At 42.6% G+C, this 72089-nt stretch overlaps 1 protein-coding gene across 1 annotated transcript; it reads left to right on the top strand.

Annotated features, from left to right (window-relative positions):
* The first annotated feature begins 30439 nt into the window (after positions 1-30439).
* LOC144496014 (gamma-aminobutyric acid receptor subunit gamma-1-like) lies at positions 30440-64609 on the top strand. Its single transcript, XM_078216976.1, has 6 exons — positions 30440-30567; positions 36040-36122; positions 41624-41761; positions 47285-47437; positions 52518-52723; positions 64334-64609. Exons 1-6 carry the CDS (start codon positions 30440-30442, stop codon positions 64607-64609), a joined length of 984 nt encoding a protein of 327 aa, XP_078073102.1.
* The last annotated feature ends 7480 nt before the right edge of the window (positions 64610-72089 follow it).

The raw sequence follows: 72089 nt of genomic DNA, 5'->3' as shown, positions 1-72089 counted from the left end.
GAAAGCTAGTGAGCAGCACCCAAAATCTTCCCGGAACCAAGTCTTCAAGAAAGAAAATGGGATAAAGACACAAAAAGCTGTAATTACTGCGGATAGTTGGGAACCTGTCTCGGGGGCAGGGAATTCATATGGTGTTCGTGGAAGTGGAAATGAATAGGGTTGGGAAGCATTTTCCGATCAGGGCCAGTGTGATCTCCTGGACTCGTTTCGATCGCCTCAGGGGGTCGGAGAGGAATTTCCCAGATTTTTTTTCCCCATATTGGCCCTGGGGTTTTCACTCTGGGTTTTCGCCTCTCCCTGGAGATCACATGGTCTGGAATGGGGGGGTGGGGGTGAGGTAATAGGTTGTGATGAACAAAGCATCGTAGCTGTGAGGGACAGCTCGGTGGATAGGATATTGGTATGTAGATAGGCTGGAAAATTGGGCGGGGATCCTGGATTCAGGATTCAATCCTGGACCGGGGAGCGGCGCGGGCTTGGAGGGCCGAAGGGCCTGTTCCTGTGCTGTATTGTTCTTTGTTCTTTGTACTCAGTAGGTCAGGCAGCATTGATGGTGAGAATTAACATTTCAGGCCAGCCTTTCATCAGGAAAACCATTTGGGTCTGTACCGTCCCTCACTGTCTCCAGGAGAGAAGAATTTGGCCCATGATTTTTTTGAAGTGGGGGGAGATTTTAAACATTTCCCATATCACCGCACAGCAAGACTCCAAAGATGTGCGGGTTAGGTAGATTGGGCATGCTAAATTGACCTTAGTGTCAGGGGATTAGCAGGGTAAATATGTGGGGTTATGGGAATAGAACCTGGGTGGGATTGTGGTCAGTGCAGACTCAATGGGCCGAATGACCTCCTCCTGCACTGTAGGGATTCTATGATTTTATAATGGTGTGGGTGTAGGATCAAGATGGAGGGTGGGGTTTAGCACTGTGTTCTGTCCCTCTCCTTAACTTGCCTGAATTACAGCACAGGATTGCCACCAGTACCATTAGTGGTCTTATTTCAAAAGCAGAATCAGAGCATGTACAATGTTTTAACTGCAGACCTCATTAAGCCTGCAGAGGTTCAAGTACACCAGCAGAAACTGGCAAGCGATAGGATCCTGTCAGCTCCTCCTGACCCCATGAGATAACTTGAGTCTTAGCTGCTCCAGGCTCCATTCCTCATACAAATTTTCCTGATTGTGCCGTTCACATTCCTTCCTAAAACTTTCCAAACATAAGACCGTAAGACACAGGAGCAGAATTAGGCCATTTGGCCTATCAAGTCTGCTCCGTCATTCAATATGGCTGATAAGTTTCTCAACCCCACTCTCCCACGTTTTTCACATAACCTTTGATCCCTTTACCAATCAAGAACCTATCTATTTCTGTCTTAAAGACACTCAATGATCTGGCGTCCACAGCCTTCTGTGGCAATGAATTCCATTGATTCACCACTCTCGAGCTGAAGAAACTCCTTCTCATCTCGGTTCTAAAGGGTTGTCCCTTTATTTTGAGGCTGGGCCTCGGATCTTAGTCTCGCCTACTAATGGAAACATTTTCCTCACGTTCACTCAATCTAGGCCTTTCAGTATTCTGTAAGTTTCAATGAGATTCCCTCCCTCATCCTTCTAAACTCCATCGAGTACAGACCCAGAGTCCTTAAACATTCTTCATACGTCAAGCTTTTCCTTCCTGGGACCATTCTTGTGAACTTCCTCTGGACCCTCTCCAGGGTCAGCACATCCATCCTTAGATATGGAGCCCAAATCATTTCAATGAGTTCCGGTGATGGCCTTACATCCCCACGGGCTTATCTACTGCCCATTGTCAATCTTGTCCCTCCCAATGGCTTCAGACTGGAGTTAGTACTGGAGACTAGTGATGAGGTCCAGACCACACACTCCTAGGGAGGGTACACAGATCAGTGAGTGCATTGAGTTAAAATCAGGCCCAGAATTTCTATTAATAATTAATATATAAACAATGAGCAGATAGTTGTCAATGCACAGTGGCATGCAAATGCTTAATATTTGTCTGTAAGTTGCAGTACCTTGTACTGATCCTATATACTCCAGCAAGCTCAGTGACAAGGCCCTCAAGATTTTCAGCCCAATTTTATGTTACATCAGAGATTGATGAAAACCTTTTGTAGTTATTTATATTTTCTGGTTTTTCATGACTAAGGCCAACATAGTACATATTATGAACTGTAAAAAAAGTAATAATTTGGTGAATATTGGATAAATTCACTAAATAAACAACATTATATATATCTGTTCAATGCAGTTGTGAATATAGAGTCATAGAGTCATAGAGATTTACAGCATGGAAACAGGCCCTTCGGCCTAATTTGTCCATACCACCTTTTTAAAAAAAAAACCCCTAAGCTAATCCTAATTAATATGAGGACATTACACCAAGGATCTATCATAAAATTACAGTTGAAGCAATCACACAATTCTGGATTGCTGCTGCATGATTGTAATAATCTTATTTTTAGTATATGTCATTACCACACTGAATGAACAAAAATTCATAACTATAATGGGTAAAAGCAAAATATGGATGATGCTGGAATCTGAAACAAAAACAGAAAATGCTGCGGAATCTCAGCAGGTCCAACAGTATCTGTGGAGAGAGAATAGAGCTAATGTTTTGAGTCTGAATGACCTTTTGTCAGAGATGATGAAGGGTCATCCAGACTCGATTCTAGCTCTATTCCCTCTCCACAGATGCTGTTGGACCTGCTGAGATTTTCCAGCATTTTCTGTTTTTATTGCGATAATGGATCCTGGTATTGTTTGCTTTGAGATACTTACAACTAAAATTCTACTTGTTTAGTCTTTAATACACTAGTTTTGTGCAACAGCTAAGGTCAGACCATTTCTCTCTCCTCCTCCTGTTCATTTTCTGCAGGCAAGGAGGCAGTTTTGCTCTGGTTGCATTGATTTTCCTTCCATTGGCTGAATGTTGTACAGAACAGTCGAAGCAAATGGTCTTTGACACTTTCTCAGGGAAGTACCGTGTGACCTCATAGGATGAACCCAGCCATCAGAAGAGTTGTTTCAACATCCTGACAGTATGTTTCATAAAAGTTTGGATGAAACCTCACTGTATTTTCTTCAGTTTCTGCATTGGGAAGCAAGTTGGATGAATAATTGATTCCACAAAATCCTCCAATAACCTTTTCTTCTGCTCGTTCAAAGAGCTGCATCACTGTCAACTATTGCAGGATGGAAGCTTTACAGTTCCATGCATTATTTGTTATGGGTGATCTTAGAATACCTGCATGTTGATCAATTTAAATCCTTATTGATTCACACTTCCTAAGTGTTGTTTGATACACCTGCACCTTTGGGAACCCAGTCACCTTGTAGAAGTGTTGGGCCCTGTAGTGTTTAATTGTACTGCATTTGATTGTGAGTCTGGTAACTAATCTATGCTTCCTTTGTTTAATTTGGTGTGCCTGGGTGTGGACTCAGAGCAAAGTAAACTGACACCACAGAAGCTACGAGAAGCTGGGCTGGAAGCATGTGCAAAGACTTTTTGTGATTGCAGAGGTTGAAAAACTCTTATAAATAAAACATGTCGCATACTTAGAAACTTGCAAATGACAAATAGGTTGCCACTGGTAAAGAAGGTTGCAGTGATCAGCTTGATGCATCAGTAAATAGATAGTTGATTAATGTGATAAATGTTGCCAGTGTGGCTTGTGATGATTTGGTAGCATGAAGGTTGAATGTTGTTGTTGTTTTACTGCAACAGGATTCCAGCTGAAGATCAGGCTCCAGTGGGTGACACACTTGAGTGATCTGTTGCAACTGAATTATCGATCATAAAAAGCAGAGTGTCCCAATATATCCAATTAGTTGCATTTGGATTTTGTATCATCCCAGGCTGCATGCTGTAGCAGTATTCTCCCTCCACAGTTCTTCTTCCTCTTCCTACAAATCCAGGATAACTTTGGAAAGGCCTACTGGAAAACTGATAGTCATTACTGCTTATAGCTGCTGGAGTGGTTACTGCAGTGTTAGACATAGGATTCATATACCAAAGGAATACTGAATAGAAAGAAAGCAGCAGCAGTAAGGGAGGGTGGGTGGATGAGTGGGGGAAACAAAAGTTCTGAGGAACAATATTCAGCTCGTATTCAGAATGAAAAACCTATTACCATGGCAACCTAGCTTTAGGCCATGAAATTGTGTGGTTCATGTTCTGCTCTCCTGCTGTAACTTTTACAGGAGACTAGTGGAATCCAGGAAGAAATGGTGTAAGCGGTAGAAAATAACTGTTCTGCTTTGCGACTGAATTAAGGCAGGAGCTTAGGAGAACTCCCCTGGAGTTTGAAGGTCATGGAGTTCAGAACAATTTGCAGCTCCCCCAGTGCCTGCTGAATAAAGGTTCACAATGAATCGAGAGCTAGACTGCAGAGAATGCAGCCCATGCCCAAAGCACAGTTGTCAGGATAACATTTCTAATGTGTACCGAGGTGATTTCCACGCACATACTGTTGCTTCAAAATTTTAAAATGATTTTTCTCCGCCAAATAAGATACCCAGTGCCAAGTGGGCTGACGCCCAAAATCCCAATTCGCAAACTCAGCAGAGTGCTGGCAAAGGCCTCTCCTGAAATGCACCAGTGCGGAAATGTTTTATAATTTTGCTTTTATGAGATAATCTGGCAATTAATAAAAGGAAGCAACAGATGACTGGAAGCATCATCATATTTGCATACTAATCACTTCTGTTAAAAGGCGATGTGGATGTTGTCAGCCACACAATATAATTGACAAAGAGGCAAGTGTAACGCTGGCATCTCCTAGTTATTGCTTTAGGAAGCACCTAAAAGAATATTATATATTTGCCACAACTGTTAACTTCAGTATAGCCCCCACCGCTGCACCCCAACCCCCTGTAACTGTGACCCACTTCACTTTCCACAATCCTGTAGATAACATGGCCTGAGAACTAATGGCTTCCCTTCATTGCTTTTCATAGATTTTATACATAAGGCAATCCAGATCCTGGGCAGCCAGCAGCCGACACTGCACCTAAAATCACCATCAGCTTGGACAAGTATGGCTTGAGAAGTAGTTCCTGTGCATGCTTTCTCCGATCACAAACCTCAGCAAGTGATTTTACGTTATTATATTGCACTAGTCTGGTCCATTGTGCAATTCTAATCCCCTTATAGGAAGATATGCATTGGAGAGGGTGCAGTGAAGGGCAACTAAATTGATTCAAAGGATCTGAAAATGGCAATAAAACATTGGTTTTATTACAGGCTGCTATTTACGTTGGTAGCTTTGTCTCTCCAGGTGCTGGATGAGAAGAAAAATAGCATAATCTCTTTGAGGGTATGAATGCATGCATCACATGCATGTGCCAAAAGTATGCAGAGTGGACAGGTCTATATCGCGTCAACGTCTAATGCAGATTTGACACCAAACCTGTCACTTTTGGGCTTCACTGCTCTAATTAACATCCTCTCTAATGTATGCACAGTTGAACATGCATTCAGCAGCATGAAGAATTCCCCTTTCCCCTCCCTAGCGTTGTTCAAAGACATCATCATCCAAATAGCAATGTACTTGCTTATGAGTCTTTATTTGTGTTTGTGGCGGGCTGGCTGTTGGAGGAGTTCCATAAAGTTGGTGAAGGCAGGAAGGAGTGGTGCTGCACATAGAGAAGGCATTTCCCTCCTTCCAGATGCTGCCGGACCTGCTGAGATTTTCCAGAATTTTCTCTTTTGGGAAGGCATTGGTTGTCACTGCAATAACATTTGAACATAAGAACATAAGAACATTTGCTACCAGTCATGGTTACCAAAGCAGCAGTTCCCTCTGGTACAGTATGAAATAAAGATGGGGGCAGAGGCAGCAAAGCAGGGAAACTGCTCACTGAGGGAGGAGGAGGATAGGGAAAAGGACTCTCAGATAGAGGCCTTAGTCGTTTGGAGTCTTCCAGGAACTTTTCCTACCTCCACCTAAACAAGGAGCAGTATGTTTGGCATCTGCAATTCACTAGGCAATGCTCATCAAACTCTGTCATCCCAGTCCAGCAGCCCCAGAACAAGGTGAAATGGTGCTGCTGGTGACAGTGGAGGTGACTGTGACCCTCCTATTCTATTGGCCAAAATCCTTCCATTACTCTCCAGGATAGCTGTTCCGATTAATGGTGATTAGGCAATGAGCTCAGAAAGAGTAGGAGCAAGAGGCAGCCGGCCTATCCACATTCTGGCTGGACTATCCCCAAGAGCCTAATTCCACTCTAATTTCTCTTAATACTACCCCAGATCCGCATTGTTCAACAGTCCCACATCTTACCATCTCTTTGTTATAGACCAACGCAGAATTTTCTTGGTCAAATTCCTCCACTAAAAGACACCATTCCGCAATAATGTTATCCAATAATCTATACAAAACTCAACCCTCATGCATTCCCTTAGTGAGTGTCTTGCTGGTGCCTTCACCTGTCTGCCCCAGTGCTCCCACACAGTCCTGTCCTAGCAGTGGAATGACTTGGATAAAGGGACTGAGTATATTGTTAGCCAACTTTGCTGATGACACAAAGAGCAGAAAAAAAGTTGAGAGTAGCACCCAAAGAGTGTGCCCTCCCCTGTGGCGTGTTCGGTGGTTGTGTGGTTGTTGGCGCAGGGGACATTTAGTCAAGTGGGAAGGTGGTGGTTTGGGATCCTTCCAACATGTTCCTTCCTCCACCCCAATGAAGCTAGTGGTAAAGAGGTATGTGGATGGTCTTTCCATTTCACTATAAATTGAGGACTTAAGTGGACAATTAATGCCCACTTACTAGCCTTATCATGCAGCAACTATGAGTAATTCAGTGGTAGTGGGTGTTTCACCAAGCAGGGGACAGGACAAGCAGACCATGTTGCTTGTGGTCTCCGGGTGTGAAGTGGTGGGGGTGAAGGTGGGGGTGGGGGTATGGGGAGGCATTGGGGGGAGGGAGAAACCCCTCATTCAAAAGCACTCAATGCCTGTCGAGGGACCAAGCATCAGGAAAGGGGTCCCATTGAGTGCCAGCCCCTGCCATTGCTGCTGAAACCCCAACTCAAGACCCCTTACCACTATCACTTACCTGTGCTTGGGTCCCTTCTCGAACTGAGGCCTTGAGTTGGTGTAATACTGGCAGCAGCCACTGCCCTCCTGGTGGTGCTGCTGAGTACAAAAGGGCTGTCTTGGTTGGCAGCCCTCCGGGCAGTAAGTGCCCTCCCCCCTCTAAGCTCCTCGAAAAGAGGCAATAGGGGGCTCCTACCAGCTATCCAGCCAGCGGCTGAGACCCCTGTTGCCTCCACAAGTTTCTATCTAAAGAGTCTGCAAGTGGAGATAGATAGGTCAAGTGGGTGGTGTCAAATTGACAACTGGAGTATAAATATAAGAAAATGCGCTAGAAAGTTCTGGCCCAGAACTACAGGATACAGTTTCAAAAGAAGGGATCTCTCAATTAAGATGGAGATGAAAGGGTCCTCAATCTATAGCATTCTCTACCCCAGAGTCCAGTGGAGGCTGGTTCATTGAATATATTCAAGGCTGAGTTGACTGAGTACTTGATTGACAGGAGAGTCTAAGGTTACAGGGTGCAGGCTGAAAAGCTACATGCAGGTTAGCCATGATCTTATCGAATAGCAGAGTAGTCTTGATGGGGCAATAGCCGATTCCTACTTCTATTTCTTACGTAAAGGGTTGGGATGAGGGAAGAGGGTGAAAGCAAAAAATATATGGTTAGACCATCTACAAGTTGGACATCGTAACTGATTTGTGGTATGTGAGAGGGTGGACTATGCAGCAAAATACAGTCATCCTCAATCATTTGAGTCATGCCACTGACCAATGCCTCTGTGATGGTCATTCTGATTATTTCAAGCATCAACTCTTGTAGGGGGTGAACATATTCAGCTATTTCTATACAATACCACGCAGCTGCTGTTGCTGCCTACTGTGTGCCACCTGGTCCTGGCAGAGAGATTAAAATCAGTGAGTGCAGTTCATTGTGTTTGAGTGTTGTGCCTGCCACAGTAGGATGGTTGGCAATCTATGCAAGTTGTGAGATATGAGCGTGAGACTTGCAGCCTTGATAAATGTTGAAGCGTGAGCTAAATCTATGAATGTGAAATATAAGTCACAGTTGTTTGAGATTGCTGGCAGACAGTGGAGGGATTGTGTTGACTGGAGCAATGTGTGAGGTTCGTGCTGCAGTTAATGGGTTATGGCTTAAGAAGATCCATTACTGATCTTGACCACTTGTTTGAGGTCACTAAGCTTATTTTGGCACTGCACCCAGGCCCTTTGTAGCTGCACTGCTAATACTGAAGATGACAACATAAGACCATAATAAATAACAGCTGGAATAGGGCATTTGGACCTTTGAGCCTTCTTTACCATGCAACAAGATTGATCTTCTGCAACCATTCCACCTTCCTGTACCCCATATGACTTAATGCTCTTAGTACCACAAAATCGATCTCTCTCATTAAGAACTGCAGCACCCAGAGATCTCTGGCATAGCAAATCCCAAAGATTCACAATTTTTGGATGAAGAAATGTCTCCTCATCTCAGTCCTAAGTGGCTGATTTCTTATTCGGAAACCGTGTTATTGGATTCTGAACCAGTTGGTGAAGTCAAAACCAAGGCATAAACCTTTTCTTTACTGAGAGAATTGATTGACTTTGTTCAGTCTCAACACTCCTCTCACATTACTAGTGCCCCAGCTGTTTCCTATTTATGTGCGCTTTTGTAACATAAATAAGCAAATATTTTAAAAAACTAATTGAAAGCTCCTTAAAAGAGCACTGTAACAAGAAACAAAACAAAAGAAACTTAACAAATGAAATTAAAATGTAATTTCCAGGGCTTTCATGCATTCTAGTTCCTGTGACATTCAATGGCTCCGGAAGGCCTCAAACGTATTGGCAGAAACCACATGCTCTCACTTCAGGGATACTTGGCTGCAAATGTAACAGTAGATTAGGGGTAGTCAGTTGTGTCTAAGGATCACCTCCACAGCCAGTCTGGACCTGTTAATGGTCACCTAGGCCAGGCCCAGGAGCAAATACAAGAAGCTCCCTCGATCTACCCAAACCTCCACTTCCTCCCCAGTCACCACCCACTCTGCAACGAGTCACCAATGATCAGGGGCATGGAGCTGAAGTGCATGTAGAACTTGAGTAGCATCCCTTGCAAAAAGTGGAAGAGGGGTCCTGTATTTGTACGCTCTTTTGGGAAAAAAGGTAAATCAATAAAATAAAGTAATATACGGGGCTGCCAATACCTGGTGGGGCACTATAACAAAAATGCATCTTACAGGAGATCCTCCTCACTCCCCTCTGCACCGGCATCCGGAGACCGGGACTTGATTTTTTTTTCAAACAACCCGAGCCAAACAGCAAAGCATCCCTTCTTTCCAAATATGTTTGGAATCTCACCCTCCTTGGGCTTGGAATGCGCTGTCAAAGGAGGCTAGAGGAATTGTTGTTGTGCATCGTGCAGATAGTCCATGTTGCTACCACTATTCTTGGGTGGTGGAGGTAACGAATGTTTAAGTTTTAAGTTTACTTATTAGTGTCACAAGTAGGCTTACATTAACACTGCAATGAAGGTACTGTGAAAATCCCCTAGTCGCTACACTCCGCCGCCTGTTCGAGTACACTGAGGGGGAATTTATCATGGCCAATGCACCTAACCAGCCCATCTTTCAGACTATGGGAGGAAACTGGAGCACCCAGAGGAAACCCACGCAGACACAGGGAGAATGTGCAGACTCTGCACAGTCACCCAAGCTGGGAATTGAACCTGGGTCCCTGGCGCTGTGAGGCAGCAATGCTGACCATTGTGCCACCATGCCGCCCTACGTTGGTAGATGAGGTGCTGATCAAATGGTTGTTTTGTCATAGATTGTGTCAAGCTTGTTTGAAAAAAAACATCAGGTCACTTGTCTCCAAGGTAAAAAGAGTACTGGAAAACAGTAAAAAAATATATACTGAGTAGTCTTGAGTTGCCAGTACCTGCAAGAGAAATGGTGGGTTAGTCAGAATCCATGGGCCCTCACAATTAACAGAATTAATCATGGAGTTCCTATGCAGAGTGTTTTCAGCATTTTGTACAAGTGAATAAAATTTTAGGCAAGCTGCTCATACCAGCTCTTAGTATAATAAAAAGTAAAGCCTTCAATGGGTGGTGTTGGTGCGAGCCACACTCATCCAGGAAAGTGGAGAGTATTCCATCACACTCCTAACTTGTGCCTTTTAAATGGAAGGCAGGCTTTGGGGAGTCAGGAGGTGAGTTACTCGCTGCAGAATTCCTAGCCCCTGACCTGTTCTTGAAGCCACAGTATTTATATGGCTAGTCCAGTTCCGTTTCTGGTCAATGGTAACCCCAAAGATGTTGGGGGCAATTCTCCCAGCCTAGGGAGAAACGGGCCAGGAGACATTAGCGGAGGCTTCCCGCTGGGCGCCACAGCCTTCAAGCGTTGCTGGGGGCCAGAATTTCTGGCGTTATCAGCTCCACGCCGATTTCCGATTTAAATAATAAAACCACCATTTAACTATCATTAGTGGGCCCGGGACTGAAGTCTCTGGGCTCACTAGCGTCTCCCCTGCTAGTGTTGAGTGTTTCACTCAAGCGGAGTTTACAACAGCTCCCCACTGATGGGGAACCAGCAGTCAACCCCGTTAGAGTGAAAGGAGGCCAGTTAGGCCACCCCAGGAGGTCGGGGATAAGGGGGGGGGGTGCCCCCTAGTCATTGATCAGGGCTGACAGGGAGGGGGAGACATCAGGGCTGGCACAGAGACATCTGGGAGGCCAGCAATTGGAGGGTGGGGGGAACGATAGGCCAGCAATTGGGGGTGGGGGGATTGGTACGCTAGCGATGCGGGGATGCTGTGCTGGCCAGCAATCTATCGGGAGGCAGGCAGTGTGGGGTCACTGTGTATGCGCTGCTCTCTGCTGTGACAGATCGGTGCATGCTCAGTGTCCCACTCAGCGTTATGCTGCCAACCCCTCCAGCGGGAATGGGCCCTGCCCCCAGATTTTCAGCGTGAATCTCTCTGAAGCACTTTGCAGCGTGGGAAATTCATTTTGAAAATCCCGGTAAAAAAACCAACGGGATTCACCTCAGTTTTTACACAAATTCAACACTTAGAACTTTTGTGGGAGAATCACCCCCATTCATGTTGGTAGTAGATCCAACATTGGTGATTCCACTGAATGTCAAATGGGGATGGTTAGATTCTCTCTTGCTGGAGATGATCATTATCTGGCACTTATGTGGTGCGAATTTTAGTTGCCGCTTATCAAGCATGAATATCATCTGGATCTCAATGATTATGGACATGGACTGTATCTGAAAAATTGTGAATGATACTGAACAATGGGCAATCATCAGTGAATTATCACTTTGGACCTTATTATGGAGGGAAGGACAGGATGATACCAAGCATCAGGAATCTCTGTTATGGGGTGAGATTGGAGAAGCTGGGATTGTTCTGACTGCAGAGTAGGATAAGGGGAGACCTATTAGAGATGTTCAAAATTTTGATGGAAGAACAAACAATTTCCTTGAGTGGATTGGTAACCAGAGATAGATTTGAGATAGTTGGCAAAATAACGAGAAAAAAAACCCAAAGATTTTTTCTTTGTAATGCTGCAAACTGTTATGATCTGAATTCAATGTTTGAAAGGGTAGTAGAAGTAATTTAATAACTTTCAAAAATAATTGATTGAAGACTTGAAAAGGAAAGGAGTTGCTGGGTTCTGGGAAAAAGCAAGAGTGAGATTAATTGCATTGTTCTTTCAAACAACCAACACAGGCACAATGATCCACATGTCCTCTTTCTATGTTGTATCATTCTAGAATGCTGTGATAAGAATAGATTTATATGAGTTGAAGGTCTTTCTTTAACAAATTGCGGAGTTCACAATGAGCCAATATAGAAATTGAAATATAGGGACTTTGCGCATCACAATATAGAGACAATGGCAAGAAGATTCTTGCATTATCTATTTTGCTCTAAACTGATTCATAAGTGTCATTTCTTTTCTACTTGTCTTCTATCTCTTAACCTTATTTCTTTTGCACTCTCTTTACGTGTGTAGTGCAAACAAAGTAGATGATGAAGATTATGAAGACAACGTATTAAATAGAACATGGGTCCTGGCTCCAAGAGTCCATGAAAGTGACGTGACCAATATTCTCAATGACTTACTCAAAGGATATGACAACAAACTTAGACCAGATATTGGAGGTAAGCTCTTTCTTAATGGATTAAACTTTCTATAATGAGATAAAGGAAATCTGACAGTATTTGCATCTCATTTGCAAATTCATTGGATTACTAATGATTTTTTAAATATTTAATTGTAATTTTATTCACTCCAGTAACAGTAAGTTTACCTTTAAATGGATGGCAGATGTAGTGCAGGAGAAATATATATGAAAACATAAAAACTGCAGTTGCTGGAAAGCCGAAATAAAACCATAAATGCTAGAAATAATCCGTAGGTCAGCAGCATCTGTGGAGAGGGAAACAGAGTTATTGGGTGGAATTTTCCCAAAAAATGACTGAGGTGTCATTTTGGGTGAGAAAAAGGCTGTGATTCACAGGTGAGAATCAGATTGCAAGGGAGAGTGCTGAGTTTTCCACCAGTTCTGAGAGAACCGGAGCCTAAACTTGCCGGCAAGCTCGGCTTCGCAGAGATCAGGTGCCGTTTTTAAAGGGGCCCAATCTTGAGGTGAAATTGAAGAGCCCCTTCCCTCTCCCATGGACATCGGGACACCCTCCTCGCTGAAGACATGTTTCTCCAACATCCCCCCCCCCAAAATAGATGACAGCATTGAGACCCTCCCAATAGGACCCCATTCATGACTCCCTTTATGACCCACCCTTCATGACCCCCGTCATGCTCCATCCCCTCAGGCCCCAACTTCCTAAGGCCCCACCCCAACAGTGCTAGGTGCCTCACCCATAATTCTCCGACCCTGTGGTGTCCCAACAAGATTTGCCTCGGGCGTGACACAGTCAAAAAATCGTGGCCAACATTTCAGGCTGCTGAATTTTTGGCAGAACTGGAAATATTAAAGATGTAACATCTCCACAGATGCTGCTAGACCTGTTGAGTATTTCCAGCATTTTCTGTTTTTATTTTGGACTTCCAGCATCCACAATATTTTACTTTTGTCTATGAAAGAGTGAATGTGTTTAGTTCTACAACTTTGCATTTTCTGCGCACCCTCACCTTCCTCTCTAATTCATTTTAAAATAATTTATGGAATCTGCTTCCACCATTTTTCCAAATAGAGCATTCCACACCTCAATAACTGAGTGAAAGAAGTTTGTCTCATCTCCCCACTAGATTATTTTGCCAATGATTTAGAAGCTATGACCTCATTGCTATTGACTTATTCACCAGTAGGATTATATGTTTCAATAACCTATCGACTAGGCCTTAAACATTAAACTGAGGAGGATCTCATTTCTGGCACTGAGAGATTACAACGTAGGCTTGAGAGAACCTTCCGGATAGGGAGCAGTTGTCATCACAATGCTCTTGAGACAGAAGAGTCCAAATATATGCAGGTAAGGTGGATTGGCCATGCTAAATTGCCCCTTAGTGTCAGAGGGACTAGCGAGGATAAATGTATGGGATTATGGGGATAAGACCTGGGTGGGATTGTGGTTGGTGCACACGCGATGGGCCGAATGGCCTCCTTGTACACTGTAGGGATTCTATGATTCCATGAGAGCCAGAGAAATTCCACCAGCAGTATCTCCGCCACATTTTCTGGGTTAAATGGGAAGACTGTTGAACAAACTGTAGTGTTTTTCCTGAAGTCAGCTCAACAAACATTCAGGTAAAATGCCTGCAAAATCAAACACAATGGATGTGTCCAGAAGGCCAAAGACCACCTCTCCTGCCAGTTTCTATTCTCTCAACTCTCAAATGGTCAGTGTCCCAGGGCAGCATGAAGAAAACACTCTGAAGCTCTCTCTGACGCACAGTGACATTGACATTAATGACTGGGAGGAGCTCGCTACCAACCATTCAGAATGGCAACAATTGTGCATCAAGACCTAACATCTGAATGATGGTTATCAGCAGAATGGCAGCAGAGAAGGAAGGAAATGAAAGCAGACCTTGCACTCCAGATCCCACTACCTCAAAGGATGTCCTTGTGCCCAAAGATATCTGTGAGAAGAATCAGCCTTTCCAGTCACATGAAGTCCTATGGCAGAAATTTGTGACCCTGAATAGACATCGTTCTCAAGTCAAGGGACAGCTGAAGATGATAAGTTTCACACTGCTTCGGTATGTTCCCACAGAATTCACTGGCCATGAATTAATGTCAGAGTTCAAGCTTCATAGACATGAATTTGTTAGCTCGAAAAATATTTAAAATAAGAATGCTGATGTATCAAAAATCTTCATTGATACCTAAAAAACCCCAGCACAATGTACATTAAGGATCATTAGGACACCAATGTGCATCCTCCAGTCAATGACAATGCTGGTCACATCGCTGCTGCCCGTGAGGGTTTCTGTGCCTCGATGCAACTTCCCATTTTTAGCCAAGCCTTCTGATCCCAGCTGAAGCAGGAATGGATCAGCGTAGCGTCTCCAGGGTAAGCAAGTACAAGACAGTCAGAAGAGGAAGAGGAATGCTCCCTTTTGACAGCAATAGTTGTCATATACAGGTAAGCTCTTTTTAAGGTCTCAAGTCTTTGAATGAACTAGTGTGGGTTAGTGGATGGGCGAGTGGGATTGTTGGTGGGTGAGTGGGTGGATAAGTGGTTGTGAGTGAGTGGTTGTGTGAGTGAATGGGTGGATGGGTGAGCGAATGGTTTGGTGCTTGAGTGAATGGATGGATGAGTGGGTATGTGAGTGAATGGATGGATGGGTGGATGAGGGTGTGGATGGGTGGGTGAGTGTGTGGATGAATGGTTGGGAGAATTTTATTTTATTCATTTATGGGATGTGGCCATCACTGCTAGGCCATTATTTACTGCCCATCCCTAGCTGCTCTTCAGAAGGTAGTGGTCAGCTGCCTTCTTGAACCTTCTTGCAGCCCCTGAGGAGTAAGTACATCCACAGTGCTGTTAGGGAGCGAATTCCAACATTTTGACCCAATGACAGTGAAGATGGTGAGTGGCTTGGAGGGGAACCTCCAGGTGATGCTGTTCTCAGGTATCTGCTGCTCTTGTCATTTTATTTTGGAGTGGTCGTGGGTTTGAAAGGTGCTGCCTAAGGAACCTTGGCAAGTTCCTGCAGTGCATCTTGTAGATGATGCACACAGCAGCCATGTTTGTCAGTGGTGGAGGGATTGAATGTTTTTCAAAGGGGTAACAATCAAGTGGACTGCTTTGTCCTGGATGGTGTTGATCTCTTGAGTGTTGTTCGAGCTGCATCATCCAGGCAAGTGGAGAATATTCCATTACCCTCGTGACTTGTGCCTTGGAGATGGTGGACAGGTTTTAGGGTATCAGGAGGTGAATTACCCACTGCAGGTGGGTGGGTGAGTATTTGAGTGAAAGGTGGGTGGGTGGGGCAGTGGGTGTGTGCCTGAATGGGTGGGTTGGTGAAATCAGGGTTGGAGACATTTGCAGAGGCTCCTGTACAGCACAAATATGACCATCAGAAATTCAAACCTGGATAAATACAGTGCATATGTATATTCTAGGACCTCTGATGGGTCGCAACGCCCAACGCAGATTTAAATCCAGATTTCACCATTTTGAACATTGGAAGATTTGGGCCAACATATTCAAGTTTGTTGGGCTTTTATGGTAAGGAAACAGAGAAATATTAGGAAATATTTTCTAGATCCAGCACAGGGATCTCATCATGTATTCACACTGAGCACTCGGCCTAAATGGCCATGCTCACAGGAACTTGGAGTGACCGGGGTCAGGAAATAGCGTTCAACTCCAGCTCCCCTTAAAAGGAGGTGCATTCATTGTTGCTGGGCAGAAGATGAGAATTGGTAATGGGAGAATGCAGATCATTTCAAATCCTTGATGCATGTATGGAGATTGTCTTCAAAGAAGCACTGCAAAGCCATGTTTGGCATCTCACATAACCTCAGAAGAAGGAACATACTGTTTTTTTGACAAGAGGTGGCTCTCAGGACAAATGAGAGGACCTGGAAGCAGATGAAAAAATGATCAATAATCTCTGAAAGTCTATCAAGGTAAATGTGGCCAGCATTGCAGTCCATCAGGTCGATTGACAAAGTATTCAGGTCATTAATATTCCCTCCCAGCTTGCAGCAGCCTGATGCACGCTAAACCTACACAAAACAATTCTTTCCAAACTTATTCTGCATGCTAATACTTTCCCATGCTGACACTTCAAACTGCATCTGTTGTTGCTCAACCATTTAAAATGCTTACTCAAAGCAAGCTGACTACTTTCCTGATTGCAGGACCTTTACTCACATGAACCACAATGCAGAGTGGCATTTTATCTATCACTTGCCTGGATGCTCTTCCAACTTTCAACACGTCAGTACAAGTTCTCTGCTTGCAGAACGGAATAGGAAGGAGCCAGTCAGATTGATCAGTTAAAAGAAGCAGACCTTTCTGGACAAGGTGGCTTTTGATAATATTAAGAAAATGGGAAATAGCCCAGCTGGAGGATTCCTTAAAGAGTAGAGCTATGTTTGTAATTATCACTACTTTACCACCCTCCAATCATTGACTGGCTAGCTCATCCACAATAAAATAAACATCTAGAGCAACGTTATTATCTTTGTCTCAGAGATGTGTCTTCAGCCACCAGTATAGCATGTGTGTGTCTGTTTCTATTGCACCCTGAAGAATAAGTTACTGATCTGAGTGGCATCCACAAAACTAGTACCTTACTCTACTCACGGGGATCATGTCAATTTTTATTGCTGGGCAAAATATTCAGTGTTAATAAATTAACAGCCAGTTTAAAACCTTCCTGGGTTTTCATTCCCATCACTCAGGTGGGGTAAAATGAACTACTGATTCACTATCATATGTGCGGTATGGTGACACAGTGGTTAGCACTGCTGTATCATAGTGCCAGGAACCCGGGTTCAATTCTAACCTTCAGTGACTGACTGTGTGGAGTTTGCACATTCTCCCCATGTTTGCATGAGTTTCCTCTGGGTGCTCCGGTTTCCTCCCACACTCCAAAGATGTGTGGGTTAGGTGATTGGCCATGATAAATTGACCCTTAGTGTCAGAGGGATTAGCAGGATAAATATGTGGGATTACATGGGGATGGAGCCTGGGATGGGATTGTTGTTGGTGCAGGCTCGATGGGCCAAATGGTCTCCTTCTGCCCTGTAGAGATTCTATGATTCTATGTTTTTAACCTAGCAAATTAAAGTTAAAAATTAAACCATATCCCACCAGCAACAAGCCCCAGCACACATATATCCACTCTAGGGTTTTGGTCAGTACATCAGGGTGAGTATGCTCTGAGTAAAATACAGACCATAAGTGAATATAAGCACCTGATGGAAGCAAAGGATGAACTTTAGGGGGAAGCAGTGTGTATCTTCCCTCAGGTGCAGGGTTGTATGACCCGGAGCCTCAGGGCCCACATGGGGCTGACTTGGATGTGAATGATTCTGAGCAGTAAATAGAAAATAAGTAATAGACAACATCCTTCAGGATATGATCTCCATATTTGTGTTTGGACAGCAAATGGATGTGCATTTTCACCTTTTTGTGTGGCTATGGGTAAAATGGTAAGACAAAAAGCAGAATGTGTTAATGTTTTTGATCATTGCAAAAATTATACTTCCTTGGTTACTGAATTGGTAGACGTCTGTTAAGTAAACTACATGTGAAATACTTTTATTGGGTGATCACTGAAATGTTTTCTAACTTGTGCTAGTGAGCAACTTCTGTTGAATTCTATTCTCTACCTGGAGTTCCTTTTATGCTCTTATCTACCTGTAAAATGACAAAGCGACATGTTTTCATTCTTAAAGAGAATATTTCAACATCTTAAGCATAATTATAATGTTAAGTGCCAAATATAAACACAAATTTAGAGATGAATATCTAATGACATTTAAAGAAATCCCATTGTTATCTTGCAGTTTTAGCTGTACCATCTTACATGCAACTGCAGTTTAAAATAAAGCAAAGTGCATTTTTATGCTCAAACTGTAATTATAAATGAGAATAAATCAAATGTGCGCTTGTGAAACTGCTTAATAAAGCAGACATGATTACTTATAGCACAACATTACATCAGGATGAGTATTTGGAAAACAAATCTTTGGCCTGCTAAAGTTAATAAATAAACTTTTACAGTAGAAACAAAGTTTAATGTTATCTGTCTACTATGATTACAACCCTGAAATGTGGTACATTTGCAGTGAAGCCAACAGTGATTGAAAGTGATGTTTATGTGAACAGCATTGGACCAGTCGATGCGATTAACATGGTAAGTCAATTATTCTGTGTGAGATTTGTGTTTTTCATTGTGTATCAGTTTCACTTTTGTACTTTTATTATTTGTTAGTGTTTTATAAGGTGCTCTTGGATATAACCTTTCTCACCGAGTTCACCGGCACCAACTTCTGTTGTATCAGTGAAGGAGGTATTGATTAAAACTTGCCTTTTTGCTCTTCAGGATTAATATCTGTTTTTCAGAAATGTCAAGTACTTGTGTGGTAGTTGTCCCTTAAAGGACAGCACAGCTGAGTAAGGGTCATCTGGTCTGAGTGACCAATCGGGACTCAGAGTGGGGTATCAGTCCAGGGGAAGACCTCTCCTAGGCTGAGGTATTTTGTATCCGCAGCATTTTTATAGTTAGCTCTAAATTAGCTGTGAAAAGGTACAACTTTCTAGAGGCAAGTATGAAGAGCTTTTACTTCTTCAATAAAAGTCATTTTTTCATAGACAGTGCAGGTTAACACCCCTCTTTCTATATTAATTTACTGGCTTGAAGTGCAGATCCCGATAAGTTGATACTCAATTGATACAAGCCCTGAAATTTCATTGGGGCTCTCGTGGACTCCTCTGGAAACATAGGTGGCATTCAAGCAGAACTCGGGGAGGGGGGGAGGTATTATCACTAGACTATTAATCCAGAAGCTCAGCTAATGTTCTGGGGACTCGGATTCGAATCTCGCCATGGCAGCTGGTGGAATTTGAATTCAATTTAAAAAAAGTCTGGAATTATGTATCTACTGGTGACCATGAACCATTATCGATTGTTGGAAAAACCCACCTAGTTCACTAATGTCCAATAGGGAAGGAAATCTGCCGCCCTTATCTGGTCTAGCCTACTTCTGACTTCAGAGCCACAGCAATGTGGTTGCCTCTTAACTGCCCTCCAAAGGGCAACTAGGGATGGGCAATAAATGCTGGCCAGCCAGTAAGACCGATGTCCCATGATGAATAAATAAAAAAAACTGTCAGAAAATCATTCTCCTATCTTCCCCAGCATCCATCCTGATGTCAATTTGCTCTGCCTAACTAAATAACTATACAAGTTAGGAATTTTAGTGAACCAAATTCCAACCCTTTGTTTACCTGGTTGGATCTGTTACGAACATTAATTCAATTTCTGAACAGACTTTAATTTTTTGATTCTTTGGAGTTGGCTTGGTGAGGCCATTAAAAAGATCAATACAAAGGCCCTAAGCTTGCTGCATCTGCACACTTCTTCATTGTGCTATAAATGTTTTCGCTCTCAATCTTAGTAGATATGGAAGATTAATCCCAGATTAAATCCCAGTTCAAAGACATTTGCTTAAATTATGGTTTTTAAATATGTTTAAAGCCAATTACATGTTGATTTAGTTGAAGCAGGAGATACCTGATTCTTGGCCGTGCTATGAGTCTCTTGAAAGAAATCTGTCTAATCACTGATAGTTCAAGAGTAAAGAGCAGATAATCCCATGGTGATGATGCATTGTATGAAATATAGGTATTAAATTCAAGTCGAAATAGCAGTGATTATTGAGTGTTCTCATCATTATCCATTATATGGCCTTGTAGAACAATTTCATTTATGGTAATGAGCATTGATTAAAATTGTAACCATTTTGACTTGCACAGATTGGTTTTAGCATTTGAACTTCTTCACCATGCCTTGCTTTGATAAGTTTGTCAGTCATTTTCTAAACTTTAACCTAAAACCCATACCCAAGATTGTTCTTTTCCACTGCTGTTGGCAAGCCAATGGTCATAGTAGGCAGTAGGAGCCAAATATAACTATTATTCCCGGTATGCAGTATAAACATTTATGTACTCTCATCCTCCCACACTCCCTTCAGTTGCTCACATATTTCCATACTCTTTAGTATTGATCATGTAACCAAAGTGTAATTATTAATTCTGGAAATGCAAAGGTCATACTTTGATCTGTCTTGCCTCCTCTTTCAGTGTGAAATTTGGTCCGTGGATTATTAATGATCTTGCTTATCCTAAATATAACTGATTGTAACAGTGGTTAGCACTGCTGCCTCACAGCGCCAGGGACCTGGATTCGATTCCCAGCTTGGGGAGTCTGTGCGGAGTCTGCACGTTCTCCCCGGGTCTGCATGAGTTTCCTCCGGGTGCTACGGTTTCCTCCCACAGTCTGAAAGACGTGCTGGTTAGGTGCATTGGCCATGTTAAATTCTCCCTCCGTGTACCCGAACAAGCGCCGGAGTGTGGCGACTAGGGGATTTTCACAGTAACTTCATTGCAATGTTAATGTGAGCCTAGTTGTGACTAATAAATAAACTTAAAACTTAAGCTTAATTCTTGCCAGTGCCGTAAGATGTTGCTTCCTTTTATAGATGCTGGAGAGAAGAGGGGAAATAGCCAGCTCTTTGTGCTATCAGTCGTTGAAAGTGATCTTCCCACTGCAATCTTTCCAGTCATCTGGGATTGTTAAGAAAATCTACCCCTTATTTATGGAGGAAAAGCTATTTTATTGTCAGATTACTTCATGCAGATTGAATAATTGTCAGGGTCAAATTTAAATCCATTGACTTGTAGAATACTGATAGGCTTTGAAATGTTTTGAGGCAATACCCAAAGCAGTGTTGAAAATAATTTTTTTTTATGGTTCACCTCTCAGAACTCAAATCTGCACTATTTATCTGGTGTGTTGATTATCAATCGGAATACAGGGATTTGGTTAAAAAAAGAAACAGCCTTCACACAGAGGTGCAAGGTTTTATGTGCCGACTTCTCACTCTTTCTCACTATCTTTGTCTCGGTTTTTTTCATGTGGATGTGTTAGTATATTTTCTGCGGAAAATGTTTGCTCATGACTTTCATTGATCTCCATATACATCCTGTGATAAAATTCCACAGAAATCATCTCATTGACCGTAATCATGTAGCATCTTATGTGTTGAATGCAGAGATCAGACTCTCAAACAAGCCAAATAGCTCCAGCTGAAAAAGTATCATGAGAAAAATAGGGCGTGATCTTATCGGCCGTTTACGCCATGCTCCCGCTGCAGTGAAGTCGGAGAATTTGGCGGCCAGCCAAAACTATGTTCATTGTGGCAGGATGGGAAAATCCCACCGGCGTGAACGGTGGTAAGATTCCAACCATAGACTTTGTGCATTTGATCATCAAAGATGCCGCGAAACCACGGCTGAATCAACAAAACTTGTCATTCATATTGTTCAAGGGCTCTTTAGCTTTTTGTTCAGTGTTAAAGGATATTTTCTTTTGGCGGGGGGGGGGGTTTCTGCAGTACCGTGTGCATTTCTGATGATTATTAGAGGGTCATAAAGATGGAAAAAGGGCATTTGATCTATTTTAGATCAGTGGAAAATATGAGGCAAAACATATTTTGTGATGTTGGATAATTTCCTAATTGATATTATCTTCTTGATGTAGTGTCAAATCTGGTCTCCTATATAAGAACCTGTCCTGACATTTGTAAAATTTGATACATCTGCTGTGTACACTTTGTGGAAATCCACAAGATGCCATTTTAAACAATTTTTTGGGTGATTTTGAACCTTGTAATCTACAGAAATATTCTGCTTAACTTGAAGAAAATGTGCATTCAATTCATAAATGTATATCATTTTTCAACTTGAATGTAGGATCTAAATAGTTCCAAGACTTTGATAGAAACAAAAATGTCTTGTGTGGTTTTTCAATTCCCATAAGCATGCTCCTTTGCTGTAGGAGGGGGGGGGGGGGGGGGCACCAGATGAACCCATGATCATCCCCCCAGAATATGGCTGCATTGTAAAAGCAAAATGAAATCCCAACAGAATTGTATCATGCTCCTGGTTGATCAGCCGACTTGCCTATTCTTCACCATTGATCAGTGCAAGTTTTTTAGTTACATACTCCATTATCCCTCAATAAAACCTTTGATTTTCCTTTAAAAGCTATATCCAAGGCTGTTTAGACCTGGGTCACGGTTAGGAAGGGTAAAGGTCACGTACCAGAGAGTACCCCGGAGGATGTCCCCCTTAACAGTAAGGGATGGGTGACAGACAGAAGAGAGGAGGGGAGAGAGCAGTGAGTGATGGGATCCGCTGTGGTTGTCCCCCTCCAGAATAAGTATAAGTATACCATTTTGGATACTGTGGGGGGGGGAGAGAGATGACCCTCCAGGGGTAAGCCATGGCGACCGGGTCACTGGCACGGAGTCGGGCTCTGTGGCTCAGAAGGGAAAGAGGGGGACTATGAGAGCAATAGTAGTGGGGATGCAACAGTTAGAGGCACAGACAGGCGGTTCTGTGGGCGCGAACGAGACTCCAGGATGGTAGTCTGCCTCCCTGGTGCCGGGGTCCTGGGTGTCTCTGAGCGGGTCAGAAGCATCCCAAAAGGGGTGGGTAACCAGACAGACGTCATTGTCCACATTGGTGCAAATGACGTAGGCAGAAAGAGCAGGGAGGTCCTGAGAGAGCAATTCAGGGAGTTGGGTAGTAGGCTGAAAAGCAGGGCCTCTAGGGTAGCGATTTCTGGACTACTCCCAGTGCCACAAGCTAGTGAGGCTAGGAACAGGGAGATTGTACAGCTGAACGCATGGCTAAAGGACTGGTGCAGGAGGGAGGGTTTCAAATTCGTGGATCACTGGGAAGTCTTCAAGAAAGCATGGCACCTATACAAGAAGGATGGGTTACACCTAAACTGGAGGGGCACGAATATCCTAGCTGGGAGTTTTGCTATTGCGGTTCGGGTGGGTTTAAACTAATGTGGCAGGGGGGTGGGGATCAGAACAATAGGTCAATAAGCATAGAGGCTGAGGACGAGGTTGGGGCCAAAATAAGGCTATCTAAGAGGAAGAGCATTCTGGGGGAGGATGACCTCAGTGGGCCTGGAGGTCTGGAGTGCATCTGCTTCAATGCAAGGAGCGTCACGGGCAAGACAGACGAGCTTAGAGCCTTAATGCTTGCACGGAACTTGGATGTGGTTGCAGTGACGGAGACTTGGTTAAAAGAAGGTCAGGACTGGCAGCTGAATATTCCGGGGTATAAGTGTTTTAGGCGAGACAGAGGAGGGGCTAGGAGAGGTGGGGGAGTAGCAATGCTGGTTAGGGAGCATATTACAGCAGTACAGAGGGTGGACAATTTGGAAGGGTCAGCTAACGAGTCACTGTGGGTGGAGCTCAGAAACAGGAAGGGCGCAGTCACTATGCTGGGGGTATACTACAGGCCTCCCAACTGCCCACGGGAAGTTGAGGAATGGATATGCAAGGAGATTCTGGACAGGTGCAGAAAAAATAGGGTTGTTGTAGTGGGAGACTTTAATTTCCCTCACATAGACTGGAAATCGCTTAGGGCTGGGGGCCTGGACGGGGAAGAATTTATAAAATGCGTACAGGTAGGTTCTTTGGAACAATATGTTGACAGTCCAACTAGAGAGGGGGCTATACTGGACCTAGTACTGGCGAATGTGCCCGGTCAGGTCATCAAAGTTTCAGTGGGGGAACATGTGGCAAATAGTGACCACAATTCTGTAAACTTTAGGATAGTAATGGAAAAAGATGAGTGTTGTCCTATGGGTAAGGTGCTGAATTGGGGGAAGGCTAACTACAGCCAGATTAGGCAGGATTTGGTGGCTGTTGATTGGGAGAGGCTGTTCGAGGGTAAATCCACATCTGGCATGTGGGAGTCTTTTAAGGAGCAGTTGATAAGACTGCAGGATAGGCATGTGCCTGTAAAGAGGAAGGATAGGAAAGGTAGGATTCGAGAGCCATGGATAACCAGTGAAATTGTGGGTCTAATCAAAAAGAAAAAAGAGGTATACATGAGGCCCAGGCAGCTAAAAACAGATGGAGCACTGGAGGAATACAGAGAAAGTAGAAAAGAACTCAAACAGCGAGTTAGAAGGGCAAAAAGGGGTCACGAAATGTCCTTGGCAGACAGATTAAGGAGAATCCTAAGGCATTTTATATATACGTTAGGAACAAGAGGGTTGTTAGGGAAAGAATCGGACCTCTCAGGGACAAAGGAGGGGAATTATGCTTGGAACCAAAGGAAGTAGGTGAGATCCTAAACGAATACTTTGCATCAGTATTCACAAAGGAGAGGGACATGTTGACTGGTAGTGTCTCAAAGAGATGTGTTGACACCGTTAGAAAAAATCTCAATTACAAGGGAGGAAGTGTTAGGTTTTTTAGGAAACATTAAGACAGACAAATCCCCAGGGCCGGATGGCATCTATCCTAGACTCCTCAGGGAGGCAAGAGATGAAATTGCTGGGCCTCTAACAGAAATCTTTGTCCCTTCACTGGACACAGGTGAGGTCCCAGAGGATTGGAGGATAGCAAATGTGGTCCCGTTATTTAAGAAGGGTAGCAAGGATAACCTGGGTAATTATAGACCGGTGAGCTTGACGTCCATGGTAGGGAAATTGTTGGAGAAGATTCTTAGAGATAGGATATATGCGCATTTAGAACTGAATAATCTCATTAGCGATAGCCAGCATGGTTTTGTACGAGGGAGGTCATGCCTCACAAATTTGGTTGAGTTTTTTGAGGAGGTGACAGAAACGATTGACAAGGGAAGGGCCGTGGATGTCGTCTATATGGATTTTAGTAAAGTGTTTGACAAGGTCCCTCATGGCAGGCTGGTGCAAAAGGTTAAATCTCACGGGATAAAAGGTGAGCTAGCTAGATGGGTGGAGAACTGGCTTAGCCATAGAAGACAGAGGGTAGCAGTGGAGGGGTCTTTTTCCGGTTAGAGGTCTGTGACTAGTGGTGTTCCGCAGGGCTCTGTACTGGGACCTCTGCTGTTTGTGATATATATAAATGATTTGGAGGAAGATGTAGCTGGTGTGATCAGTAAGTTTGCGGATGACACAAAGATTGCTGGAGTTGCGGATAGTGATGAACATTGTCAGGGAATACAGCAGGATATAGATAGGCTGGAACATTGGGCGGAGAAATGGCAGATGGAATTTAATCCAGATAAATGCGAAGTGATGCATTTCGGTAGATCTAATGTAAGGGGGAGCTATACAATAAATGGCAGAACCAGCAGGAGTCTCGACACACAGAGGGACCTGGGTGTACAAGTCCACAGATCCTTAAAGGTGGCAGCACTGGTGGAGAGGGTGGTCAAGAAGGCATACGGCATGCTTGCCTTTATTGGACAGGGCTTAGAATATAAAAGTTGGCATATGATGTTGCGGCTGCATAGAACGTTGGTTAGACCACATTTGGAATACTGTGTCCAGTTATGGTCGCCACACTACCAGAAGGGCGTGGAGGCTTTGGAGAGAGTACAGAAAAGGTTTACCAGGATGTTGCCTGGTATGGAGGGTCTTAGCTATGAGGAGAGATTGGGTAAACTGGGGATGTTCTCCCTGGAAAGACGGAGGATGAGGGGTGACCTAATAGAGGTGTATAAAATTATGAAGGGCATAGATAGGGAGAACAGTGGGAAGCTTTTTCCCAGGTCGGAGGTGACGAACACAAGGGGTCACAGGTTCAAGGTGAGGGGGGCAAGGTTCAACACAGATATCAGGGGGACGTATTTGACACAGAGGGTGGTGGGGGCCTGGAATGCACTGCCAAGCAAGGTGATTGAGGCGGACACGCTGGGATCGTTTAAGACTTATCTAGATAGCCACATGAACAGACTGGGAATAGAGGGATACAAATGAATGGTCTACTTGGGCACATGAGCAGCGCAGGCTTGGAGGGCCGAAGGGCCTGTTCCTGTGCTGTATTGTTCTTTGTTCTTTGTTCACTTTGGGACTTCAGGTTTTCACTGTCCTTGGCAGAGCCTGAGAACCGTTGTTTTCAATGGCGTGACCTGCTGCCTAGTACCTAAAAATGAGCACTTCCCAACATTTTATATATTCACATAAACCTGAGATCCCGGATCTTTTCTTTTCTGTTGCAACCGCTAGAAGAATTATGAGATTGTGTTTTGGTGTGACTCAGTCTTTGATCCCCCAAACACATGTTTGTTCTGCAGTCAATACTTTTGCAGTGGTGCAGAAGAGATTAGTAAACTGATCAACACGGATGATTGAGTTTATCTATTAATCAATGGTAGCACAACTCTCTGCTTCTTCATCACCACTCTATTTTATTTTTATTTCTCAAAGTACTATTATGCAAGACTTTGAGGAAAAACAGGATCACCACAGCACTATGAACAAAATGATCAATTCTCTTAACCATCTACTGTTGTACAATATTATTCCTAAAGAATCTTCATATTCAGCAGCAAGTTTCAGTGAGCCTTTTCTCTTTGTTTGCCTATCATAGATCTGTGATTATGCCTGGCTAAAGGCTATTGTTAAGTAATGCCATTTCTTGCCAGTGTTATTTTTAACAATTAAGAACTTAAAAAATAGGAACAGGAGTAGGCCATTTGAATCTTTGAGCCTGCTCCACCATCAAATATGACTAACCTTATACTTCTAACCCATCTTCCCGCAGTATCCAAAATTTATTGACCTCAGTCTTGAATGTATTCTATGACTGAATGTCCACTGCTTTCTTGGGTATCACATTGCAAAGATTTGTAATGTTTTGAGTGAAGAAATTTCTCCTCAGCTCAGTTCTAAAAGATTGATTCCTTATTCTGAGACTGTAGTTCCTCATTCTAGCTTTCCCAACCAGGGGAAACATTCTCCCAGCATCTACCCTGTCAAGCCTCTTAAGAATATTGCATATTTCAATTAGGTCTCCTTAATTCTAGGAATTATGGGCCTAGGCCGGGTTTTTCCGACCTCGTCCACAGTTGGGGTCTTCTGATCCCGCTTCTGGGAATGGAGATTTGGCTGAGCTCAAATTCTCCGTTCTCGGTGGCTTTTATACTCCATCCCTCCCGCGATAAGGGCCAACATTCCATTTGCCTTCTTGATTACCTGCTGCACCTGCAAACTGAGTTTTTGTGATTCATGCACAAGGACCCCCAGGTCCCTCTGCACAGTAGCATGTTGTAATTTTTCACCATTTAAATAATAGTCCATTTTACTATTATTCCTTCCAAAGTGGATAACCTCACACTTACCAACGTTATACTCCATCTGCCAGATCCTTGCCCACTCACTTAGCCTATCCAAATCTCTCTGCAGACTCTGTGTCCTCCACGCAATTTGCTTTCCCACTCATCTTTGTGTCATCCGCAAACTTTGTTACCCTACACTCGGTCCCCTCCTCCAGATCGTCTATGTATATGGTAAATAGTTGAGGCCCCAGCACCGATCCCTGCGGCACGCCACTAGTCACTGTTTGCCAACCGGAAAAGCACCCATTTATTCCGACTCTCTGCTTTCTGTTAGATAGCCAATCCTCAATCCACGCTAACACTTTACCTCCAACTCCGTGTACCTTTATCTTATGCAGCAACCTTTTGTGAGGCACCTTATCGAATGCCTTCTGGAAATCTAAATACACCACATCCACCGGTTCCCCTCTGTCAACCACACTTGTTATATCCTCAAAAGATTCCAGTAAATTAGTCAAACACTTTCCCTTCATGAATCCATGTTGCGTCTGCTTGATTGAACCATTCTTTTCCAGGTGTCCTGCTATTTCTTCCTTAATGATAGATTCCAGCATTTTCCCAACTACGGATGTTAAGCTAACCGGCCTGTAGTTACCTGCCTTTTTTAAACAGTGGCGTTACATTAGCTGTTTTCCAATCAGCTGGCACCTCCCCAGAGTCCAGTGAATTTTGATAAATTACAACTAATGCATTTGCTATTTCTTCTGCTGTTTCTTTTAGTACCCTGGGATGCATTCCATCCGGACCAGGGGACTTGTCTACCTTTAGTCCCATTAGCCTATCCAGCACTACCTCTTTAGTAATAGTGATCGTTTTAAGGTCCTCACCCCCTACAGTCCCATGACCGTCAATTATTAGTATGCTATTTGTGTCCTCCACTGTGAAGACCGACACAAAAAACTTGCTTAAGGCCTCGGCCATTTCTTCATTTCCTATTATTAAATCCCCCTTCTCATCTTCTAAGGGACCAACATTTACTTTAGCCACTCTTTTCCGTTTTATATATTTGTAAAAACTTTTACTATCAGTTTTTATATTTTGTGCTAGTTTACTTTCAGAATCTATCTTTCCTTTCTTTATTGCTTTCTTAGTAGTTCTTTGTTGTTTTTTAAAGCCTTCCCAATCTTCTAGTTCCCTGCTAATTTTGGCCACTCTGTATGCATTGGTTTTTAATTTGATACTCTCCTTTATTTCCTTAGTTATCCATGGCTGGTTATCCCTTTTCTTACATTCCTTCTTTTTCACTGGAATATATTTTTGCTGAGTACTGAGAAAAATCTCCTTAAAAATCCTCCACTGTTCCTCAACTGTCCCACCAATTAGTCTGTGTTCCCAGTCTACATTAGCCAACTCCACCTTCATCCTATTGTAATCCCCCTTGTTCAAGCAGAGGACACTGGTTTGCGACCCTACTTTCTCACCCTCCATATGTATTAGAAATTCAACCATATTGTGATCACTCACTCCAAGAGGATCCCTCACAAGGAGGCCATTAATTTTACCTGTCTCATTACACAGGACCAGATCCAGGATAGCTTGCTCCCTCGTAGGTTCTGCAACATACTGTTCGAGGAAACTATCGCGACAGCATTCTAAGAACTCTTCCTCAAGTCCACCGCGTCCGACTTGAGTCAACCAATCAATATGGAGGTTAAAATCCCCCATGATTATTGCTGTTCCATTTTTACATGCATCTGTTATTTGTTCGTTTATAGCCCGTCCCACCTTGAAGTTATTATTTGGGGGCCTATAGACTACGCCCACCAGTGACTTTTTCCCCATGGCTGCTTCTGTTATTAATTAAAATTGGATTTAGACCAACTGCAAAGTCCTGGAGACATTAGAAATAATTACAGGGGACATAGTTAAAGCTCAGCTGCAGCCATTCCACCCCCTGAAAACTGATGGGCATCTCTGGGGCTTGGCTTCATTTCTGGCTGCAGCAGGCACAACTATTTAAGCGGACTGTGCTGCAGCTATCTGTGTACATTTGTTTGAATGTTTAAACATTTATAGATCAAAGATTTTTAACCTACTGCCAATTGAGAACGAGATGTGCAATCCCGAAAATGGTCTGAAAGCACATCAATTAACATAAAAAGCATTAATAATTTACATAAAACGTATTGCTCTGACCTTCGGAATGCTCTTGTGCTTGTTGCAGCGTCAAATTTAGAAGCCAGTTTATAAACAGGAAGAGAAATAGAATAGGTAGTCAGGATCTATGTGAGATATTTTTGTGTTGCCATCACAGCCAGGTGAAATCGCAGAGTGCATATATTCAGAAGATGTGTTGAAAATTCCTGCTTTACATGTTCTCAGTCTCACCGATGAGCCACAATCAAACAGGACACATTTACAATTCTGCTTACCTCTTGATGCACCAGATCAATGCAAGTCTTATTATGCTACAAGTTACCTCATTCACTGACATTAATTCACAAGCGTTACGTTGGAAGTAAATCCCATTCAGTTGTTTGATCATGTTCAATGCTTCCTATGTTTCTGAAGAGATTAATAAGGTTTGTTTTTGCACTTTTCATTTGCATTCATGAAGTTCAGTGTAGGCTTTTTAAAACCTTTTTGGAATGATCTTTAAAACTGGTTTCCATTTATTAGTTGAATATTTTTGTAAACAAGTGAAATATTTGGTTTATTGTTTAGAACATGTTGGTCTCGATATTACTCTAAAGTTAGCTTCAGTGCAGAATACAATTTTGTGTCGAAAACCTGTCCATGACATTTTATTAATGTGCTGAAGTTTTTAATTTGTGGAAACCTGGGAAATTGCTAAGCACATGAAAACGATGTGACTTAAATCGCTCAAAGCGATTTAGTTCAAGGTTTAATATTAGGTTGAAATATCTGGTATGTGTGTGTATATATATATATATATATAATGTAAGTATCTGATTTATTTTCAGGAATATACCATTGACATATTTTTTGCACAGTCTTGGTTCGATAGCAGACTGAAATTTAATGGTACAATGAAGGTTCTCCTGCTCAATAGTAACATGGTTGGCAAAATCTGGATTCCGGACACATTTTTCCGAAACTCCAGAAAATCGGATGCTCACTGGATAACAACTCCCAATCGATTGTTACGAATCAGGAATGATGGAAAAATATTGTATACACTAAGGTAAGACAGTTGGATGACATGCTTAATTGCGGTGGATGAACCAGTTAGCTGCGAATGCTGCAGTTCCACCTCCTTACAGCTAAAAGGAAGATCTCAGAATTGACACAAAAGCTCAGGGTTTTAAAAATCCAATGTGTCATTGTGGTTGTAAACTGGTGTCTATTGGGAGCTGTGCAGAATCTGTTAGGAATCAATTGACTTATGGTTTTACAAATATACTGATAATCTATTTATGCACTAAAATGCTTGCCAGCAACATTACTTTAAGTATTCATTTTTAAGTTGAGGGTTTCTTTTATTAAGTGTCATTGACTAAGGAGCTAATGTCAGGGGCATCAACCTAATTCGAGTCTTGAAATTCTTCTGGAATAAACAAATAAGTTCTAAATAGGGAACTTGAAATAAGGATCGGAGTTCTCCAATCTCTCTCGCCCTGCCATCGCTGCCAGTGAGAATGGCGAATTTGGCACTCAGCCAACACTCTATTCATAGCAGCAGGACTGGAGAATCCCAGCCGCGGACGAGGTTGGAGAATTCCGGCCCAGGTTTTCAGTAATATTTAAGAGAAAATTGCAAATGCTCACAAAACTCTTTGGGCTTTGTTTAGCAAATGACTTCAGTTCTTGTTGATAATCAGACATTGGCTTAATTTTAAATGCAACAACTCTATTATCTGTAAAACCGCAAGCCAAATGACTTCTAATAGAAAGAGTTAATTATTTTCCTGATTGCAGTCATAATTTTATGTGTGAGGTAAAACATTTTCATGATTTTCTTTTCCTTTAGAAATTTTTTGATCCGTTTCTGTGCAGGAGCAGCAGCTGGCCACTCAGACTGACGGGTGCACTTGTATTAAATTATGTATCACAAATTCAATAGAACCTGGTCAGGCCAATGATCCATTTCTCATTTTTGCACTTATCAAGGATTTTAATGAAGTGCGTGATCACAAATATTTTCAAATAGGCTGTAAATTTTGTGCAGTGAGGAAATTAGAATACTAAAGCAATGATCAATTCCACTTCTTTCCATCCCTATTTAACTGACCCTAATCTGGCAACACAAAAAGACTGGTTTCATGAAAAGCAGGATGAACTTTTGTGGTCAAAATTGTGGGTCACAAGTTCAGTGTACTCCTGTTTGGACATGTATTCATGAGTGCATCTGAACTGGCAAAGACATGCTAGAGGCCTGAAAAGAGGAGAAACTATTATTACCTAAGGATAGCCACGAATGTGAAAATGGAACTGAGTCTACAGTGGCACCAGGGAAGACTGCAGCAATGAAGTACATTTAACTAGTACTGTTAATGCCAGGACCTTTAATCAAACTTCAGCCAATGGGGATTAGGGGGAAAACACTCTAGTGACTAGAATCACATTTCCAACAAATCAAGATCATTGTGGTTGTTGAGAGTCAAACATCTCAACCCCAGGGTATCAGTGCAAGAGTTTCACATTGAGCATTTGGGACTGTAAGGGTTAATGTGGGACGGGGGAATGATACCACCTAGGACCAGCCATGATCATATTGAATGGGGAGCAGTCTCAAAGGGCCGAATGGCCTACTCCTCCTATTCGAGACAGTCACATGGGAGTAATTGAGTGCAGTAATGAGCATGGTAGAAGTTGGCATGAGGATTGTGCCTATGCCGAACTTTATCCTGTTTATTTGTACATAGTTATGTGTTATTAATAAACAATTATTATTCAAGTCTCTAGACCTCTTCATGAGACAGCACAACTTTATACCAGTTGACAACTAAACGCCTCAATGCCAGGACATCACTGAAAAACACAGCCACTTTCAGCTTCTTCATCAGTAGCCTTCCTGCCTTTAAAAGATCAGAAATAAGGCTGCTTGTCGATGTTTGCTCCATTTGGAATTCTTCACATAAACTTGGGAGAGTCTAACACACACCAGTACTCTGTCCAGTTACATTATCATACCATGTATTATGTCAATAGGACATGAAAGAAATCCAAACTGTGTTCATCAGTCTTTTTTTTGCTATTTTTAAAATGGGCATACAGCGGGAGTCCCAGCAGACCAAGCAGCTGGTCACTATGTCTCAACTCCTCTAAGCTTGTTTGATTTTAAAAGTCTTTGATCATAGCTTGCTAAGCAGTCTGAGCACAGCGGTTCCATTGTGCTGCATTGTCATTCATTTCAAGGATTTTCATGTTGCTGGCTCCAACCGGGAACTCATATGGACTGAACCTTGCCATGAAGGAAACACCCTCTGAAATTTGACTTTCCAGATTCTAGAAATCACATGAACTGTGTGTGTACGCGTGTGTGTGTGTACGCGTGTGTGTGTGTACGCGTGTGTGTACGCGTGTGTGTGCGCGTGTGTGTGTACGCGCGTGTGTGTGTACGCGTGTGTGTACGCGTGTGTGTACACGTGTGTGTGTACGCTTGTGTACGCGTGTGTGTGTGTACACGTGTGTGTGTTTGTGTACGCGTGTGTTTGTGTACGCGTGTGTGTGTGTGTGTGTGTGTGTATGTGTGCGGTTTGCAAATACTTCCCTGCACACCTCCCCACCCCACCCCAACCCGAGTTTGAATATGTGAAATAAACTAGCCTGCTGAGTTCATCATAAAGAGAGTTTGCTGCTTGTTAGTTAGAAAGTTGGACCACATAAGGTATGCCATAGGCTACTTCAAAAATAATTCAAAAACAGCTCTGCTTGTGGACCAATGTTGAGAGGATAAAGAAGTATAATTTGCCTCTCTCCTGTCCATAACCACATTGACCAGAAACTCAACTGGACCAATCACACAAATGCTGCTGCTACTCACACATGTCAAAGGATGGATATCCTGTGACAAGTGGCTTATTTTCCACCTCTCCAAATCCTTTACACCACCTATTGAGGTCCAATCAGAGTTTGATGGACAGCATTCCAATTGCTTGCATGGATACAGCTGCAACATCACTAAGCAGCTCAACACCATTCGGGACAACATACTGCATTTGATTGAAACCCCATTCATCACATTCCACAGGAGTACATGTGCAGCACTACAACAGGTTGCCAAGGCTTCTCTGACAGGTCTGTGACTTCCACTAAGTTGAAGAATAAGGGAGCAGGTTTATGTGAATGCCACCGCCTCCATATTTATCTCCAAGTCATGCACCATCCTTTGTCATTGCTAAGGCAAAATCATGGTGCACCACAACTAAGCATTATGAGGACACCTTCACCATAGACAGCAGCAATTTGAGAAGAAAGGCCATTGTCACCTTTTCAAGGGAAATGTCAACCTTGCCAGTGTTGCTCTCATGAGGATGAATTAAAGCAAAAGGGCATAAGGTCCCAAGGTACCTCATCAGGAAGAGGAGACATTAGTATGTCAATCAAAATTTGGGGCAAGAGTTTTAGCAGATAACAAAAGAAATAGTGGGAGCAGTAAACTAACAAAACAAAGAGGTTGCAATGTAGGATAATAGACTTCATGGATATGAAGACAATTAAAAGCATTACTTTGTAGGATCTTAAGGCTGCCAATGCAGACAAGCCGATATGAATAAAATTCATCCAATGTTCTGCTTGATGGGGAGGAAACCTCAATGTTTCTGTGCTTTCCAAGTGAAAATTAAGTTTTGCAGATCATTATTCACAAAGGTAGTAGTGAATTGGAAATATGTGCTAATGCATTCATATATTTTCAATTCCTCTCTGGCCATGGAGGAGGTCTCACAACACCAGGTTAAAGTCCAACAGGTTTATTTGGTAGCAAATACCATAAGCTTTCGGAGCGCTGCTCCTTCGTCAGATGGAGTGGAAATGTGCTCTCAAACAGTGCACAGAGACACAACATCAAGTTACAGAATACTGCTTAGAATGCGAATCCCTAAAGCCAGCCAGGTCTTAAAGGTTCAGACAATGTGGGTGGAGGGATCATTAAACACAGGTTAAAGAGATGTGTATTGTCTCCAGACAGAACAGCTAGTGAGATTCTGCAAGCCCAGGAGGCAAGCTGTGGGGGTTACTGATAATGTGACATAAATCCAACATCCCGGTTTAGGCAGTCCTCATGTGTGCGGAACTTGGCTATCAGTTTCTGCTCAGCGACTCTGCGCTGTCGTGTGTAAGCCGGGATGTTGGATTTATATCACATTATCAGTAACCCCCACAGCTTGCCTCCTGGGCTTGCAGAATCTCACTAGCTGTTCTGTTTGGAGACAATACACATCTCTTTAACCTGTGTTTAATGCTCCCTCCACCCACATTGTCTGAACCTTTAAGACCTGGCTGGCTTTAGGGATTTGCATTCTAATCAGTATTCTGTAACTTGATGTTGTGTCTCGGTGCACTGTTTGAGAGCACATTTCCTCTCCATCTGACGAAGGAGCAGCGCTCCGAAAGCTTATGGTATTTGCTACCAAATAAACCTGTTGGACTTTAACCTGGTGTTGTGAGACTTCTTACTGTGTTTACCCCAGTCCAACGCCGGCATCTCCACATCATGACTACCATGGAGGAGGTGCCAGAGGACTGGAGAATGGCCAATGTGGTTCCACGTTTCAAGAAGTGGAACCACTTTTTAGAGATGATCTAGGGAACTACAGACCAGTGAATCTCATGTCAGTGGTAGGGAAACTATTGGAGAAAGCTCTGAAGGAGAGAATTAATCTCCACTTGGAAAAGCATGAGTAGATTAGGGATAGTCAGCATGGCTTTGTCATAGGCAAGTCATGCTTAACAAATTTGATAGAGTTCTTCAAAAAAGTGATTAGTGGGTGTGGATGAGGGAAGTGCAGTTGATGTAGTTTACATGGATTTTAATGAAGCCTTTGACAAGGTCCCACATGGGAGAATGATTGAAAGAGTTGAAACACATGGAATTCAGGGAAACCTGGCAAGGTGGATCTAAAACCGGCTTAGTAATACGATACAAAGGGACCTCCCTTTGGAGAAGGCTGTTTAAGTGACTGGAGACCGATGTCTGGGGGCATACCACAGGATTCAATACTGGGTCCCTTATTGTTATATATATAAATGATATAGATAATAATATGAGAGGAGTATTAAGTAAATTTGCAGATCACACCAAGATTGGTGGGGTAGTTAATAGTGAAAAAGAAGATTGTAGGTTACAGCAAACTATAGATGGGTTGGTCAGATGGGCTGAAAACTGTCAAATCCAGCCCTATGATTAAATCTGTTGTTATTTATCTATTTACCTTCTTGTTCTATATAAGCTATATGGACCTAATATATTCATGAGGCTATTGTTATGGTGGTCTAAGATGGCTGTTTTATAACAATGGTCACTTTGAAAAGTCCTGCAACACTGGTGTGTTCTGTGGAAAGTTTCTGAGTTAAACATCACCACTACAATACCAAATGGTCAAGTTTAACAAAAAACATTTTCATTAAAGTGCATCTTAAATCAGTAAAATTAATAACTTAGAATGGAGAAAATTGATCATTTTGTTAATTCCTTTCTTATTTGTCATATTAGATTGACCATCAATGCTGAATGCTACCTTCAGCTCCATGACTTTCCGATGGATCATCATTCCTGCCCTCTGGCATTCTCGAGCTGTAAGTGTTGCATAATGTGCACCTTTACTTTCAATACAAAATAATTTGGGATATAAATAATGCTACAATAACAGCAAATTACTGGGAAGGTGCATCAAGTAATCGATGGGCCATTATCTTCAGTGTATAATGGCCTAAATGAATTTGATGGTGCATTGCAGCCTACTTGTAATCAGTGATCTTTCGAAGCACCATTGCTTTATTGCCTTAACATGTTCGCATCCTTCATGCTGGTCACGTGCTTGTGACAAAGTAACCTATCTAATCTGAAAATACCCAAAGTGCACTACAGTGTGAAAGAAATGATGATTGTTATTTTAGAATAATGAGTAAAGCTCTTGTTATTTAATGCGAATACTTCAACAAATCTCTTTCAGTTAGTAGAAAGCAATTGTTCTTTTTCCTCCAATGATTAATGTGAACAAAATGTTTTCATCATTTTTGTATTAAGATGACTCTTACCAATTCTGGATTTCTGGAGACTATGCATTTAGTTTTAGGAAAAACAGACGCATAGAATGGTTACAGCACAGAAGGAGGTCATTCGGCCCATCATGCTTGTACTGGTTCTCTGAAAGGCCAATTCACATGATACGAATTCCTCTGTTTCTCATTTTCAGATAATGATCCATTTTCATTTTCAAAGCCTCAATTGACCCTGCTTCCATCACACGCTCAGGCAATGCATTCTAGATCCGAGTCTGGTTATGTGAGTTGGGAAGTAAATTGGCTAATGGAACATAATGGAATATAATGTGGGGAGTATGTGAGATCCTGCACTTTGGTTGGAAGATTTGGAAAGCAGAAAATTATTGAAATGGAGAGAGTGACTGTAAAATGCTGCATTACAGAGGGATCTGGGATCACAAAATAGTCACAAAAATAGTCACTTGCTGTACAATGCAGGTACAGCAAGTGACTATGAAGGCAAATGGAATGTGGCCTTTATTGCAAGGAGAATGGAGTATAAAAATAGGGAAGTCTTGCTACAACTGCACAGGACATTGATGAGACCATACCTAGCGTACTATGTGAAGTTTTGGTATTGGTACTTCAGTACTTGCATTGGAAATAATTTAGAGAACATTCTGTGGGCTAATTTCTCGGATGAGGATTTATCTTGTGAGGAAAGGTTGAGCCGATTGGGCCTATACTCATTGGCGGTTAAAAGAATGAGAAGTGATCTTGTTAGATCTTATCGATAGATGCTGGGAGGATGTTTCCTTTCATAGGGAAATCTAGAACTAGGGGCACAGTTCAAAAATAAGGGATCTTTTATTTAAGATGAAGATGAGGAAAATTTCTTCTCTCAGAGCATTAATTGTCTTTGGAATTCTCTACCCCAGAGACCAACAGAGGCTGAGTCATTAAATATATTCAAGTTTGAGTTAGATAGATTTTTGATCAGCACAGGAGTTCAGAGTTCTGGAGGAAAGACAGTGGAGTGGAGGTCATTCAGATCAACCATGACCTTATTGAATGGTGGAGGAGGCCCGTTGGGCAGAATTCCACTCCTGCTCCTATTTCTTATTATTTGACGAACAGCTCACTGTGTGGCAAATATTTCCTGATATCACCATTGCTTCTTTTGCCAATTATTTTAAAACTGTGACCTCTAGTTCTTGATGCTTTCACCAATGGGAACAGTTTCGCCCTATCTACTTTGTCCAGACCACTAATGATTTTGAACACCTCCACCAAATTTCCTTTCAAACTTTTTTTATCCAAGGAGAATGGTCTCAACTTCTCTAATCTTTTTACATAACTAAAGTTCCTTATCTCTGGAACCATTCTCATGAATCTTTTCTGCACCCTCTTGAATATCGTCCCATCCTTCCTGTGTAGTGTAGTGTAGTGCCAAAGCTGGACAGAATATTCCAGTTGAGGCCAAACCAATGTTTTATACAGTCTTAACATAACCTATTTGGCTTTGTACTCTATACCCCTATGCTTTATTAACTGTGCTCTCAACCTGTCCTGTCTTTTTCAATTATTTATTTGATTTGATTTATTATTGTCACATGCTGAAAAATCCAGCAGGATTTACTCCAGTTTTCATGCGAATTCGACACTTCGAATTTTTTTGGGCGAATCGCCCCCTGATTTGTGCCTTGGAAGACAAGCTTTGGGTAGTTATGGGCCATGGGATTCCGAGTCTCTGACCTACTCTTGTAGCCATAAAGTAAGGTAAAAGGTAAAGTCGCCATAGTCCCAGATAACCATAGGCTGCTTTGTCCTTTGAAGGGGCGAGCTGACTGGTGGTGATTTAACCTGAGGATCACCACACATCAGGTGAGAGGCAAGGTTGAGAAGGGGAAGCCATACTTGTAGCTATAATATTTATATGGCTAGTCCAGTTCAATTTCTGTATGACCCTTCGCCAGAGTCCTTTCGGTTTGTCTGGTGCTGCTCCTGCAATGCCCTCCTGTACTCTTCCTTGAACCTGGCTTGTTGGTAATGGTAAAGTGGGAGATATTTTGGGCCATGAGGTTTACAGATGTGGTTGAGTACAATTCCTCTTCCGCACAGCACCTTATGGTTGTCCAGCCTTGATTTGCTAGATTTGTCTATCCCATTTAGCATGGTGGTACTGTCACACAACATGATGGAGGGACTTTGTCTCCACAATGCATGTGTGGTGGACACTTCTACTAACACTGCGATGAACAGGTGCATCTGTGGGAGTGTAGTGTGGCCACCCAATCTAACAGTGACGCCATTTAGGACTCCGGCAACTAACTCAGTCTGCCACGGTACTACTGAGTTATTTTGGGTGATGGGAATTGAAGTCCCCTATCCAGATTATATTCTGCACTCTTGTCACCCTTGGTGCTTCCTGCAAATGGTGTTCAAAATGGAGGAGTACTGATTCATCAGCTGAGGGTGGGGAGTCGGGGGTGCAATATGTGGCTTCCTTGCCCATGTTTAACCTGAGACTTCATGGGGTCTGGATTCAATGTTGATGATTCCCAGGGAAACTCCCTCCCCACTATATGCCACTGTGCTGCCACCTCTCTGCCTCATCCGTCCTGCAAGCTGGACATACCCAGGGATGCTGATGGTGGTGGGACATTATCAGTAAAATATGATTCAATGAGTATGTCGGGCTATTGCTTGACTCGGCTGTGAGACAGTTCTCCCAATTTTGGCACTAACCTAGTAAGGTGTATGTTGCAGAGCCAACAGATTTCAATCCTTTTAGATTTTTTTTAATGGTTTGAGTCAACCACATTGTTGTGTGTCTGGAATCACATGTTGGCCAGATGAGGTAAGGATGGCAGATTTCCTTCCCAATAGTGAACCAAACAATCAACTTTTAATTCAGATTTTTTATTGAATTCAAATTCCACCATCTGCCATTGGACTCAACATTAACTCTGTTTCTCTTTTCGCAGATGCTGCTAAACCTGCTGAGTTTTTCCAGCACTTTCTGTTTGTATTTCATTTTCATTTCCCACTTCATTCCTCTGTCTCCAAAAAGACAATGCTAAATCCATGATCCGTTCATGGTACATTTTGTTTTGCTCAATTTTGGAATTGAATTGAAAATATCCAAAAGTATTCACTCAGGATAAGCATTCCCTCTAAGTTGCATATAGTCAGGAAACATATGGGAATGTGCCACACAGGGAAAAAAACAAGCTTAATTGACGCTACATTCCCTTTAAGATGTGACAACAATCCAAAGTGCAGCAAGCAGAAGTTTGAGGGAACTTTGTTCAAGATCCGTGACATCTTTTCTGAACAAGACTTTACTCCAAGTTGAACTCATTGAGGGATGGAGTTCCAATTTAATCGTTTACAAATATAGAATTTGCTTGAATCACTAGCACAAATAATTAGTCTCCCAGGCTCTGAGAAATAGTTTGTAAACTCATGTTATGATTTCCAGCCAATAATTCTGATGTCTCCATGTTTTAACGAGACATTTGAATAAGCCTTCTGATCTTCACTGCCTGGGTGCTAATGAGCAAAGGGGATTTCTTGTCCATTCATGAAAGTGTCTAAAAATTCATTCCATCGGCTTGAAGATCAAAATGTATTGCCATTGACTTCATGAGAAAATGTCAGGCAAGCTTTTTTTTTCACTCATCATAGGAGAAGAGAAATTCATTTTATTTTTATTGTGATGACCTTACTTCCAAGTAACACCAGTCCAGAATTTGATATCATTTATATTTGTATATTACACTGCAACTGCTAATGTTTGTTTGCATCTATGGACATTGGTCCTGAAATTCTATCAAATGAAAGGATTAGCTGTAACTTTCCATCAGGGTTCAGTAACTTTGGCAGCTGATTGGGCAAAAAAATGGGGGTTAGTCTTTCATTACACAAAGGCATTTATTCCTATTTAATTAAAATAGTTTATCACTCAGCCATAAAGCTGGCTGAAGTGCGGTGCGGCAGGTCACGTTGAATTGCTCCTGGTACCAACTGCATGTCAAGGTATCAAATTGTGTTGGTTACCTGGAAGCAGCTAGTGAATGGCTGCCTAAGGCCCGCCATTGACCTTGTCAACAAGCAGCGCCTGACATAGCCAATGAGGAACAGATTTTCTAGTATCTCAATTGGTAAGTGGAGTGGCACTGCTGCCTCACAAAGAACAGTACAGTACAGCACAGGAAACAGGCCCTTCGGCCCTCCAAGCCTGTGCCGCTCCTTGGTCCAACTAGACCAATCGTTTGTATCCCTCCATTCCCAGGCTGCTCATGTGACTATCCAGGTAAGTCTTAAACGATGTCAGCGTGCCTGCCTCCACCACCCTACTTGGCAGCGCATTCCAGGCCCCCACCACCCTCTGTGTAAAAAACGTCCCTCTGATGTCTGAGTTATACTTCGCCCCTCTCAGCTTGAGCCCGTGACCCCTCGTGATCGTCACCTCCGACCTGGGAAAAAGCTTCCCACTGTTCACCCTATCTATACCCTTCATAATCTTGTATACTCACAGCGCCAGGGACCCAGGTTCAATTCTGGCCTTGGGTCACTGTCTGTGTGGAGTTTGCACTTTCTCACCATGTCTGCGTGGGTTTCCTCCGGGTGCTCTGATTTCCTCCCACAGTCCAAAGATGTGCAGGTTAGGTGGATTGGCCATGCTAAATTAACCCTGGTGTCAGGGGGATTAGCAGTGTAAATGTGTGGGGTTACGGGAATAGAGCCTGCGTTGGATTGTGGTCAGTACAGACTCGATGGGCCGAATGGCCTCCTTCTGTACTGTAGGGATTCTGTGATTCTTCTGTCAAATTGTTTGAGGTTGAAATTGGAGTTAAGAATGACGTCACCCCCTAGTGCCAGAAGTGGCTGGGGTGATCATTTCGCTGTGGAACAGATGCCAAGGTATCTCGCACTGCACACCATTCAAATTACACCCGGGAGCCTAAAAAGATACAAGCAGAAAATCTGTCCAGTGGCTTAAGGCATTTGCTTTTGAAGTAGACTTTTGAAGTCAGCATAAGTTAATGTCTTGTTGTTTCTCTACATCTCATAAACGTCATTTGCAGATGGGTACCCGACAAATGAAATTATGTACCGCTGGAAGCACGACCCAGTTGAAATCGTTCATCAAAAACATTGGAGGCTTTACCAGTTTGCGTTTGATGGATTCCGAAACACCACTGATGTAATGCATACACAATCTGGTGAGAAAAACGCAGCAACATTTCTGCAAGAGTATTATCTTTACTGTAAATATTTTTTTTGCGATGTAAAGTGTGATTGCGTTCTCACAAAACAATAAAATATTTCAGAAAGGTATCTCAGTTGGTAAGTGGGTTGTCAAATGTGGCATTGCATGATAAAGATCGAAAAGAGGTGGTTTGCTCTCTAATCTGTATTGAATTATATGATTTTACCAGCCTAACAGTAGGATTTTCACAAGTTTCTGCAGACCTGGACTGAGAAATAGAAAACTGTATTAGGGCCTGAAATACTGACGCTCTGCAGAATTTCCTGATAGACATGCTTGTGTGTACATATATATTCTATATAATACATGGATATCAGGAAAGGGCAGTACTTTCAGAATAGGGTTGGAAAAAATTGTATTGAGACACAAAACTCAGTAAAATCAGGAAGCAGAATCAGACAGAGTTCAAAATCAGCATGGCTCCTGATTCTGGCAGTTTCCAGACAGGTGGCATAGGTAAACGTTCGACCACAAGGAAAAGAGCTGGAGACAGGAGGACCAGGAGACAAGACAACAGCACCCGAAAGAGCAGGAGAGAAGGAAGACCCAGAGACAGGCAACAGCGAACAGGGCGGCACGGTAGCACAGTGGTTAGCACTGCTGCTTCACAGCTCCAGGGACCTGGGTTCGATTCCCGGCTCGGGTCACTGTCTGTGTGGAGTTTGCACATTCTCCTCGTGTCTGCGTGGGTTTCCTCCGGGTGCTCCGGTTTCCTCCCACAGTCCAAAGATGTGCGGGTTAGGTTGATTGGCCATGCTAAAATTGCCCCTTAGTGTCCTTAGATGCGTAGGTTAGAGGGATTAGCAGGTAAATATGTAGGGATATGGGGGTAGGGCCTGGGTGGGATTGTGGTCGGTGCAGACTCGATGGGCCAAATGGCCTCCTTCTGCACTGTAGGGTTTCTATGATTCTATGAACAGCATCCGAAAGAGAGGGAGAGTGGAGCCACACAGCAGTGCCTGATAAAGGGAAAGAGAGGAGGACCCAGAGACAGACACACCTAAAAGAATGGGAGAGAGGAAGACATGGAGGCAGACATCAGCACCTGAAAGAGTGGGGCAGTGAAGGATTTGGAGATAGACAACAGCACTTGAAAGAACGGGAGAGAGGAGGAACTAAAGACAGACAGCAGCACGCAAAGGATCGAGAGAGAAGAGGACCCGGGAACAGACGACAGCACTTTAAAGAACTATTTGTCAAATCCAATCCTATCACACATTCTGAGAAAAATCAAAGTGTGAAGTCACAGGAAAACCGGTGGTTGATTGATTGTATGTTTCTGTTTTATCTTTCAAAACCGAGGTAATTTTTGCAATTGTAATGTTTTATTAGTAATAATAAGGTTTACTAATAGTAGTAAAGCTTACTAGATTGGCTAGTGGATATTTCCTATTTATCTTAATGAATATATTACACTGGGGTAGGTCAAACGTTTATTGAAATAATAAGAATATAAACAAAGGTATGGCTAGAGACATATTAATTAAAATTTAATCAGTAAAGTAATTAACTGAATGCTCTGACTGAGTCTGACTCTGGGTCTGTACTCGGAGTTTAGAAGGATGAGGGGGATCTTATTGAAACTTACAGGATACTGCGAGGCCTGGATAGAGTGGACGTGGAGAGGATGTTTCCACTAGTATGAAAAACTCGAACCAGAGGGCACAACCTCAGGCTAAAGGGATGATCCTTTAAAACAGAGATGAGGAGGAATTTCTTCAGCCAGAGAGTGGTGAATCTGTGGCATGCTCTGCCGCAGAAGACTGTGGAGGCCAGGTCATTGAGTGTCTTTGAGACAGAGATAGATAGATTCTTGATTAATAAGGGGATCAAGGGTTATGGGGAAAAGGCAGGAGAATGGCGATGAGTAAAGTACCAGCCATGATTGAATGGCAGAGCAGACTCGATGGGTCGACTGGCCTAATTCTGCTCCTATGTCTTGTGGTCTTATGGTCTTATTATGCTACAAAAATGGCAGGGCAAGTGATGTGTGATGGGCGCAGAATGTGGGAGAACATGGACACCTGTGTGATCCAGGGAAAACACAGATTTCATAGAATCTACAATGCAAAAGGAGGCCATTTGGCCCATCAAGCCTGCATTTACAATCCCCTTACAGTAAGGGGCAATTTATCATGGCCAATCAATTTAACCCGCACATTTTTGGTTTGTGGGAGGAAACTGGAGCACCCGGAGGAAACCCATGCAGATATGGGGAGAATGTACAAATTCAACACAGAGTGACCCGAGGCTGGAACTGAACCCAGGTCCCTGGCGCTGTGAGCAGCAGTGCTAACCATTGCGCCACCGTGCCGCCCATCTGCAGTAAATACCTGTGACTGGAATAACTTCAGCTCAGAATCATTGAGCTGGAGACTGATCTGCAGACACTACGATACATGAGGGATGAGGAAAATAACTTTGTTCCTGGAGGTTGTCACACCCTTAGGATAGGATTGTTTGAGTTGGTTCATGGCCAGGGATAGGAGGATGTGACTGTGGGTGAGACAGGTAGCTGGATTGAGAAGGTACAAATGGAAGAGCCCCAGCCCTTTCAGTTGTCCATCAGATTAGAGGTTCTTGCAGCTTGAATAGATGAGAAGAGGAGCTGCAGGATGGGGGATTGAACTAACCATGGCAGCACAGTACAGGAAGCCATTGAAGCAGGGGGAGTTTGTAGGAATGCCATCGTAGCTGGGGACAGTATAGTCAGCAGGATAGACACAGTTCTCTGCAGCTAAGAATGTGAGTCCAGAAGGTTGTGTTGCCCATCCAATGTCTGGGTTTGGGCATCTATTCTGGGCAGGAGAGGAACTTGCAATGGATCCATTTGTCATGATCCAGATAGGTACCAATGACATGGGACTACAAAAAAGGTTCTGCTTAGAGAGCTTAAGCAGCGAGGGATTAAATTAAAAAGCAACAAATCAAAATTAATCATCTCTGGACTAGTATTTGAACCATGAGATAATTTGCCTTGGGTAAATACAATTAGAGAGTTTAATGCATGGCCCAAGGATTGGTGTGGGAGGAATGGGTTTTGATTCATCGGGCACTGGCCCCAGTACTGGGAAAAGTGGGAGCTGTACTGTTGGGACTGTCTTCATCTGAACTGTCTCTTAACCAAAACCACTGAACAGTCTCTCGCCATCTATCCTCTCAAGCCCTGTCAGAATCTTACATGTTTCAATATGATTAGTTCTCACTTTTTAAACTACACAGTGGAAAGGCCCACTATACTCAATCTCTTCTCCTAGGATGATCTTATTCCAAGGAGCAATCTAGTGAACCTTCATTGCACCCTCCCTAAGACAATTATATCCTTATTTAGGTACTGAGACCAAAACTGTACACAATATTCAAGGTAAGGTCTCATTAAAACCTGCAAAAAAGGAAGACCTCTTTACTCTTGTACCTCAATCCTTTGCAATAATGGCCAACATATCATTTGTCTTCCGAGTCTGAGTATGAAGATGTTTCTGAGCACCAACATTCAATAGTTTCCCACTTCTTGAAAAATATTCTATTCTTCCTACCAAATTAATTTATTTTCCCACATTACGGAATTCGGGAGGCATGGGAATTAGTACAGCCGGTCAGTCAGCCATTTTTACATCTCTGTTCCTGCCTTCAGCAATTTCCCTGAGAACTGGAAACCTACCATATTTGAAATTGAGATCAATGAATCTTGTCAACAAGCTCATTGTCTGTTCATTTGGCATTGTGGGTGTACCCATACCATATGGGCAGCCACGCTTCACGAAAGTGGCTCACCACCACCTTTTCAAGAGCAATTAAGGGTAGGTAACAAATACTGATCTGGCAGGTGATGCCCACATCCTGTGAAAAAATAAATTAAAGATAAACTAAGGAAGCTGAAAGGGACACTAAGCCATTGGCACATATATGTTACTGGTGTGTAGAAGTTGCAGGGAGTGTGGTTTGTGCTCACTTGGCAATGGAGGAGGTTGTGACCTTCCTAGCATCGCTATGGCATAAAAGGTGGGCATTAGTGTGCCAGAAACGATGGTGTGTGTAGCTGAGCTGTAGCTGAGCGTGTAAGGCAACAGCTGGTGATGGGATTGCATATGAGGGTTGGAAGGCAATTGAAATCATACCTGGTGCACCATCAAAGATGAAGCCACTTGGGCATGTCAGAGAACCAGTGGGACAGGAGACTGTGCCTATCCAGGCAGATGGTCACTGAGGTTTATGTCTTCATAGTAGAAGATGTCACACTTTGCAGCACTGCTCTCCATGTCCTGCCAATATCCATCAAAGTCACTGTGGTCTTGAACTTCTTCAACTCTGAATCTGCTGTGGAGCTTGGCATCTCTCAAGTGGTTGCTCACCATTACATCTCACTGGTCATTGAGAGCCTCTTTGTGAGAATTGGGTAGTGCATCCTAGGCACAGTCTCCACCAAGATTGGTAGCATAATGGACAGTGAAGAAGATCACCTAGGATTGCAACTGAAGCTTGATCAATTGGGCCAGTGGGCTGATGAATGACAGATGGAGTTTAATTTAGATAAATGCGAGGCCTTGCATTTTGGTGGTTCGAACCAGGGCACGACTCATTCAGTTAATGGTACAGCACAAAGAGATCGTACTTCAGTATTCAATGATTACATTTAATTCTACCTTCGTTGTTTAAATATTTGACTGTAATATGCATGTTCATGTAAAATGATTACTTGTCAAGTGTAGCTGTGGTAACCATGTCACCATTCATCTTACTGTAATTCCTGTTTTCACTGGGCAAAACAGCTGCCAATAGCTATTTGAGAGTCTGTAAAACTCCCAGTCATCTGATGGAGTCAGCACCCAAGGTCCTGAGTGAATGCCTGTGGTGCTTATACCTGTGTGCACCCACTACTGATTTTCATGTTGTGTCTGGCACCCGCAGGTGAAACAGAGTACTGATGTTTAATGCTCAAATACACTCAATGAAGGGCTGCTGATTCTACACAGAATTCCTCTCAGAACTTGGGAGATTGGAACTCTTGGCTTTCAGTCCCCAGTTTCATCCCCTTTATGTGGCTACCAGAGGCCTTACCTTTTGTAGAAGGCCTAGTGTAACTGGGCCTTGGCCTAATGACTGGCTGTCGAACTTGACACAAGAATGCACCAAATGGGCCACAGTTTTTCAGCCCCATTATTTCTACTGAGACACCAATATATCTTATTACGATAGTCCCATTTTAGCACTATGTTAGAACATCAGTGCATTAGTTAGTTGCTACAGCTTAAAAACAAAACCCCTGACCTTCCTGCTCACATAGAAGGTCACCTAACAACATCATTATATTCTGAATAATTGCAAATACGCTTTATAATGTAATCAAATAAGGTGCAATCAATTCTATTGAAAATATGATTAAGAAAATATTTGGTAAACTAATTCCTGTTTATTGACATCCTCAAAAACACTTATTCAAGTTAACTAAACTGTGACTTAATTTTTCTCTTTACAGGAGATTATGTCATAATGACAATATTCTTTGATCTAAGCAGAAGGATGGGATACTTCACTATTCAGACCTACATACCTTGCTCACTTACTGTGGTCCTGTCATGGGTGTCATTCTGGATCAATAAAGAAGCTGTACCAGCGAGAACATCATTAGGTACAACTTGATTCCAAACAGAGGTTTAGGGTCAAAACATTGAACTATTTGTGAAGGAACTATGTATATAAATTATTTTGTTAAAATGGACATTCATAAGAAATGAATACAGTTTAAGAGACAAGGACAAGAAATTAAGTTCATTTTTGCCTGTTTTGGGGCACTATGATTTCCCTTAGACTCTAAAATGGCATTTGCAGGTCACTATGTTTGTTCTGTTGAAAAACACAAAGTGCAGAGCAAGTGGCTCAAGAAGCCAACTAATGTTTAACAGCTCCATGGCTGTCTAATCCTACCGTTCAATTTTTGACTATGTCTGGAGGGCCTTCTTCCCTGCTGATACAGAACATCTCTCTTCCTTCCCACCTCCTTAGAGTCCATAGAATCCCTTCAGTGCAAAAGGAGGTCATTCAGCCCATCGAATCTGCACCAACCACAATCCCACCCAGACCCTATCCCCTCCTTCACCAAACCTCCAGTACAGCGTCCAATAACGATGGGGCTCCCTCGTTCCCTTGTGTTATTTCTCATTCTTTCCAAGGTTACATTCTCTTCAACCATGACTCCCAGCTCCTGTTTCAGACACAGTACACCTCCTGTCATTTCCTCACCCTCACCCCCCACCCACCCCCCCCCCCCCCCCCCCCCCGCCCCCTATTTTAACCAGTGCAGGCTAGCTTTAAATGATGCATTCCACTGACTATATTGGATCCTGCTGCTGCACCCAACCAATGGGCAGCGCAATGAGTGTTAGCTGCACTCACAAATCATTTAAATAAGTGGGCAACAGGAAGTTTGTGCTGTCTGCATTGCAGTCAATGTGTCCAGGTCATCACTCACTGAAATCCCTCTATCTATTTTCAAAGGCTTTTTAATCATAGAAAGATAGAAAATAAGAGTAGGCCATTCGGCCATTTCAGCCTTCTCCACCATTCAATATGATCATGGCTGAACCTGTATCACAATGCGATACTCCTGCACTCTCCCCATACCTTTTGACTCTTTTAGAGTCTAGAAATCTGTCTATTTTCTTCTTAAATATATTCAGTGACTTGGCCTCCACAGCCTTCTGTGGTGGACAATTCCACAGTTTCACTATCCTTTTGATTGAGAAATTTCTCCTCATCTAAATCTTAACAGGCCTACCCTGCATCCTGAGGCTGTGACCCTTTGTTCTAGACCCCCTCAGCCAGAGGAAACAACACCCCTGCATCCAGTCTGTCCAACTCTCAGTATTTTATATGCTTCAATGAGATCCACTTTCACTCTTCTAAATTCCAGTGGATAGGCCCAGTTGACCCAATCTATCCTCATATGGAAATCCTGCCATTCCAGGAATCAGTCTGATGAACCTTCACTGCACCATCTCCAAATAAAGCTGTTTGAACAATAATTATATTGTAGTAATGTAGGGCATAGGTTATTTGGGAAGTCATCTGAAACGCAACCAGGTGCTGAGATTGATAAAACTGTTTTGTTGCTCATTTATGTTTGCCTTGGAGTGTAGCTGTAATTTTTAAAAGCAGTGATTAGTTAATTGTTGAATATGCAATGTGAGAAGGAAGATATAACTAATTAGTGCATGTACAAGGTATGCATATCCCTATCATTAATGGGATCACCTTAATGTTCAATAATCTACCTTTTTTGTGGCATATCTTTACATACGCATTTTTCTCTTTTGGTGAATAGTGGGGAGAAGATGGAAGGATTCCTGAACTGATTATCAGCCTGTTTAAACATGTTGTGAACACTCTTTCTGTGTCAACATGTCTTAGCGCAGGACTTGAACCCAGAGCTTTCTGGCCCAGACATCGTGACACTATCGCTGGACCATAAGGCTCCCCCTAATTTGCCATTGAGAATTTGTTTCTCCAACAGGACACAATAACAGAAGTTATTCTACTTAATCTGGACCTTAAAGGGAAAGCACTTTGAGAAGACATTTACTCATACTGCTTATCATGATGTTGATACGATAGTTTCACTTCGCCAATTTTTCAGGATTTGAAGCATGACTGTAGCTACCCCATCATCAGTTCATATTTTAAGGCCAATTTAAGGAGGCAGTCTCTCAGTTTTAGACAAATTGGTACATGACTCAAACCTGAACAAAAGCAGCATTATAAATTTTAAACATTGGAGATTAAAGGTTTACAAAAAGTGCTAAATGCAAGAAAGTATGCTGCCGCTGGATAACTGGGCACATTCCTCTCACGATGGCTGCTTAGAGGTATTTGACCATCTTGAAAATTTCCTTTTGCTTGGATCAAAGTTAGAAACAAAAGTAAGTACGACCCCAAATCGGACACAATCACCTAAGTTGTTGTCACACAGGCCTTAGGAGCTCCCAAATCCCAGGGTAAGGAGCTCCAAGGAAGACTTCCTCTGGCAGCAGGCATATACTCCAGTACCTGTACTTTCATTTGCTACTCCTAACCTGTGCTCAATCTCATCATTTATTTTGATAAAAGCTGCAGTGAAAATCAAAGTTCTGGTGAATACAGTAGAAGAAAATCAATTTGAATTGGGTTTTCTTGGCAGTAGTAGTGTTTTAACATATATTCTTGCTTTTGTGTCTTAACCATTCTTAAATAATGATTGAATGCTTGAATGTTTTTAGATGTTCAAATGAAATTTACTACCTCAGATAACTGATCACACCCAACTTTATCTCTCCCTGTGCTCTCTTGAACCTTCTGCAGCTTCTGTGCTGTCAGACAGCATGCCTGACATTTTTGAATGAACCACAGTTTCTTTCTGTTAAGGTTTGAAAGGCAAAATACATTGGCTCGGATTTTCTGATCCCCCCCACCCCGCCAACATCCCCCAGAGGGTTCACCATTGGCTGCCAGCTGGATCTCACGTTCCCACCAAAGTCAGTGGCATTGCTCGCCAGCTGTGCCGCGGTAGTACCCGCCCATGGGGCGTCGCCTTCAGCGGGACCAGAAGATCCTGCCGGCAGGATCGACCTATTGTCTTCAATCTCCTCCATGAATCTTATTCCTCCCTCCATGCTGAAACAGACTATTTGCCATCCTGGCCTCCGAAGTGACTCTAAGCTAAACTCCTGATCTTCTCCCTTTCTAAGCCTGTTTACTTTCACCTCCATAACATCACTCACTTCAGTTCTCACTTCAGCCCACCTGGAGCTAAAATCTTCACTGATGCCTTTATCATCTCTTTGCTCAACTGCTCAAAAGATTTTCTGACCTGCATCCATTCTCCACATTCCAGAGACTTCATGTTACCTGAAAACACACCTTCCCATATTCCTATTGTGCATTAAGTTTTGCTTGCTTATTTAAAATTCTTATCATTATGTTTAATTCTCTCAGTCACCTCACTTTCTCTTTCTGTGGCAGCTGTCAAACTGTTTTTTTCCCAACCCTGACATCGTGTACATTCATCAGCTCACCTTTGGCAGCCGGGTCTTGAGTTGTTTAGGCCCTCAATGCTCAGCAATTCTATCGGTAAATCTTTCTGCATCCCATTCCCCCTGTAGATCCTTTATTAAAACCTACTTCTTTGGCCATGGTTTTTCTTCCAACTCTTATAGTCTCCTTCTTTGGTTATATGCGTGTTTTTCTGTTATGTCTCTGTGAAGCAGCTTGGGATTTTTTTCTGTGTTAAAAGCTGACATATAAATGCAAATTGTTGTGACTGTTTTTGTTGCTATACTAGATCATTTAAAATCTACCTAATATTTTCAATACAGTATTGGGATGTACACCTGCTAGAACAAGACATCTGCCTGACATAAAGCTGTGCCTTAACCTTGGTACCTATCTTTTAGGCAAGCACCCAACCTCCATTGGGAAGAGCTGCAGGATTGGTGGTGGAGTATCGCTAGAGCAAACTTGGAGATCTAGCAGAGTGTAGGGCGGCCAGTAGTCTCCAAACTGCTGGAAAAGTAGACAGTTTTTCATCAACTGTCTCCCTTACTTGCTACATCCTGTCCATTGTATCCCTGAGCGGTTGACTGAAGACATTTTGCCACTCCAAGGGAAAAACACTTGTGTCTGAGTTTTATAAACAGAAACGGATGAATTATCACCTGAACTACTTTCATCTTCTTATAACATATCTGCCTATGCCAATACGTCCAGGCAGCAAAAAATAAGGGGTTAGAAAATAAAGTAATAAAATAGGGGATTTGCAAAACACATCCTTGAGGTATTGTTCACTTCAGACCCACCAAATAAAAATGTGAATGGGCAGGAAATCCTGCACTTTTCTTTATAGAGTCATAGAGGTTTACAGCATGGAAACAGGCCCTTCGGCCCAACTTGTCCATGCCGCCCTTTTTTTTTAAACCCCTAAGCTAGTCCCAATTGCCCACATTTGGCCCATATCCCTCTATACCCATCTTACCCATGTAACTGTCTAAATGCTTTTTAAAAGACAAAATTGTACCTGCCTCTACTACTACCTCTGGCAGCTTGTTCCAGACACTCACTACCCTCTGTGTGAAAAAATTGCCCCTCTGGACCCTTTTGTATCTCTCCCCTCTCACCTTAAACCTATGCCCTCTAGTTTTAGACTTTACTTTAAAACCTGCTGCATCAGCCAGATGCCTGAACTGCAATCACAGACAATTTTAACATTGGTTAAACACTTTTACAAATTGAGTCATAAGCTCGTAAATTTGAGTATAGAAGCCCTGACATTCTGACCTCATGATCTTAAGTTTTGAACATTGGCAATGCCTGATGCTTCAATTTATTGTCTTGATGAGCTGAGTTTTGTCAGTTCTCTGGCAACCTTTTTAATGGGAATGTATTGAGGGAGTGCAGTAGAGAAAACCAACTCTTTCTAGTTCATTTATTTCTGAAGCTACTTCCCATTGCAATGCCAATGAAAGCAGCCTTGGAGAAGTTCAGATCCTTGGCTTTCCCATCATTAACTGGAGGAAGGTGTCCTTTAACAAATAACATGCAGCAATGATCTTTGAGACAACTGAGAAAGAAAAATGAAAGACACTGAATGGATTTTGTTTTCTGTGCATCACTAATTTTGCGAAGTGTAGGCAAAGTCTCACATATGCCATGGAATTTATGATGATTTCCATGTTTACCAGGTATTACAACAGTTCTAACTATGACGACGCTAAGTACAATTTCCAGGAAATCGCTGCCAAAGGTGTCCTACATAACTGCCATGGATCTCTTTGTGTCTGTCTGTTTCCTTTTTGTCTTCGCTGCCCTCATGGAGTATGGGACCCTGCATTATTTTGTCAGCAACAGAAATAACAGCAAAAAAAAGAAGCAGAAATCCAAACCCACTGTAAGTTTCTTTTCAGGAAAGCTTCTATGATCGTTGACTTTCAGTAAAATATCACATTTTCTTTCTAAGTAAAGTACTTCGAATTTTAGAATATACTTGAGTCTTGAAATGACACTGTGGGGGAATTTTCCTGTCCCACCCGCAATGGGAATTATAGTGGGCAAAGGGCGGACCATGCAAATGACCTTGGGTGGGATTTTCCGGTTTTGGGGTGGGTGTGGCTGGAAAATCGCACCCTGTGGAAATATAAGCAAAGAGCTGACATGTTTGTACAAAATTCCATTGCGTCCTATCTTACTGGAGATTTCGAACCAAACCATCAAACCAAGGACCTCACCGCCTTTCCGGGTAGATGCAAAAGATCTTATGGCATAATCCAAAGATCAGTCCTGGTTTCCTGGATGACGTCTATCCCTCAAGTAGCACCATTAAATCAGATTATCTAGTCATTGAATCTTATTATTTTTCCTTGCTGTCAGTAAATTTGGCTGCCGTCTTAAGTTTTCTATTGGCTGTGATGCTTTGATGAATGCACGTTCTTTTGAATAACCTGAAGTGGATTAATGTCTGTTGTAGTAGCTGACACAGACATTTCAGATGGTAATCATCATGCAGTAATTTCATGACACTGATGTCCATCCTTTCAGAAACATTGTCAGCAAAACATTATGTTGTGTTGTAATATAATTGCAAAGTATATTTTCATTGTTGAAAGAGCATTTTAGGATAATGTGGTTGAGTTGTCCACCAATTCATTACTCGAGTGATAGATGATATCGAAGACATCAGAATACCCAGCTGTTCTTTGGATAATGCCATGGGATCTTTTGCATCCACCCAGAAAAGGGAGGTCAAGTTTAATGGCATATTTGAAAACTTCCCATAAGATAGGAGGCAAAGGGATTTTGTACAATATGAACAATCTATTGCACTATACCTGTCAGCTTCATCACTGAGATTTTTGTGTACGTTATTGTGGTCAAATGTGGACTGATGTGCCATTTGATGAGTGTTGTTTCATGTTGATGTTAAATTGAAAAGGAAGGTGAGAAAAAAAATTATATTATAATTGATAATGCATGAATATAGCATAATAGAAATTAGAAGAAGAAGGAGGCCATTCAGCCCTTTAAGCTTGCATTGCCATTCATTTTGACCATAGCTAGTCATCAAATTCAATATCCTGATCCATCCTCCCCCAACCCCCCACCATATCCTTGATCCCTTTAGTCCCTAGAGCTATATCTAATTTCTTTTTGAAATCACACAATGTTTTGGCCTCAACTATATTTTGTAGTAGTGAATTCCACACATTCACCGCTCTCCGGGTGATGAAATTTCTCCTAGCCTCAGTCCTAAAAGGTTTACCCCTTGTCCTCAAACTGTGACCCCTTTTTCTGGACTCTCCCACCATTGGCAACATTCTTTCCGAATCTACCCTGTCTAACCTTGTCAGAATTTTATACGTTTCTGTGAGATCCCCTCTCACTCTCCTAAACTCCAATGAGTATAATCCAAACCAATTTAGTCTCTCTCTATATTACATACCTGCCATCCCAGGAATCAGCCTGGTGAACATTCGCTGCACTCCCTCTATAGCAAGAACGTCCTTCCTCAGATAGGGACACTAAAACTGCATACAATACTCCAGGTGTGGCCTCACAAAGACCTTATACAATTGCAGCAACATCCCTATCCCTATACTCAAATCCTCTCGCCATCAAAGCCAACATACCATTTGCTTTCTTTACGGCTTGCTATACCCGCGCGCTTACTTTCAGCGACTGATGCACAAGGACACCAAGGTCCCGTTGAGTATCCACCTCTCTCAATTTACACCCACTCAAGTAATAATCTGTCTTCCTAATTTTATTACTAATGTGGATAACCTCACATTTAACCACATTATACTGCATCTGCCATGTATATGCCCACACGCTCAGCCTGTCCAAGTCATGCTGAAGCATCTCTGCAACCTCCTCACAGCTCACCCACCCACACAATTTTGTATCATCTGCAAATTTGGAGATAACACATTCAGTTCCCTCATCCAAATTGTGAATATATAATGTGAACAGTTGAGGTCCTGGCACAGATCCCTGTGGAACTCCACTAGTCACTGATTGCCAAACAGAAAAAGACCCATTTATGCTAACTCTTTGCTTCCTATCTGCTCGCTAGCTTTCTATCCATCTCAAGACATTACCGGCAATCCCATGTGCTTTAACTTTACATAGTAATCTGCTATGTGAGACCTTGCCAAAAGCCTTCTGAATATCTAATTAAACTACATCCCCTGGTTCTCCTCGGTCAACTCTACAAGTTACATAAAAAGTAATAGATTAATACAATTGAAAGAATGAACAATATTTGCAAGTAACATCAAATAGTCTACAGAGGGGATTATATACAGGTTGGTTGAGTGGGTAAAAACTTGACAGTTGGAATATAATGTAGGAAAATATGAAGTTACCCACTATATTAGGAAGAATAAGCAGCTGAATATTTAAATGGAGAAAGACTGCAGAAAGCTGCAGCACTGAGGAATTTGGGCGTCCTAATGCATAAATCACAAAAACAAGCACGCAAGTTCAGCAGGTGATAGGAAAGGCAAATTAAATGTTGGCCTTTATTTCAAAGGGAATGGAATATAAAAATAGGGAAGCCTTGCTAAAACTACTCAAAGCAGTAGTTAGACCACACCTGGAATATTGTGAACAGTTTTGGTCCCCTTACCTAAGGAAAGATATACTGGCATTGGAGGCAGTCCAGAGAAAGTTCACTAAGTTGATCCCAGGGATGGAGTGATATTCTTAAGAGGAGAAATTGAGTAGGTTGGGCCTGTACTCGTTGGAGTATAGAAGAATGAGGGATGACCTTATTGCGGCATTTGGGATTCTCCGGGGGCTTGACAGGGTAAGTGTGGGAGGGTCTAGGACCAGAGGGCATGATCTCAGAGTAAGGGGTCACCCATTTAACACAGAGGTGAGGAGGACTTTCTTCTCTCAGAGGGTACTGAATCTGTGGAATTCTGCAGAGAGCTGTAGGGGCTCGGTCATTAAGTATGTTCAAGGCTGAGATAGACGGGTTTTTAATCAGTAAGGGAATCAAGGGTTATGGGGATAAGACGGGAAAGTGGAGTTGAGGATTACCATTTCAAATCAGTCATGATCTCATTGAATGGCAGAGCAGACTCGATGGGCCAAATGGCCTACTTCCGCTTCTTTGTCTGATGAATCAGGCTAAACTCAAAAGCTGTTTTGTGAATGGTTATGGCCATGTGAGAAGGGGTCACAATGACACCCTATCAGATCACTCCAAGTCTGATACAATTTTTGTTTGTGAATTTAGAAGGATGAAGGTATTACCCCATGTCTGTGCTTAAACATTTACATGTGGATTGCAACAAAACAAGTCTGGAAAGCTTTCTTTGTTTTAAATTAAAAAGAGGTTATTTTTTATTGAGTTAAAAACCCACACCGGTAACTATATAAATATATTTTAAAAAGTAAGCCAGTGATCCCTTTGCATCACACACATCTATAAAAATTTACAAATTATGCTGTAGGTAGTTACTTTCTTAGTCAAATTAAAGTTGAATGCTGAAAGGTTCAAAAAAAGAGTTCATTGTTTATGAGTTCTTGGCTGCAGCAGAAAATGTTGAACTTCCACGAGTGAAATTGAAGCCAGTACAAAACTGCAATTTCCCCCTTCCTCCCCCTCTCCCTATTGACAGAGCTGGCAGCTTCCCTCCCACCCCATCCCCAACTCCCCCCATGGTCACCACTGGGCATGCCCTGCTACTCTGTCTGCTGTGGAGATGCCGGCATTGGACTGGGGTAAATACAGTAAGAGTTTTAACAACACCAGGTTAAAGTCCAACAGGTTTCTTTAAGACCTGGTTGGCTGTAGAGATCCGCATTCTAATCAGTATTCTGTAACTTGATTTTGTGTCTCTGTGCCCTGCGTGAGAGCAGATTTCCACTCCATCTGACGAAGGAGCAACGCTCCGAAAGCTAAAGGCATTTGCTACCAAATAAACCTGTTGGACTTTAACCTGGTGTTGTTAAAACTCTTACTCTGTCTGCTCCCAGCCCACAACCAAATCTGAAGGGGGCCTTCCCCTTGGCACAGGTTGATATGGGCATGCTGCTAACCTGGCAGTGCCTACCTATGCCAAGGGGCAGTGCCAGGCCACTGCCTGGCATGTCTCTATCCTCTGGGGGCTATACTTACCTTTATGCCCCACTTCAGACCCCCACGACAGGTCCAAGTCTGTGTGAACCTGTTGTAATTCACGCTGATGTGATGTGGCGTTGGTGCTGTTTGAAGATGTGGGGGGCGGTTGTCAATATCTGGCAAGGCGTGGGTTCATAATATTAAAATGTCTAGTAGCGATTGTAGGTAAAGCAGGTTCATGGCTGTTATGGGCATGAACCTGATTTCATCACCGGCAAAGGGGGGGAAGATCTGAAATTGCATTCTCGCCACTAGAACTGTGACTTCCAGATCTTGAGCCCTAGCCAGCAACCTCGCAGATGGCGAATGCGGGCTCAGGATACTGCCCAATATGTCTCTTCTCACCTCTGACTTCCCTTTGATATTCAAACACACTCTTAACTTATCTAAAAATGTTAGATCCAATCTATTGACTTGAGCCTCAAACCCACCAACATATCTCAAAGAGCCTAACACCTCTATCTTTTGATGTCTTAATCCAGCCACACAACCTGTCTCTAGTAACTGTTACACCACAAATAGACATTCACCAACTTTCAAGAATTAGAGTGACTTAAAATAAAGTTTTGTATATGTTGATGAGACACCATTTAAAAAACTCACTGATTAAAAAAATATTCAATACATTGAAATTCCTTCAACTAATCTCTTGTGAAACCAAGTATCTCTATTCTATAAATTTACTGACAGCTTGCTCAGTTAATAGGCACTCCACTGTAATAGTGTTAGGTTGTAAACTTAGTCATACAGCGCACATCCTATAAGGATAACCCTCAGCCTTGTGTCAACAGAGAGAATGAAATATCAGCACTGCTTTTTAAAAAATTCTACATTTACAAAAAAATTAAAACTCAGTAATGGAAAATTGCTAAACAGCTTTGAGAGTCCCAATAAACTTTGACAGCCTTGACAGTTCTTTGACAGCCTGACAATTTCAGTGAGTCTTTTACACACAATCATGTTTATTTTTACCAATGCATAGGGCACCTGACCTGTCCCAAAAGTGTCCCAGCACCATAACCAAGCATAATAAACCATTTTACCTCTCCAAAAGGATATTCTGGCTATCCAAACAAATCCACAAAATTCAGACCTGTTTTTACCAGGTATAATCTGTACATTTCTGGTTTCTGACACCTACCTCACCAAAGTCACACATGAGTGGAGGCAGGTACAGATTTATACGAGAAGCTGCCTCTGAGAACTATGGATGTGCTATTTAGAACCTGCCCCCATTCACCTTTTTCCCCTGCAAAATGTCAGAGGCTGAGCTTGGGGGCAGGACTTCTGAATTTGTTCCTTTAAAGGCATTTTTATGTAGACAGAGAGCTTTTCTATCTGCGTGAAAATTCTGGCGGTTTTCAGCCAGTAGACATGATAGGCCAAATGTGTCATACATGTTCTATATTTCAATTCTTCTCTATTCTCTGTAGCATTTCAAATCATGAATCATTAACTGAACCATTAAAGTTGAACCGTCTACATTATGGGGTCTTTAGCACAGGCGAAATCTAAACCTTCCACAATAACATTCACAGACATAGCCTTCTGTTTCCTTTCTGATGTGGCAATTAGTGTCCTCTGGCACTTGAATTTAAGTGTCCCTAATAACAATGTTGTGAATGCTTTCAGTTTCAAAATAATTAGGAAATCATTTAATCCTTATACTTATCGTCTTCTATCTGCCATTTCACTTAGTCTTGTAATTCTGAAGACACAAAACATACAGCATCAGATGCAAAGAACTCTAAAACTAGTTTTACTAAAATATTGCAAATGGTACTTGGCTGCCAGCCTTGCATTTGTAGTGCCATTCTCAACTCAGAGTCAAAAACTTGTGGGCTTATTCCAAAGACTTGGATATTGAGTACGATCTTATCCCAATTTCAGGACTTGGTGCTGCATGAGAGCAAACCAGGCCTAAACATGACTTGCACGAATATAGAAATAGGACCTACCCATATTGGAGGCTGACTGTCTCACTACTATGCAATTGCTTTATGACTGAAAATCTGGTGCAGTGCAAGCCAACTTGGGTTGTTTAATAAATACTCTAGGCTGATACTTCAATAATATTGAGGGAGTGATGCACTAATGGACGTGTTGTCCTTTCTCACCTTTCTCATGAGATGTTAAGCCAAGATCCTGTGAATCCTCAAGGATGAGCACAAAAATTCCCATGGCAAAAAGCAGCAGGGGAGTCTTCTCAGTGTATTCACTAATATTTATTTTCCAATGAGTTTAGCCAAAGGCGTTTTGTCATGTTTGATGTTAGGGTTAAGCCATTTGTGGGAATTTGTACAAATTAATGGTCTATTCCTTACATTACAGAGGTATAGGCACTATCGTAATGTCCTAACTATATTACAGGTTGTGGGTTTTAACAGAAAGAAAAGACTTGATTTGCACATGTAGATTCAAACAACACACAACAGGTTTTATTGAAGAGCTGTTCTTTGCACTGCATCAGAATACAAAGCTGAAAGTAAAACAGCAGCTAAGCACACACCCTAATGATATCACCATCTAATCATGTGATCAGCTCTTGAAGGAACCTGTAGCCTTTCTTTAATATATAACTTCAAATGGACTTAATTGGTTCTGAGGACATGAAAGATATTATATAAATATATTATTTTTTCATTAAGCATCAATTAAGCTGTCATTTGCTTTTACCTCCCTGAAGCCCCTTTAATCCTGAACTGAAAAATAGCTGGTGCAATAACTAGTTAGAAATGTAGTAAATACAAAATTGACATTATAAGCATAGTTGACCTGAATCATATCATTTACTTGGAAGTTCAGGAAACACTGCAGGGCGATTATTCCAAAAAAAATTCAAAGTGTCGAATTCACATAAAAATTGGAGTAAATCCCGCTGGATTTTTTCAGCGGGAGTTTCAAAATGCATCTCCCACACTCTGTGCACTGCAGAGTGCACTAACATGAATATCATTATAAATCTGGGGCAGGGCCTATCCCCGCTGGAGAGGCCGGCAGCATTGCGCTGAGTGAACCACTGCGCATACACTGATCTGTCAGCGCCGAGATCAGCGCATGCGCAGTGGCCCCCGTCTGCCGGCCTCCCAATCGCTGGCCAGCCCCGCAACCCCGCATCGCCAGCCGTGCGACCCCACCACGGCCCGATCACTAACCCCCGAAATATGCCCGGGTCAGCCTCGAACCCACCCACCCCCGATTTCCCTCCCCCCAGCGTCCGACCCTTTGGGGGAGCGTCGATAACCCCTCTTCACTCCAGCAGGGTCAGGCCACGAGCTCTCCGCAAGTGGCGAGCTATTGTAAAATTGCTGGAGTGAATCACTCCTGGCGGGCCGGGGAGAGATACTAGCGGGCCTGGAGACCTCCGTCCCAGGCCCGCTAATGATATTCTAATACATTAAAATGCTCGTTTAAATCATTTATTCAGATCCACACCGGTTTCTGGAGCAGAGTTGACGGCACCAGAAATCCGGCTGCTGGAGACTCGCGGAGGCTGTGGCGTCCAGCAGAGAGCCGGTGAAACAGCCTCTGCTGGAGTCTTTTGCTGTTGGAATCGCCCCCTACTTGTGGATTCCATATGATCCAGTATTCCGACTCCCCTCTGATGTGGACAAATAGTGGCATGTAGAGAGAATCATCAGTGAAAAATGAAAACAAAGGAAAGGCAACAGAAAGCGGGGACTAATCCACTGATTTCCGAGTTAACTCACGCAGTAAGGACTGATATTGTTTCATCAAATTAACCTGAACACCATGAACCATCATAACTCCTTTTAACTGTTTTTTTAAAAAGCTGCAACATATTTAATGAATTTTCAAATAATTAAATCATAAAATCTTACAACACAAAAGGAGGCCATTTTATGTGTCAAGACTGCAGTTTCTTTAAAAGAGCTGTCCGATTTAGCCTGATACCTCAACTTGTTTCATATATCCGTGCAAATTGGCCCTCTTCAAGTACACGTCCAGCCACCTTTTGAAAGTTATCATGGAATCTGATTCCATCATGCAGATTTCAGATCTTAACAATCTGCTGTGTGAAGTGGTTTCACCTCATTTCTCTTCCATTTGGTTTTCCAATGATATTAAATCATTGGGTTATTGAGCCACTTCCAGAGGAAAGTTTCTCCCTACTTGCTTTACTAAATCAGCAACTCCGCCCCCACATCCCACCCTCAACCCTCTGCCTTTCATTGCCTTTGTTTTGAATACAGGATCTATTCGGTCTCTTCTTAAATTCCTTTACTCCTTTGCCCTAAGTAACATGGTCATAGCTTCTTCAATGTCTCCACATAATTCACCTCTGGTATCATCCTTTGCACCCTTTCCAGGTCCTTGATATTCTTTCCTGACCTATGGGCACCACGGTGGCACAGTGGTTAGCACTGCCTCCTCACAGCGCCAGGGACTCGGGATTCGATCCCCGGCTTGTGTCTGCGTGAGTTTTCCTCTGGGTGCTCCAGTTTTCTCCCACAGTCTGAAAGACATGCTGGTTACATGCATTGGCCATGCTAAATTCTCCCTTAGTATATCCGAACAGGCACCGGAATGCAGCGACTCGGGGATTTTCACAGTAGCTTCTTTGCAGTGTTAATGTAAGCCAACTTGTGACACTAATAAATAAACTTATAAAGTGTTGTGCTCTGAATCATACACAATATTCCAACTGAGGCTTAATTACACACCAGGCAAGAGGTTCATAGAATCATAGAATCCCTGTGCGCAAAAGAGGCAACTTGGCCCATTGAGTCTGCACTGACTCTCTGACGGAATATCTTATCCAGGGTCTCCCCCCTGCCCTAGCCCCGTAATCCCACACATTTCCCATGACTAATCCATCTAACCTACAGATCTATGGACACTAAGGGGTAATTTAGCATAGCCAATACACCTAACCTGCACATCTTTGGAGTGTGGGAGGAAATCGGAGCACCTGGAGGAAACCCACACTGACACAGGGAGAAGGTGCAAACTCCACACAGACCCGTGACCCGAAACTGGAATTGAACCCAGGTCTCTGGAGCTGTGAGGCAACAGGTTCCATTTCCTTTTTTCTAAAAGAATGTATTTGAGATGCATTCATCCATGAAGGGGAAGAAGAACAAATAAAGCTCCTACCTGGTGTGCAGTTGATGCAACCTGTCAGTCAAAGGCTTATTAAAGGTACTAGAGCATGAAATTGAATGAGTCTTCCAGGAAGGCTCAAAGACCGAAAAAAAATGCAGTGTTAAAAGAATAGCACTAAGTAAGCAGGTCTGGTGGAATAGAATCATAGAATCCTTACAGTGCAGAAGGAGGTCATTCAGCCCATCGAGTCTGCACCGACAACAATCCCATCCAGGCCCTATCCCCGTAACCCCACATATTTACCTTTCTAATCCCCCTGACATTAAAGGGCAATTTAGCACGGCCAATCAACCTAACCCACACATCTTTGGAGAGAAGGTTCTTGAGGCTTAGTGGATTGTATCAACAATGAACTGTCTGATCTGTTGTGGAGCTGTCAATCAAATCAGTTCAAAGTGGCCCAGCTACACCTGCTATTCATTCAGGCTACAAAAGGGAATCCCCCTAATGAAAGTTACATCTCCTGTCAATCAGAGGACTTCAAAGGGGTCTTCTCATGCATGGGCTTCTGAGAAAGAGCAAGGGCAATCCCTTCTGCAGAATGGAGTGATGCTGTGATGTTGAAGGCTCCCAGGTGTCCACGCGAGATGGATATTAAAGTGACCAGACCACTTCAAAGGGTTTCACAGACATCTTAAATAAGGTGCTTGAGATCACCGTGCTACGAGTGATCCGCATTTTTCCCAGGCTCGAAGGGGCAGTCCAGCCATGAGACTGCATCCTAGGGCTTGGTCCTGAAGTCAACACCTCCCCCCGCCAACCCTGAGTCCACCCAACCTCCAGGTCCCTTGGGTGAAACTCCCCCTGGAACTAGTTAGTGACAGAGGGGCACATGGGCAAAGCACTTACCACCTTCCCCTCTTTCGAAGTTCAAGGCACCAGGTCTGGTGTCACTGCCAGGGTATCAGTACCAAGTGGCAGTGCAAGATTGGTATTGACAAATGGCAGAGCCTGAAGGGGGACCTGAGTGGGGTGGAACCTGAGGGGCCCCATTTCTCTTGGTGGTTGGGGGTGGTCAGGCTACCCTCATGCCTGCATAATGTTGTAGGAGTGGGGCGGAGGATGACCCTCTGTACTGAGGAGTCGGTAGTTCTCCCCTTGTAAGCAGGGGATCAGCATCTCCATGGTTGCGGGGAGGGGGGGCCTGTCTCTGAATGCTGAGTTTGGGGTGCCCTTTAATAATGTTGACCCGATCTCTGTAAAGCTGGGCTAGCCAGTGTGTTTTGTACTGTGTATATTTTCACATTCTAAAGGTGGGTGAATCTCACCTGAAAGATGCTGCTAACAGCAATGGAAAACACTCTGAGTTTCCTGCTAGCAGGAACACTTAAAATGCAAATGGAAGAACTGTGTCCATGATATTTTTTATTCAGCAAGTTGTTATGATCTGGAATATATTGTATAAAAAGGTGGTGGAAACCGATTCAGGAATAATGTTTAAAAAGGAAGTGGATAAATACTTGGACTGCTAACAGAAGCTAAATTGGCTATCACTGGAACTTCCACCACTCATTCATGATGAAGTGGCTATTTCATCACTCCTGGCAGTGCCAGAGCTCAGTAGGGGGTATTACGATTGTCCTGACAAGGTAACTCCCGGGCTTTAGGGTGGGGAGTATCCTACAGCCCAGGGAGGGGCAGAGTGGGTTGGTAGCTGGGTTCTCTCAGGCTGGCAGTGCAGAGGGAGAATGGCATCTCATGGTTGCCCCTGATATGCGCTGGACACCGCCTGGATGGGGTGTTTCCTTCCCACCATGTCGGTCATAAAAAAGTGGGCTGCCCACTCCCACCAAACCGTCCGTGACCGTCATATTATGGCATGGTAGCATATTATTCCAATTAATAGGCTTACTAACAAGCCTAATTGCTCTTTAATTGCCTCTATATGATGGGTGGTTGCCAAAATCTGCAGCCACCTACCTAGTGTATTACAGAGAGAACCGTGAGGATGGATTGATTACCTAACCTGTTTTACGTGCCCCCAATGGGTGTGTGAGAGTGCAGGGGGCACGTGTATCCAGCCCACAATGTGCTAAATGGCCGCCTTTTGTGTTAGATGAAGTGTCATTGGAGTGTCTAGCCAGATGCTTGATAAGCTGCAAGTTGCGTCAACATCTGTAATTCAAAAATGCACATGGTTTTCTTCCATTTGTATTTCTGAGACAGTTGCTAATCTCTGTTACTTTGACCTTACAGAACTAAAATCCTAATGGAAAATAACATGATTTTTCACTGTATTTGCAGAAATCGCCTGGCATTAAAGTGCGTCCAGGGTCAACATTAATTCAGGTGAACAACATTACACACCTGCAGGAACGTGGTGATTATGGCTACGAGTGTTTGGATGGGAAAGACTGCAACAGCTTCTTCTGCTGTTTCGAGGAGTGCCGTACAGGTGCATGGAGGCAGGGCCGAATACATATCCGGGTTACCAAAATTGATTCCTACTCTCGAATATTCTTCCCCACAGCATTCGGTTTGTTCAATCTCGTTTATTGGATCGCTTATCTTTATCTATAAAAAATACATTCAGTGACATAAGGAGAGGAAGAATAAATCTGCAGTGGTAGAATTTTAGCCTGTACAACATTTGATTGTGTTGAAATCATAAAAATGCAATGGTTCAATATTACTTAACACCTTCAGCAAAAGAAGAATAATGTGAAAAATAATCATTTTCTATCATTATCTTTGAATCAGTTGACTTACTGCCAAATGTGCAGCTTACCTTGAATTCTTGTGCCATATACATGAGTCATGCACATTTTCAAATAATGATATTTTTCAAGATAAACATTTGATAAAAATACACACATTTATATTCATTTTAACTCTTGCATTTTTGTCATATGGCAGACAGCTGATGGATAGGTGATCCGCATTGCATCTTGGGCAGTTTCAACGGATAGCTGTTATTTAGGATAAATCTCGAGAATCCTAATGTTATTCATTTCAGAAAGAGCAACTTAGCTCTAAATTCCAAATGGAATTAAATCCAATCTAAACTGGAACTCCAAATGTCGAATGGTTGACTATGAGCTGCAAACCAGTCCATTTTCTGCTCGATACTTTCACTCGACGTGACTTAGTGGCATTTTGACCAAAAATATGAACATAACTAACCTTTAGCACATTTTCAAACTAAAATTTTTACAATGGTCTGCAGTAACACACAACGCATCACTAAATGTTGTGATTTCTAATGAGATATTCATATATGTAAAATTCATCATAAAACCTACCGATAAATTCATTTTTGACATTATCATGATTTGCTGATCATGTTTGCATCTCATAAAGACTAAGTGCACTTAACATCAATGCGATCTTGGTCAGCAAGTTGTGATATGATACACATTATCCATCTTGGGGTGCTGTTATACTTAAGAGGGGTGCATATCCTCCAGGTCCCAAATTATTTCTTAGCCCAGGGAGTCGGTTGCCTGAATTTTATTTCAGTGACTTCACATCTGAATTGCATTACATAACTTGTATCAATATAAAGCAGTTTGAGCTTTGCATCAGTGCAAATTGTGTACTATAATTGGCTAATAGGTATATCAGGTTTTATAATATAATTTAAATGTCATCATCCAGCACCCTGGAAAGTCCTGTACGTACAAACTGCCCAGGAGATACTGCTCTCTACATGTTGTTGCAGCCATATTAGGTTCTAAACCCATAAGTATGCTTCATGGTGGGTACTACAAAGCCTTAACTGCAATTGAAAATGAGGATCCTATCGGTAATTTTAAGAACTATTAAAAATATATCTATAGAAAAAAATTACAGCTTCTCCAAATATTATCATAATCTCAAAGGAAAAATAATTTCCAAAAAATACAGTGTAAGATGGATATTGCATTTTTATATGGAATGGGACCCTAGCATTATGTCCATTCCTGAAGGAAAGTGGGCAATGATAAATGCAAATATGATTCTTTTGTGTATAAAACACACATGTTAATGTGATGTAAGCAAATGTTTTGCATAATTCATCAACATGCCCACATTAAATAATATTGCTTTTATATAATCATATTTAATATTTAAGCTTGGTACCTAAATCCTACAAACTAAATAATAACTGACATTTCTTAATTCAATAATATAGACATTTCAATGAATCTACTGAGTTTTGACATGTGGACACAATATAGCGAATGTCATTAGAATTTTATACAACAAATATTATATTTTACTATTCAATTTTTGTTACCAGCCCTTCAGTTCCTTTCAGCTTTCACCTTCCTTGCCTGAGCATCTGTAACACCAGAAGTTAGTAATAGTCTTTCTGGAGAGCATTTAGTGAAAATGGCATCAGGTTAAAAAGATGACTGGTGCCAGCACCTCTTTATTCACGGTGTTCCAAACATACCCACTGCTGAATTTGCTGTAAAACAGAATACTTCAGTATGTATTCCTTACTTCAATGTATCTTATATTGTAAGCAGTATATTAAAGAGTAGAAAAAAAGCTGGAAACCTAATCATATAACTGGAAAGAAAGTTTTATCTCATCTCTACCATTGTTGCTATCAATTGCTTAATTCAATCATAATTTGGCCTTATGCTACTCTATCAGCAGAATTATTATCTAAGAGAGTCTCTCTAATCTAACTGAAAAGGGTAAGTTTACTAGTTTTAAAGAACCAATTAAGGTGGTGGCAGTGAGCATTTGCCCCACAGTGCTATTTTGAGCAGACCCTGTGCTAAGAAGTGTTATCTCACTCATCACATAATGATTGCTCTGGGCTTGTTGCCAACTGCCCAGTACATTTGTAGTCTAGATACTGAGTGCACATAGCACCATTTGCAAAGCATGGCTTCAGGAGGAAGGTGTTGATTGAATTTTTATTCTGTTGAGGATGTAACATGTGCCTGTTCCAGTATAGGGTTGTACAGTTAATGCGTGATGGTTGTTGGTCCCCATGCTGGACTGTGTTGCAGGTTGCATGGCTACAGAGGAGATAGGAAAAGCAAATGCTATGTTTGTTTTGTTTTGTATTTGTTTGGAACTCTGAAAGGTTTTCGTCAATCTTGCAGGACTCGGTCATTTTATTGATCTGCTCTGGTCAAATAATTGAGGTGAGAATGACTCAACGTTACTGAAGTGGAAGTAGAATGTTACTGTTCATCAGGAATGGCCCGAGTGACTTGAAGGAAATTAAAACATACGCTCAGAATAAAAGGCAGGGTTTCCATGCAAGGGCAGTGGGTTTGCGTGTGTCTGTGGGGAGTAAAATCTCCTAAAACTGACACCAGCTTGGGATTTTGATATCATTTTCTCTACTTCCAGTTTCACCGAGATGAGATTGAAGGGCAGCGGGGAACCCACTTGGGTCTGTCTAAGAAATTAAGGTACCTAAGAACCCAACGAAGCCCTCTTTTAATGCTTAATCATTGAAATTTTTAGTGAGGGTACCAGTTTCTTAACCTGTTACCATATCACCAGGGTCACTGAAGTGAGTGCACAGTGCGAAGAATATCTCCACTGAAACTAACAAATAAAGAAGCTTTAATCAGTTACACACTCGAGCTCCAATCATGGCCAGTTGAGAGGCTACTATCATGACTGGACAAGTGATTGTCAACTTGTTGGAAGTGAAATCACTTGTTTTGCACTTCACTCACCTTCAGCTGCAGTCACCAGCTGCCAACCTTCACTGCAGCATGGGAGCAATTCACGCAGCTCCATCTTGCACCTCGATGGGAGACATGAGCAGAAGCAACACCAGCATCAGCTTCCTTCTCCTCTGCCATCTGCCCTCCAAAGGGGAGAGGTGATGGACACAGACTGGAAGGAAGTGAGACCCCCAAAGACAAGATCAGTCTGCTTGACATGTCTAAGCAACAGTGGCTCAGGAGGCTCAGATTGTCACTGTTAGTCACTTCTGATATCTGTAGCCTCCTGGAACAAGACTTTCATTCCAGTGGACCAGGTGGGTACACTTTGCAAGTGGCCAACAACGTGCCCAACTGTGGAAAGCCATTCCCCCTCCCTCCCAACTCCTCCACAACTCCCAACCTCTACCCCATCCCTGTTGCCAATTTGTGTCTTCTCTTCTGCAAGGGAAGAAAGCAGTGAAGTGTTGGGGTTCAAAATGTCTTCTGTGAAGAGGGCAGGACACTATTTATGGAAGATGACTGTGGGGCATTGATGCAAGAAGGCAATAGGCTGAGAGTAAATGTGAGTATTGCTGCTCAGTTAGGGATGTGAGGGGTCTCAAGTGAGAAGAATGAGTTGCGCTGAAAGGTGTGTTTGGCTGGGGAGTTTTGTTCAGGAAAATGCTGGGGAAGTCACAATGTGTGGATTGGCACCTGAAGGTGTTATGTCACTCACTTATCATGCCTTGAGGTCCTGGATCCTCATGGTGCGCTGTTCCATGGTAGAGGAACCACAGTCCTGCTGCTGGCTTCCTCAGCTGCTTCCACCCATGCTGCCTGGGTACAGATGTTGTCCATTTTCTTCCATCTTTGGGAGAGCGGATCTCACGGCAGTCCCTCAGATCCCACAGCAGAATCTCCAGGTCAGAATGAGGGACCCAGGGAGCAGCCATCCAGGCCTCCTCTCTATTCCTGTGCTTGGAGGAGCCTGGTGCATTATTTAATCCATAAAATGGGACCTTTCATTATGGACATAATGGACAAGTTATCCACTCCCCCTGATTGGTCTGGGGACCCAGATGTGGGATGCTGATGCAGTGGATCAGGGAAAGAGCCTTTAGTAAATCAGATTGCTGACTCACAAATGATCCCGCCATTTTGGCAGGGACTAAACTAAATCCACAAAATATACCCTGAAGTATTCACACCTCAAAGAAGAGTCAACTTAGAGAGGATCACATGGTGGGGAAGAGGAACTTGGATGTGTCTGTAGTTAAAGGAGGCTCCCTGAGGTGAGAATCAATATTATATTGTTATCTGATTGTCAAACATGTTGGGGATGGTTGATTCTGCTGTGCACATTGCCTATCAACGGATCAATACTATCCTGAGTTATCTGTTTTGTTATAGCAGGCATGATTTCATATAAAAAATATTTATGTGTAAGCTTCCAATCTTCTGATTATAGTCACTTGTTGCTCGGATACTTGTAGTGGCTCTTCTAAATGCTCCTGTTCTGATAACAATCTCCTTTTACAAATGGGCCCTGTGACATAAGAATCCCTAGGCTGTACAACTAAAGCAGGCACTAAGCTGGATCTTCATGCTGGCAGCCAGTACCCTCCTTTCCTGCACTTCAGACTTTCAGGTCAGTAAATCAAGCAGTTCTTATTCTGGTAGCCTCCATTTCACATTGAAATTGTATCATTAACCCCAGCTTGACCTCCACTCTGCGGATACAGAGGTTTAAGTACTGTACCTGCTTAACTCACTTAATTCTGATACATTACTGGAGAACCTGCTTTATAGGGAAAAGACTTCCACATAACAGCTGAAAATTGGGAGTTAAGGTCAGAAGAGAGTTCACACAGAAAATGTTAATAGCACCCAATTAACATTCAAACAGCATGGCAGTGATTTTTAAGCTGCGATGAATTATTATTTTGAATTGTAGGGAGCTTTTTACAACATGGTATGTGATTTAAGACAGCTGCATTGTTTAGCTCTCTAAACATAACTTTCTTTTCTTACACTGGACCCAGCACTTATAGAGAGGCAGAAGTGTGAAAATTTCTCAAAGGTCTTTACAACACCCAGTATATCAAGGCTTTGAATCTTGCAAAGGCCAGTTGAAAGCATGAAATTATATTTAAATTCTAACTAAATTAAAACTTAGAGGGAGGACATTTGTTACCGAAAAATCAAATAAGTGCTGGATTATTGTAGTCACTGAACTGGAGATCCAATGTGGTTCTTTCACAGGAGATAACTCTGTGAACTTTCTTAACTTTTTCAAATTCAGCAAGCCACCTTTCCACCCAGCGTGTTAGGTCCATACGATTTTGTTTCTCAGTCACTTGTAGTTATTGCAGATAGTAAATCTTCAAAGGATTAACATTTTGAAATATCCAGCCAAATGGAGGCCGGAGCAGCAATTGTTGTCTCTATGGAGCAGGTGCCATTTTAGTACCAAAATGAAAGTGATGGCAATTCCATTCACATTAGGCATGGCCCACACCACAAGATATCCTGATGAGAGCATCAGCAAGGCCATAATGAGCCCACACCAGAAAATACGCTGAAAAATAAGAGTGGTTCGAGTCAGCATTTCATGCTGCAACCTTGCTGCCCCAAGTAATGATCTCTCTTAAATATGCTCAGCTAAACATTTGTTAAAGAACATGTCACCAGCCCTATTTTAAATTAATCATCAATTTGTAAGTTAATTGCTTATTATTTTCCGATGACTCCGTTTGAATTAGTGGAAGTGCTGGGTGTATTGTGCAGTTGGTTACAATTGGTGACATCTGTGGGGAGTGAGGCTACATGTGGGAAAGGTATTGCTTGTGACCAGAAGGGCTCTGGATATTAGAGGAAAAGTAGAACCTGCCTTGATGGGGGAGGAAACATGCAAGTGGTGTAGTTAGCATACATCTGCTGTCCTTGTCAATCTAGGTAGAGGTTGCAGGTTTGGAAGGTGCTGTCTAAGGAGCCTTGTTGAGTGCTGCTATGCATCTTGTAGATGGTACACACTGCTTCCACTGTGTGCCAGTAATGGAGCAGTGAATGTTTAAGTTGGTGGGTGGTTTACTGATCAAGCAGACTGCTTTGCACTGGATGGTGTTGAGCCACTTGAGTGTTGTTGTTGCTGCACTCATCCAGACAAGTGGAGAATATTCTATCACACTCCTGACGTGTGTCTTCTAGATTGTGGACAGGCTTTGTGGAGTTAGGAAGTGAGTTACCTGTCACACAATTCCAAGCCTCTGACCTGTACTTGTGCCACAGTATTTTTATGGTTGATCCTGTTAAATGTCTGGTCAATGGTAAACTTTCCCCCTTGCCCACCGCCCCCTTCCCCCCGCCCCCCCCCCCCCCCCCCCCCCCCTGAGGGTTTCAGCTATGCTAATGCCATTGAATGTCAAGGAGATATAGTTGGAATCTCTTTTGTTGGAGCCCCAGTCATTGCCTGGCATTTGTGCAGTGTAGCTGTTGCTTGCCCTTTATCAGCCCATGCTTGAGAATTGTCCAGGTCTTGCCACACTCCCACTGCAGCAAGGTCAGAGAATTTGGTGCCTAGCCAAATCTCTGTTCACTGCAACAGGATAGAAACATCCCACCAGCCTGAACAGTGGTAACATTCTGGCCTAAGTGCAGGAAAATTGCAATCTGATTCTTGCCAGAATCACACCGGTTTTCACGACCATAATGATTTTCTGGCTGCGTGCACTCCAAGACTGGAAATTCCCTCCCAAGATCAACAGACTTTTAAATGGTCCACCAAATTTTCAGTCCTGCCCACTGGGCTGGATGAGAAAACTCAGCCCAAGGTTTAGTTGGCACCACATCTTAGTGTCAACATACAATAAAAATAAACCACTCGCTAATGTATAGTTGGTGTGTGACAATGCCCAACATGTCATGCTTGTGAATGTTCACTATGCTGATAACAGTCATCATGTGTTTATTCTCCTCCAGTCTGTAGTTCCATCAATCTTACAGCCAGTATGCCAAGACAAAGGGTGGGTGCTGAGTGACAGGAGTTATCTGCTCTACAACCGACTGATGACTCCATCCCATGATCCAACCACATGAACAACATGCATGCAATGAGAGTCATGTTGCCAAAAGAAATGTCATTGAGCACATGATTAGAGTGCTGAAGCAACAATCCTGCTGCCTCTTCTGCTCAGGAGGAATCCTGCAGCACTTTCTGGAGCGCATCCTCCACAACCTGACCATCATAAGGCATCATGGATTTAGTGAGCACCTCAGGAGGAGGAGGAAAGGAGGCAAACAGAGCATTCCCATTCCAGCAGGGCTATCTGTGAGCATCTAATTTAACCTTGTTTTAAGTGAATACAACTTTGGATCCCCGTTCCTACACTTGAGCA

The sequence above is a fragment of the Mustelus asterias genome, chromosome 1 (genome assembly GCF_964213995.1).
Source record: "Mustelus asterias chromosome 1, sMusAst1.hap1.1, whole genome shotgun sequence".
NCBI classification, from domain to species: Eukaryota; Metazoa; Chordata; class Chondrichthyes; order Carcharhiniformes; family Triakidae; genus Mustelus; species Mustelus asterias.
Note: the sequence above shows the minus strand (reverse complement) of the source record. Positions and strands in the feature narration are given on the sequence as shown.

Bases quoted from the DNA above. Each gene is read 5' to 3' on its own strand.
- LOC144496014 (XM_078216976.1), top strand. From the start codon at position 30,440: ATGGTTGGCAAAATCTGGATTCCGGACACATTTTTCCGAAACTCCAGA. The intron at 36,123-41,623 runs GTAAGTGTTGCA...CGTCATTTGCAG, and splicing joins CCCTCTGGCATTCTCGAGCT to ATGGGTACCCGACAAATGAA. The intron at 41,762-47,284 runs GTGAGAAAAACG...TTCTCTTTACAG, and splicing joins TGTAATGCATACACAATCTG to GAGATTATGTCATAATGACA.